The sequence below is a fragment of the Ranitomeya variabilis genome, chromosome 4 (genome assembly GCF_051348905.1).
Source record: "Ranitomeya variabilis isolate aRanVar5 chromosome 4, aRanVar5.hap1, whole genome shotgun sequence".
Classification (NCBI taxonomy): domain Eukaryota; kingdom Metazoa; phylum Chordata; class Amphibia; order Anura; family Dendrobatidae; genus Ranitomeya; species Ranitomeya variabilis.
In genome coordinates, this window is record NC_135235.1 from 717,970,770 (window position 1) to 718,025,072 (window position 54,303).

Sequence of the window (54,303 nt, forward strand, 5' to 3'; positions counted from 1 at the left end):
GCCGTTATTTTTATGAATTACAATCTTATACAGCACCAACATATAGCACAGCACTCACTAATTCAGAAAGGACGTGTACAAAAAACGGCGCATATTACAAAGTAATACAGGTTAGGCTGGGTTCACATTGCGTTAGTGGCATCTGTTAGACGGACTACGTTACACAGCGGCATAAACGCGGTGTAACGCAGTCCGTTATGGCCGCCATTGACTCCAATGTCAGACGCATCAGTAGCGCACACCCACAATGGGCGTGCACTAGGGATATGCCGTCATTGAGTGACGGACCCTGGGACGAGGGCTGCAGCGTTTCCGGGTCCGTCACTGCTAGCGCAGATAGAGCTAGAAGATGATCTATCTGCGCTAGCGCAATGTAAACGTCGGCACTTGCGTTAACAGCAGCCCGTTAGCGTATGTGCTGAACAGGCTGCTGCTAACGCAGTGTGAACCCGGCCTTAGGACTACAACCGAGTAGCGCGGGCTCTGTTCACAAGAGCCAACAATCTGCAGAAACAGCAATGCTAAAAACCAGTCTTTACTGCTTCACTAAATACTTATACAGGTGTATCATGAGGCTGTCACTTTACAGGCAAAGACTGGGAACGATGACAGTGTAAAATCTAGTTTTATTTAAAAAAAGAGCCGGTTCACGAGCCGAAAGAGCCGGCTCTTTATAGTGAGCGGAGCCGAAAGAGCCGGATCACCAAAAAGAGCCGGACTGCCCATCACTACTGAGGCCCCTGATCATGTGACCCCTGACTCCTCCCCTCCTGTGACCTCATCACAGGTCCTGTGCGCACAGAGGAGCCGTACATGTGGAGTGCGGCTCTGCGGGTGGAGGTAGGTGCTGGAGATTCCCCATTACTGAGGGGGGACATTAACCCCTTCAGCACTGAGACTCTTTTGGGGTCTCTGTGTGGTGTGAGCAGTGATGTGGAGCTTACTCTTTGCCACATGGTTTTTTTTTGCCTTCCTCTGGATCAGCATGTTAGGGCATGTTAGGTTAGGCTATGGGTTGAACTAGATGGACTTAAAGTCTTCCTTCAACCTTAATAACTATGTGACTATTTTACAGAGGTGCAGCTTGGGTTTTGGTTCAGGGGGGCGAAGCTTCTGAGTGGCCCCTAACCAGGTAATCTTGATTACAACTCAGTGACGCGCCCTAAGGCCGGGATCACACACACACAAGATCCGGCCGAGTCTCGCATAGTAATCCCCGGCCCTGCCGCCTGCACTCCGGAGCGGCTCCATGTATTACTATGCGGCTGCACGCTCCCTCCGGAGTACAGGCTGCAGGGCCGGGGATTACTATGCGAGACTCGGCCGTATCTCGTGTGTGTGTGATCCCGGCCTAATACTGGAGGAGAACCTCAGCAGATGACCGCGCTGTTACTGAAGATAATCTCTATATAACGACCAACACTGATATTACCGCCATATGGTCAGTGGTAGATACCGATCCTACAGAACATATATGAGATCACAGCACAGTTATAGATGGTGACTTACCACTGACGATCTTTCTGATGGAGTCATTCACATTTCTTGTCTTTTCCATCTGGCTCCGACCGACATGTCGACTTCTTCCAGCCAGGACTCGGCTGCAGAGAATACAACAAAGACACATTTCACTTCTCATATTCCAGCCCCATCACCATCTATCTCCAACCTGCACAAACTCCTCATCCTGCTGATATCCCAATACTGAGCCGCTGCTGCCCTATGTGTCCCTATTACTCCACCTGATACCACAATACTGAGCCGCTGCTGCCGTATGTGTCCTTATTACTGCCCCTGATACCCCAATACTGAGCCGCTGCTGCCGTATGTGTCCCTATTACTGCCCCGGAAACCCCAATACTGAGCCGCTGCTGCCGTATGTGACCCTATTACTCCACCTGATACCCCAATACTGAGCCGCTGCTGCCGTATGTGTCCCTATTACTGCAGCTGATACCCCAATACTGAGCCGCTGCTGCCGTATGTGTCCCTATTACTGCCCCGGAAACCCCAATACTGAGCCGCTGCTGCCGTATGTGACCCTATTACTGCACCTGATACCCCAATACTGAGCCACTGCTGCCGTATGTGTCCCTATTACTGCACCTGATACCCCAATACTGAGCCGCTGCTGCCGTATGTGTCCCTATTACTGCACCTGATACCCCAATACTGAACCGCTGCTGCCGTATGTGTCCCTATTACTGCCCCGGAAACCCCAATACTGAGCCGCTGCTGCCGTATGTGTCCCTATTACTGCACCTGATACCCCAATACTGAGCCGCTGCTGCCGTATGTGTCCCTATTACTGCCCCGGAAACCCCAATACTGAGCCGCTGCTGCCGTATGTGACCCTATTACTGCACCTGATACCCCAATACTGAGCCACTGCTGCCGTATGTGTCCCTATTACTGCACCTGATACCCCAATACTGAGCCGCTGCTGCCGTATGTGTCCCAATTACTGCACCTGATACCCCAATACTGAACCGCTGCTGCCGTATGTGTCCCTATTACTGCCCCGGAAACCCCAATACTGAGCCGCTGCTGCCGTATGTGTCCCTATTACTGCACCTGATACCCCAATACTGAGCCGCTGCTGCCGTATGTGTCCCTATTACTGCCCCTGATACCCCAATACTGAGCCGCTGCTGCCGTATGTGTCCCTATTACTGCACCTGCTGTGTGGTTCTCTGTGCCTTCTAAATTCTAAAGCAACCCTCTAGAATATAGTAATGCCAGATGCATATGCCCTAGAAAACAGCACCCACATTTTTCCCCCTAGAAAGTAATAATTCCCCTGTGTGCCCCTTTGACAGTCACAGTAACCGGAGTTCCCCTATCACAATAAGTGCCCACTTTACAGTTTAAAATGTCCCGAGACTCCCCCCGAGCATAATTCAGCCCCTAATATACAGCACCCCATAGGCAACCTCTATAGCATAATTCGACCCCTAATATAACATAGGCAGGCTCTATAGCATGATGCAGTCTTTAATATAAAGCACCTCCCATAGACAGCCTCTATAGCATAATGCACCCCCATATGCAGCCTCTATAGTATAATTCAGACCCTAATATAATGCACCCCCATAGGCAGCCTCTATAGTATCATTCATCCCCTAATGTAATGCACTCCTATAGGCAGCCTCTATAGCATAATTCAGCCCCCAAGATAATGCACCCCCATAGGCAGCCTCTATAGTATAATACAGCCCTTAATATAATGCACCCCATAGGCAGCCTCTATAGCATAATTCAGCTTCTAATATAATGCACCCCCATAGGCAGCCTCTATAGTATAATGCAGCCCTTTATAAAATGCACCCCCATAGACAGCCTCTATAGCATAATTCAGCCCCTAATATACAGCACCCCATAGGCAACCTCTATAGCATAATTCGACCCCCAATATAATGCACCCCATAGGCAGGCTCTATAGCATGATGCAGTCTTTAATATAAAGCACCTCCCATAGACAGCCTCTATAGCATAATTCAGCCCCTAATATAATGCACCCCCATATGCAGCCTCTATAGTATAATTCAGCCCCTAATATAATGCACCCCCATAGGCAGCCTCTATAGTATAATTCAGCCTCTAATGTAATGCACTCCTATAGGCAGCCTCTATATCATAATTCAGCCCACAATATAATGCACCCTCATAGGCAGCCTCTATAGTATAATGCAGCCGTTAATATAATGCACCCCCATATGCAGGCTCTATAGCATAATGCAGCCCTTAATATAATGCACCCCATAGGCAGCCTCTATAGCATAATTCAGCATCTAATATAATGCACCCCCATAGGCAGCCTCTATAGTATAATGCAGCCCTTTATAAAATGCACCCCCATAGGCAGCCTCTATAATAAAATGCGACCTTTAGTATATAATTCACCCCTATAGGCAGCCTTTATAGCATAATGCAGCCCCTAATTTAAAGCACCCCCATAGGCAGGCTCTGTAGAACAATGGAACTTTTATTTCAATGCAGCTCCATAGGCAGCCTCTATACCATAATGCAGCCCCTAATATAAAGCACCCCCATAAGCAGCCTCTATAGCAGTGTTCCCCAACTCCGGTCCTTAAGAGCCACCAACAGGACATGTATTCAGGATTTCCTTAGTATTGCCCAGGCGATGGAGTTCTTGCCTTTCCAGGTAATGCAATTATCATCTGTGCAATACTAAGGAAATCCTGAAAACATGACCTGTTGATGGCTCTTGAGGACTGCAGTTGGGGAACACTGCTCTATAGCATAATTCAGCCCCTAATATAATGCACCCCCATAGGCAGCCTCTATAGCATAATGCAGCCTTTAATATAAAGCACCCCCATAGGCAGACTCTATAGTATAATGCAGCCCCCCACAGGCAGCCTCTATTGCATAATTCAGCCCCTAATATAATGCACCCCCATAGGCAGCCTCTATAGTATAATTCAGCCCCTAATATAATGCACCCCCATAGGCAGCCTCTATAGTATAATGCAGCCCTTAATATAATGCACCCCCATATGCAGCCTCTATAGCATAATACAGCCATTAATATAATGCACCCCCATAGTCAGTCTCTAAAGCATAAAGCAGCCCCTAATATAATGCACCCCATAGGCAGCCTCTATAGTATAATTCAGCCCCTAATATAATGCAGCCTCTATAGTATAATTCAGCCCCTAATATAATGCACCCCATAGGCAGCCTCTATAGTATAATTCAGCCCCTAATATAATGCGCCCCCATAGGCAGCCTCTATAGTATAATTCAGCCCCTAATATAATGCACCCCCATAGGTAGACCCTATAGCATAATGCAGCCCCTAATATAATGCATTCCCATATGCAGCCTCTATAGTATAATGCAGCCCTTAATATAATACACCTGCATAGGCAGCCTCTATAGTATAATGCACCCCCATAGGCAGCCTCTATAGCATAATGCAGCCCCTAATATAATGCACCTCCATAGGCAGCCTGTATAGTATAATGCAATCTTTAATATAATGCACCCTGCGACGCAGTGACCCCTCTTACAGCTAATGGGCGATGTGTGTGCGCTTCAGGATGCTCTTGGAGGCACAATTCTGATGGTGAATTAGGGACTGGCATTATTGTAAATGGCCGGTATGTTTCTCTGCGCTGTAAGCCCAAAATGATACGGTTATGCTGGGACGTAGTTTCACAAGTGTTTGTTGTGTTTATTTATAAGGGTGCTTATAGGGTTAGTCAAGGAGCTGGGTGGGAATTGACTAACCACACATGCACCGCCCATCCATGGGGGGGTGGTTACAACCATATAATGTGACTGAGGTCTGGTAGCATTGTCAGAGTGTATGGACCTGAGTTGTATGTGTTGTAGGTCCTGAAAGAGGTCAGGTCTATGTTGGAAGCTCCGGCGAGTGGAGACTTCCTGAAGAGACCGTGGACCTGAATGGTCGGTGTTGGAAGCTCCTGTGAGTGGAGACTTCCTGGAAGCACCTGGTGAGACCATGTACCTGCAGAGTCTGTGACGGCTTCTGTGTTGGCGAAGCCAGGACTGACAAGGAGTCAGCTTGTGGAGCGGAGCTCCTGAGAGGTAACCCCGGGTATGGGGAAAGAACTATGTGCACTGACAAAGGACAGTTACTGAACTGCGAGGTCACCTGGTGACTGAAGAGGCAGGCTTGACTAGTGAATGCTTTGTAAAGCCATGCGTGATGAAGTAATGGACTATGTGTAAGCCGGTGATATGCAACCTGGCTTACGGAGCGGTTTATGACGTTTCAATAAACCGTATGGACTGTTTTGTGTGAAAAAACTGTGCCTGACCGTTAATCTGCTGCCAAGCGAGTGTTCCCCAACACAAACAGTAGGCGCAACACCACAACCCCCATAAGCAGCCTCTATAGTATAATGCAGCCCTTAATATGATGCACCCCCATAGGCAGCCTCTATAGTATAATGCAGCCCTTAATATAATGAACCCCCATAGGCAGCCTTTATAGCATAATTCAGACCGATTAAAAAATTAAACCAATACTCCCCTTTTTTCCTGGTTCCTCCGCTGCTCTGAGCGCCCACTGTCCGGAAATGTGCGGGCGCTCAGAGCAGCGGAGGAACCAGGAAAAAAGGTAGTGATGTCATTGTGACCCCCTGTCAGTGTCGGCATTAGTGATATCAGATGCTGAGAGGGGGATAATGGGAGAGGGAGCATAACGCTCCTTCTCTCATCAATGCGGTTAGCTGTATCGGAATCTAGCCGATACAGTTGAACTTGCGATGACGGGCATGGGAGGCCCACTGCTGGCACCGGGCCCCCCGCCCGCTCAAGGCCCCCATAGCGGCAGAGCTAGGAGATCGATTGTCCCTGCACAGTTACATTCTGCGGAAGTATGGGCACGCTGTGCACGCCAATACAGTTACAGTAGCGTAGCTCCGCCTTGGCCCCCTCAGAGCACGGGGCCCAGGGTGACCAGCCCCTCTGCCAGCTTGTTACTGGAGTGAGTATCGCAGGTGATGCAGCGCCATGCTCCAGTTCGCAGCGAATAAACATGCGGGGATTGCCCGCCATACACTGTCATACAGAAGACATGTCTACTGGCGTAACTGTGACTGTCCGGCTGCATCACGTCATCTATACAATGTGCACAGCCGATTTTTTTGTACAATACTTTGGCTTTTCTCATGGCACTGTAGAGTTTGAGGACCTGATCTGAGTGTTCTGCATCACCCAAGTACCGATTGTAATCCAAGTTACAATCTGGCTTTGGGACTTGTGTTGTGGTACCATGAACAGTGACCAGGGAGCTGTTGTCACAGTGTATGGTGGTGAAGATAAGGACATCCCTATTGTCCTTATAATTGACCACCAGCATGTTGTCGCTTCACAATCATGAAGCGCTAAAGTATACTGTAGCTGAGAGTAAGCAACCCCAGCTCTCTCAAAGCACCCAAAGGGCGCCAAATCACCAGGACAACTCCAAACAGAAATTAACACAAAAAAAGGAGCAAAAAAGTCCACAAAGACATAATTATGTATAAAAGATATATATAACATTTTATTTCAATAAATATAACAATGCAATTGTACAGAGGGTACCCTGTTGAGAAAGCTATTTGGCGAAATGTACTTTTGGGGGTACTTTCCCTGATGACTGCAATGGGTAAGCCTGTAATATGCTGCATCTAATTTCTGTTACCTATGCTAATGGGGTACCTGTGGGACCCTCTGTACAATTGATATTGGCTTATATCTGTTGCCGAAAGGTTGTATTATAGTATTTCCCCCCCCTACTTAGTTACCATCATGTCTCCTCCCTATTGTCCCCTTTTACTTGCATAGTTCTGATATTTTTTCTATGTTATATTGTTATATTTATTGAAATTAAACGTTATATATATCTTTTATACATACCGGGAATTATGTCTTTGTGGACTTTTTTGCTCTGTTTTTTTGTGTTAGTTTGCCCATTTAGTGTCTTAGGCAGGTGTCTCTGATTTTTTCACATAGCGCCGCAGGCAACTTTACCTCTCGCAGAGAGGGTCTTGAAAAGGGGGATGCTGTGAAAGTTATCAATGTAGAGGTGATAACCCTTATCCAGCAGTGGGTGCATCAATTCCCACACAATTTTCCCACTCAGCCCCCAGGTAATCTGGGTGTCTTTTCCCTTGTAGACCCTAAATCTGTGTGTTTACCCTAGGGTACTCATGTACAGTTTGTACATTTTAATTCCATACCTGGCCCTCTTACTGGGCAGGTATTGTTGAAATTTTAGCCTCCCTTTGAAATGAACCAGTGATTCATTTATAGTGATGTCCCTTTGGAGGTTGTGCGCCTCAGCAAAATTTCTACTGAAGTGTTCAACCACTGGCCTAATTTTATATAGATTAAGTTCGGATCATCTCGGGGAGGACACTGCGCATTATCACTATAATGCAATCATTTTTGGATCTCTTCAAATCGTGTACTTGTTATGGTCATACAGAATATTGGTACTGTAGAGAATTTTAGTACTCCAGTATTGCCGAAGCTCTGCTTTTTGGATTATGCCCATATGCAGCACAATTCCCCAAAATGTCATCATCTCTGCTGCATCTACAGGGGTCCATCTGATGTATGATGACGTGGGGTTTCGGGTGAAAAATAGATGGGCATACAAGTTTGTCTGGGCCACCATAAGATTTATTATTTCCTCACTGAAAAAGAATATAAAGAATTCAATTTCAGTGAGGCCAGTGAGGTCAAACTGGATTCCTTAGCTGCTGATCAAATCCGGAATGACGGGCTGATAATTTTCGGGAGATGCAATCTATATAGGATCGATTGTTGGAGGGGTTGCTTGGGTCCTAGGGTGCCTTGTTGGGGTTCTTTCCTAACTAGATGAGGAGGAGGACTAAAGGTATGTGGGATCTTCCTCACTGGCTGAATCTGTCTTGGAGGCAAGGAAAGCATATGCCTCCTCTGGTGAATACCGTCTTGACGAATGGGCCATTTTTATTTTATCGTTCAAAACCCTGGATATGTTTGTGCAAGTGGTGCTTTACACGTGTAATGTGTGGAGCTTGTGTATAGGATACTATTTATTAAAAAACAGCAGGTAAAGACCCCAATATCCACAGGTGTCCCTTCTAATTGGGGGAAACTGTCACCTCTAATAATCCTCGGACAGTTCTGACAAACACGGTAAAGTGCCCCTTTATGGAGGTGACAGAAAGTCTGTTTAGTCCCTTTAGCTTCATAGTATCAGCTCTAATCCAATGGTGAGAGAGCGATTTACCCTGAAGAGTCACAGATTGTGAGGTTGTTATAAAATGTTATATTTAAGGTACCGTCACATTAAGCGACGCTGCAGCGATATAGACAACGATGCCGATCGCTGCAGCGTCGCTGTTTCGTCGTTGTGTGGTCGCTGGAGAGCTGTCACACAGACGGCTCTCCAGCGACCAATGATGCCGAAGTCCCCGGGTAACTAGGGTAAACATCGGGTTACTAAGCGCAGTGCCGCGCTTAGTAACCCGATGTTTACCCTGGTTACCAGTGTAAATGTAAAAAAACCCAAACACTACATACTTACATTCCGGTGTCTGTCGCGTCCCCCGGCGTCCGCTTCCCTGCACTGTGTAAGCGCCGGCCCTAAAGCAGAGCGGTGACGTCACCGCTGTGCTTTGCTTTACGGCCGGCACTGACATTCAGTGCAGGAAGCTCTGAGCAGCAGCGCGGACGCCGGGGGACGTGACAGACATCAGAAGGTGAGTATGTACTGTTTTTTTTTTGTTTGTTTTTTTTTTACTTTTACAATGGTAACCAGGGTAAATATCGGGTTACTAAGCGCGGCCCTGCGCTTAGTAACCCGATATTTACCCTGGTTCCCTGGTTACCATTGTAAAACATTGCTGGCATCGTTGCTATTGCTGTCAAACACAACGATACACGCCGATCTGACGACCAAATAAAGTTCTGGACTTCTAGCTCCGACCAACGATATCACAGCAGGATCCTGATCGCTGCTGCGTGTCAAACACAACGATATCGCTATCCAGTACGCTGCAACGTCACGGATCGCTATCGTTATTGTTTTTAAGTTGTTCAGTGTGAAGGTACCTTTAGGGGGTTTGTGTTGTCTCCTCATAAGAATCACAATGGTTTTGTTTCTTTTCAACTGATAGATACAAATGACCCAACTATGAAAGACCGGAACCAAGAAAACCTGTATTACACTCATTGTATGTATGGTGCCCCTTTCTTGGCCCCCACACACCCTATAATGTTCTCACAGTACCACCATCCTCAATATTATTTTTGTATTCAAGATAACGGAATGGAGAAAGTCAGCACTCACACCTTTTTGAAGATGCTTCAGTTCTTCTACTGGTCCATGTTCATAGGCCAGTGGAGCATGGACCAGTAGAAGCGCAAATTAAGCCTGAAACGTTCATTGTCTGTCAGGTCTTTTTTTTTTGGAAATCACAGAACCTTCCGCCACGCTGCTAGCACTGTTGCACTTTTTGTCATTGTCCTGAATCAAATGAAAATTAAAAAGGACTGAAGTATCTTCTAAAATGGGTGAGTGCTGATTTTCTTCATTCCGTTGTCTTGATTATAAATAGTCTCACGTATGCAGCATCCTGAAGATTTAATATACTGGAGTTTGCAACATTGGTTCAATGTGTCCATATACTGGGTAAAAACTTACTATTTGGTACCTCAACACTTCAATATAGTTATTTTTGGAATATTTTCACACTTTTTTTGGTGTTGTTCATGTAATATATGGAAGCCTACATGGAGACATTGTCATCAAATAACTCCTGTCTTGATGTTCTTATAAAAAAGCTTTTTTAAAAGCCTCAAACTTCTGTGTGTGACTCAGAGCTGAGATCTAATGTGCTAGAAGATTACAGTGCAAGGAAGACGGGAAACCTTCATATAGAGGCCGGTGGGGATGGAGTCAGTGACGGACTCTGGACAGATCTGTTCCTAGAGCCGCAGTAGGAGATGGAGATGTCGTCCTCATCATGGAGTCGTTATTTCTCCTGTCACGTGTAATGAATATCTCCTGCAGTATTACTAATGCCGATTCCAGGGTCGGTAAATGAGGCGAGAATTAGCGTTATGGAAGATGAGTCTATGAGGAACGTATTCAGCTGCCGACTCCGAGGAAGAAACTGCTTGTTGTCTGTGGCCGAAATATATAGGTTTTATTAGTAGATGGAAAGAAGGAAACTAAATACTGTAAAATAATAAATATCGTCATATGTTTCCCTTATTATCCCCAGTAATTGTATTATTACACAGGATTCTTATGATGTTACATCGGCTCATCTTCTTCTCATTCAGGTCTCTACAATATCGGATCCTCTCAGTGAAGATCTTCTATATAAGAGAATTTTCCTGATTTACCCATCAAGGATGGATATGGACAGAGACAAGATGGCGGAGAGGATATTACACCTCACCCTAGAGATCCTCTTCCGTCTTACTGGAGAGGTGAGAGATTCTGATGATGTCACATTACATCATTCTCATCTATGGGAATAACAGATGGACAGAACTGGAGAGGTGAGGACTCTGGAAATGTCTGTAGTGAGATTTATTAATGTGTCTCTCCATAACCAGGATTACACAGTAGTGAAGAAGACCTCTAGTGAGCGCTGTCAGGACCCTGTGTCTGAAGGATGCAGAAGACCCCTGAGCCCAATCACAGGGTCTCCACCTCACCCCCTGATCCATGAGGACATCAATGACCAGAAGATCCTAGAACTCACCTACAAGATGATTGAGCTGCTGACTGGAGAGGTGACACTGCTGGGAATGCTGGGACATTTTACAGTAACGCTATAAAGGGATCGGGGGGATGACGATATCATTGTATGTGTCAGGTTCCTATAAGGTGTCAGGATATCGCCATCTATTTCTCCATGGAGGAGTGGGAGTATTTAGAAGGACACAAAGATGTGTACAAGAACGTCATAATGGAGATTCCCCAGCCCCTCACGTCACCAGGTAATAGACAGGACTAAATACACATGGAATATAATTATCTGTATGTAAAGAATGAATTCAGTCCCTGTATGTGTTTCCTCCAGATCTATCCAGTAAGATGACAACACCAGAGAGATGTCCCCGTCCTCTTCTTCCACAGGACTGTAAGCAAGAACATCCCAATGTTCCTCAGGATCATCAGGTAGATGGAGAGAAGGTGTCATGAGATCTCCCCTATGATATGTAGACGGCTGTGAAGGTCTTGTGCTCAGTCTTGTTTTATCCACCAGTATTATATGTTTTATACTTGTGTAATGAGAACGGTGGAGATGGCAGGATTAGAGCTGATCATAGATATGACTTTTCCATCTATCTGTGACTTTTTGTTTTAGAGTGAAGATCTGACCCATATTAATACTACAGAGACATATGTGAGGGGTGATGAGTGGTGTAAAGAGGAGATTCCTACATGTGACTACCCAGGTGAGTAGTAACCACTAAATGTACAAAACTTGATTAAATACCATTAAAATACAGAAACAAACATAACAAAAGAGTAATCACAGGAAAATGACAGTGGTCAACCAAGAGTAAGGAAGACACCACAGGAAAAACAGGCAATAAAACCCAAGGCAAAAACATAATGATAGTTATGTAGGTATGCTCAAAAAGTGCATTGTGCTGACAACATGTGCCACTTGAAGATCTAGTAGGTATGGAGAATGTATAAGAATACAAATGAATAACGGCACAGGAGAGGTGCAAAAAGTCAATAACCACAATGGTAAAAAAAAAAAAAAAAGCAAGAACCATCAAGGCAAAATAAAAAGGTTAAGCCTAGGGGTTTACCTGAAGAGCAGTGGTGCCTACCACCCCAATGCGTGTTTCGGCGCAGTGCCTTCTTCCGGGGGTCTGGCGTCATGAAGAAATGGTGCCCTTATATATGTCAGAAGCATTAATCATGATTGGTATGGAAAGAAGATGTGACGCTTGCCCAAAAGGCGGCGCATGCGCAGTCCACCGCTCAGAGGTAAGAATCACTGAGGGCGTCATCGGATGAGAGAGTACACGTCACCAGGCCACACCCATGGTTGAACACGTGAGTGGGGCCGTGGACGCAACCCGCCCAGAGCCGAAATGAAGACGCCGTCGGCAATGCCAAACAACGGAGCGCACAGAGCGATTTAACATGAAGAAAGGTGTCAGGTTAACACAGGAGGTAAAATAAGTGGGGAAAGAAGGGGTGATAATAATTGTGAGCAAAATCACATCCTATGTTTTTGCCTTGGGTTTCTTTGCCTGTTTTTCCTGTGGTGCCTTCCTTGCCCTTGGTTGACCACTGTCATTTTCCTGTGATTACCCTTTTGTTATGTTTGTTTCTGTATTTTAATGGTATTTAATAAAGTTTTGTACATTTGTCTATTGGTTCGGTTTGGTGCTTTTTTCCTTTATATGATTTTCATTAATTGAGCAGTGAGGGCCAAGTGTGACTTTCTGTACAGTAACAGGATGAACAATAACAAATTGTATTGTGGTACCGTGTTAGCCAGAAAAATCGATGTGAATACTTTTCTGCCCAATGATGACAAAAGTATTCTAGGAACGATAGCTTAATTGGCTAACCAGAAAATAATATGTTTGCAGCTTTCAGAGCACAGGTGTGAATTGTATCCATGTAGTGACTCATAAATCCAGGTGTTCATGATGACTACAGCTCCTCCTTTGTCTGCTGGTTTGATGATGATATTGTTATTGGCTTTTAAGGATTGTATGGCTTTCCTTTCCTCCATAGTGATATTTTGCGGCACTTTATAGTGTCTGTCCAAAATGTCAGATTTAACTTTTTTACATAAACAGTCAATGTAGTGATCCAGAGTTTGGTTGTGGCCAGGTTGCGGGGTCCAGCTTGTCCTCTTTTTCTTTTTTATTGTGTCGTTCACATTGTCTTGTGATGCGATATCTGTTATGAAAGAATTATTTGTGTAGCAATCTGTGGAAGAATTCCTTGATAATCGCTACAGAACTGAGCCCTATCAAGCTGTTTTGTAGGACAGAATGTTAGTTCCTTTCATAGAACATGCATTTCTCCTGTGCTTGGCTCATATCGTGGACACGCCTGCGGGCAAACATTCCTCTCGAACTGGACATTGTATGACAGACTTAAAAGTCTTAATATTAAAAGGTCATTTTAATGATGACGGAGAAAGAAAAATTTGAGAATTCAAACTAATGAAGATGTTCAATTCTTTGACACTAGGACTCCATTTAACACCTGGATTTATGAGTCACTACATGGATACAATTCACACCTCCACCAGAAGCACTCAAGATAACTAAGAACTTCATTCCCACTGCCTCTCCATTTGTAAGAAAATACCTAATTAGATTTCCTTGGTTTACCTTTAGAAGAGATCACACCTCCCACCCCTAAACAAATGTCCTCCTGTAGTATTCCTTCAATGTTGTGCTTTTTTCTTTTTAACCTATTTGTAATCTTGCCTGAAGAAGGAGCCACTGTGCTTTGAAAGCTGCAAACATACTATTTTCTGGTTAGCCAATAAAGGTATCGCTCCTAGAATACTTTTGTCATCATTGGGCATAAAGTATTCACATCAATTGTACAATAACAGCAGTTTCCCTTTATGCTGAAATTTCAATTTCTTTTAGAACCTGTCAGTAGGATTGTGCACAGTAAACTACAGACAGTGTCAGGTCAGCGCTGTTATACTGAGTACATTGATACCTGGTGATGAAATCCGTCTTGTGGTTGTTGTTTAATCTTTATTTGTAGTTTTCAGTTAATGAGATTCTCGTGCTCTATGGCGGGGCTTTGTGATACTCTGATTACATATTCATCTGTATTGGCTTATGGCAGGTCACTGATTCCTCACTGACCTGCCCCCCATTTTTACATAATGCATATAATAGTGTTGATATTATTGTTGATCATGCCTATAATATTGTGGCTATTGTGAGACTTCGAAAATTTTTTACATCCAACAAAATGACACTGACGGCACCTGCCAGTTGCATCTATCTCTTACTTATAGATGCTATTGCACAGGCGCCGCCATCGCCGGTGACATTTTGCTGGATGTAATTTATTTTCTAAGCCTCACAATAGCCACAATATTATAGGCATTATCAACAATAATATCAACGCTATTATATGCATTATGTAAAAATTATCATCGCCCTTTAACACCCTTCCATGTATCTGGACTTACACTGGGACCCCTAGGCTTGGACCATGGTGTTACCTGCTATTCTGTGGTGTTAGATGACAAGAAGAATAGTCAGGTAGCTGGGTCACAATCAGAAGGATAGAATCAGAAGACACAAAAGTAGTCAGTAATCGGGCCACATTCACAACAGGAAGCAAATACACAAGCCACAAGGTGAGCACAGAGGACTGAACCAGAGAAGAACAACGCTGTTTCTGGCAGATTCCTGTCATATGCTTTGAGCTTTAGTAGGGTGTGGTACTTTCCAAATGGCTGAAGTAGGGAGCAGATTACTCCAGCTGGACAGCAGGAGCAGATTACTCCAGCTGGACAGCAGGAACAGATCCCAGAGGAGATTCGACACACCATATGCAGAAGCCCTAACTAGGGTTGATCGAATAGCTTCGGATAAGTGCTTATTCAATAGCTATAGCACTTCCCGAATAGTTCGGCGTCGCTGCTGCATGTGTTGTGGCGGTGCAACAGTCACAACACATGCATGGATAGCCCAAAAACAGGCAAGGCTCTGCATGTATGTGTTGTGACTGTCACACAGCTACAACACGGGCAGCTGCAGCTCCGAACAGATGATTATTGGGAGTGCTCCATGTAACAAGGTTCCCGAGGCAACTATTCGGTAAGCGCTATAGCTATTAAGATAAGGAGTTTTGCAAAGCTATTCGATCAACCCCCTAGCCCTTATATAACTTAATGACAGAAAACCAGAATAGTCGAAATCCCCATAAAGTGATTCCATTTTATAAATTAATTCACTGAGGGTTATAATCTATACACACATGGTCAAAATTGTTGGTACCCCTCATTTAATGACAGAAAAACACACAATGGTCACAGAAATAACGACTCTAACAAAAGTAATAATAACTAAAAAGATTATAGACGCCTGTGATGCTAATTAGTGGACACACTTTGATTTAACATGTCCCTTTTTTCACATTTTCAGGGGTACAATCATTTCTGTCCAGACCTATTTCATGAGTTTTATTTTTTTTTTTATTCTGTGGACGCATGGTTGAAAAGCAATGTCTGACGTTCATTTTCATGTTGTGGGATTTTCTGTCATTAAACGAGGGGTAACAACAATTTTGACCACGTGTGTAGGAGGACTGAATATTTTGATTCCACAGCCACTTTCCAGAAATTAACATGCAGTGGAATTTGAAGAGTGAAAATTACACATTTGCCATTTTATTACCCAACACTTAGTGCCCAGATTGTGCTCACTATAATATTGCTAAACACAGGGATCCTAAATTTTGTTTTTGCACACTGCAAGATTCAGAAGTGAGAGCGGATTTTGCTGAATTGGTTTATAGAAACCCTGTTGCTTTTCAACAGCCTTTGAGCCACTAATAGTGTGGGAACCTCTGTTTTTCCATTGACAGATGATGGACCTGAGTGGGGACTTGTTTTTTGTGAGATGAGAATTGATATTATTTTCGCCTACATAACATTGATTGGTTTCTTTTTATTCAATATTTGGGAGGCAGAATGAACAAACAGTTGAACACCACGCACTACTGATTCATCTAATAAGGTTTTCTATTAGACTGTGAACTGTCATTGTCTTGGTAAATAATTAGTTTTTTTACATAGCTTGCCATTTTTATGGACAGTTTAAGTAGAAATGTTCAAAAATATAAAATTCCAGGATATTTCATTCAAAAATAATTGTTTTTTTCTTAGCAGATGACTGTACCCAGAGATCAGAGGGACAGCTGACATCTTCAGTTTTTAAATCGGATGATGTCAAAATCCCACAGGATGCAACTGAATTGAATGGCATTACTTCAGATATACCATCATCCCTTCACAGCAAAGATCTGTCATCTGATCCTTTGAAACAGGTCCTGTCTTCTGATTTATTACTGACTAAAAAGGAAAATGAAAGTCACAAAATACGCATTAAAACACAATCTGCTCCTGAAGAAAATAAGTCATTTTCACATTCAGAATATGGAAATACTATAAACCAAAGAACCCACACAGGGGAGAAGCCTTTTTCCTGTTCCAAATGTGGGAAACGTTTTAACCAGGAATCAGATTTGCTTAACCCCTTTACCCTCAAGGGTGGTTTGCATGTGAATGACCGGGCCAATTTTTATAATTCTGACCACTGTCCCTTTATGAGGTTATATCTCTGGAACGTTTAAACGGATCCTGATGATTCTGACATTGTTTTCTCACGATATATTGTACTTCATGACAGTGGTAAAATTTATTTGATATTACTTGCATTTATTTGTGAAGAAATCGGAAGTTTGGCGATAATGTTGCAAATTTTTGCAATTTTCCAACTTTGAATTTTTATGCCCTTATGATATGTCACACAAAATACTTAATAAGTAACATTTCCCACATGTCTACTTTACATCAGCACAATTTTGGAACCAAAATTTTTTTTGTTAGGGAGTTATAAGGGTTAAAAGTTGACCAGCGATTTCTCATTTTTAGAACACCATTTTTTTTTTTTAGGGACCACATCACATTTGAAGTCACTTTGAGGGGTCTATATAATAGAAAATGCCCAAGTATGACACCATGCAAAAAACTGAACCATTCAAAGTGCTCAAAACCACATTCAAGAAGTTTATTAACCCTTCAGGTGTTTCACAGGAATTTTTGGAATGTTTAAAAAAAAAATTAACATTTAACTTTTTTTCACAAAAAATTTACTTCAGCTCCAATTTGTTTTATTTTACCAAGGGTAACAGGAGAAATTGGACCACAAACGTTGTTCTGCAATTTGTCCTGATTACGCTGATACCCCATATGTGGGGGTAAACCATTGTTTGGGCGCATGGCAGAGCTCAGAAGGGAAGGAGCGCCATTTGACTTTTCAATGCAAAATTGTCTGGAATTGAGAGGACACCATGTCTCGTTTGGAGAGCCCCTGATGTGCCTAAACAGTGGAAACCCCCCAAAAGTAACACCATTTTGGAAAGTAGACCCCCTAAGAAACTTTTCTAGATGTGTCGTGAGCACTTTGAACCCCCAAGTGCTTCACAGAAGTTTATAATGTAGAGCCGTAAAAATAAAAAATATTTTTCTCAGTCCCCCATGACAGCACCACAGAAATAGGGGATAAGCCCTTCAGTGACAGGAAACCTACAGGATACTCACCTCTCCCCTGCATCAGTTCGGTTTCCTGTCCCTGACGGGGAACCTACTAGGTGTCGATACCTGAAGACGCCTGAAGCAAGTCCGGGGCCGGCCAGTCCGGGTCATGGCAGCGGGGAGGCCCCTGCCACGGATGGTGCAGTGTCCGAAGCCACCACCGCTGGGACCGACAGGTCTGCAGCGTGGTGGGGGAGAAGTGCAGCCGCCACTCCGGATAGGAGGTAGGGGCTCCGGTACCCGGCGTGCATGAGGAGCGTCCATCCAAGATGGACGTAGCGCCGGAAATGAGGACAACTTATGGGTCGAGGCGGGCACATGCGCAAGGTGCACCAAGATGGCCGCCACCCCAGATCCCTAAGCATTTCCGGGTTCCCGGGAGAGCGTGCAAGCACAGGAAAAAAAAACAAAAAAAACAGAGCTTCTCCTGCGACGCAGCCACAGGGGAGGGGGCTGGTATTAGGCGCCAAATTTAAAAAGGCTCAGACTGGGGAGCTCCTGGCTGCACGTTATTCCAAGGAAGGAACCATGGAAGACAGGGACCAGCAGCTCCAACCGCCACAGCAGCAGCAGCTGCGACACCACCAGAGGATGAAAGCGGATGTGCAGATAAAAAGATCTTCTGCGGACACCTGGAATACTCGGTCCAGCAGCCATTCCACGCAACGTAGCAAGAGCTCCAGTGTGACAAACCAGCCTATGCCACCACCTACGGATCTTACATTACAGGATCCTACTCCTCCTCCAGAACCGGTACCTGCGGTTGCGTCAGATGGGTGAGCGATCTTCATGTCAATTCACTATTATAATTAGGGTCCCCTCTTCTCCGTTTATCTTGGGCAAGGAAAAGAACGGGGAAAACAAAACACAGAACCTGCCCCTTGTGTGAGAACGCCCTACCAAAATCCTGGGTTAAGAAGCTCTGTGACTCCTGTATAGGACGAGTCCTCTGTGAGGAAACCCCAAGTTTTGCCTCTGAATTACGATAAGTAATTAAATCAGAGGTAGAATCCGTATTTAAATCCCTTAAAGGGGTTGGGAAAGTTGGGAAAAATTACCTATACCCTATTCCCACTCTGATTCCTCTAGCTCCGAAAGTGGAGACTCAGATACACGGGACTCCTCCTGCTCTTCTTCTGACAACGGAAGCGGAGGTCGTCATTGCTTTCCCCTAGACGAAGTCGACGCACTAGTGAAGGCAGTAAGATCGGCTATGGGGTGCTGGATCCTTAAAAGAAAATATCCCTTTGAGGAGGAGGCATCTACTTCATGGGATAAAGCCCCCAAACTTGATGTTGCGGTGGCTAAGGCCTCAAAGAAGTTTGCACTACCTTTTGAGGATATGGGTACCCTAAAGGATCCCCTTGATAAAAGAGTTGATACCTTTCTTAAAGGGGCCTGGTAATCGGCAGGAGGATGTTTAAGACCAGCAATAGCAGCTGCATGCACCTCTAGGTCCCAATGATTTGGGTTGATAATTTAGAGAAACAACTGAGGGATGGGGTGTCCAGAAATAAGGTGCTAGACTCTATCCCTATGATAAGAGGGGTGGCGGCCTTTCTAACAGACTCTTTGGCCGACTCGGTTAAACTCGCATCTAAATCAGCAGCTCTTTCAAACGCAGCCGGTAGAACATTATGGCTAAAGAGTTGGCCGGGTGATTTGCAAACCAAGCAGAAGCTTTGCTCGATCCCATGTGAAGGCAAATTTTTAATCGGGGAAACTTTGGATGATATCTTACAAAAAGCAGGGGACAAGAAGAAAGGGTTCCCTAATTTGGCCCCACCATTTGCTAAACGGCCCTTTCACAATAGGAAATTTTTCCCAAAGAAGACCCCCGAGGGAGCAGAACCGATGGGATGAAGGGAAAAGAAGACATAGGGGGTTCCTTTTTTTTTTGGCAATTCCACTCGAGACAAAAAAACTCCCAAGTGACAGCTCCCCCAGGGTGGGAGGGAGATTGTCTCAGTGCCTCCCGGCCTGGGAAAAAATCACAACCAGCCCCTGGATACTGAGCTTAGTAGAATCGGGGCTTCGGATAGACTTTATTTCCCTTCCTCCCCAAAATTATGTACTAACTCCGCTGAGGTCCTCCCCCCAACAACAAGAGGCCCTAGAACAAGAAATTATAAAACTCATGGACAAAGCTGTTATACAGGTAGTTCCCCTAATGGAGAAAGGGAAGGGATTCTATTCCCCACTATTCCTAGTTCCAAAGCCGGATGGATCCTTTCGGACGATAATAAACTTACGGAAGCTAAACAGTTATGTGAGGAACCAAAAATTGAAAATGGAATCGATAAAATCAACGATCAAAAATCTGTTTCCAAACTGTTTCATGATAGTGTTGGATCTCAGCGACGCGTATTATCACATCCCCAAAAACTCTAAAAAATTACTCAGACTAGCAGTAGCCATGAAAGGGAAAATAAGGGAATACCAATACAGAGCCCTTCCCTTTGGCATATCAGTTGCACCCCGCATATTTACCAAACTGATAGCGGAAATGATGGCCCATCTGAAAGAAAAAGACATACTGATAGTCCCATACTTGGACGACTTTTTGATTGTGAGCAATTCGGCCCAACGTTGCCAACAACACTGCTACATAGTGATAAACACTGTAACAAAATTAGGCTGGCTCCTAAACTTACAAAAATCAAAACTAAACCCAACCAGAGTTCAGGAATTTTTGGGTCTAACATTGGACTCCACAACACAAGAATGCCGCCTCCCAGTTTAGAAAAAACAAAAGATAGTAAATCTGGTGTCGAAAGCCTGCTCAAACCCTTCTATGACCCTAAGAAGGCCGATGTCGTTATTAAGGTCCCTTTCTGCCTGCCTCCCAGCGGTCCAATGGGCACAACTTCACGCAAGAGACCTCCAATGGGATGTTTTGAAAAACCAGGCTTCTCTAAGAGGTCACCTAGAAAACCACATGACTCTTAAGTTCAGCCACTATTCATTCCCTAGTCTGGTGGATGGATCCCAACAACCTAGCGAAAGAGATCCCTTGGGTAATAGAAGTATCTCAAATATTTACCACAGACGCAAGCCCCACGGGGTGGGGAGCTCCCCTGAACAACAGGGTCACTCAGGGAGTTAGGACAGGTCAGGAACTGGAGGCTTCCTCAAAGCAAAAAGAACTCTGGGCAGTGGGCCGTGCCCTATTATCTTTCCTCCACAGCCTACGGGGGCATCATGTCTGAGTATTTTTGGACAGTCAGACTGTAGTAGCCTACCTGAATCACCAAGGGGGGACCAGGTCTCGAGCCCTAATGACGGCCACCTCCGAAATCTTCAGCTTAGTGGAAAACAACCTACTATCCCTCTCTGCTCTGCATATAAAAGGAGTAGAGAATCAGAAAGCAGACTTCCTGAGCCGTACCCAATTAAAACAGGGAGAATGGGCATTAAATCAACGCATTTTCGACCAGATCACAGCGCTTTGGAGAATTCCTGTAATAGACCTTTTTGCCAATATAGACAACAGAAAAGTGCAAGCTTTTTGTTCTCAAGGGGGGCCCTCGGACGCTAGATGCTTTCCTGATTCCCTGGACACAAGGCCTTGCATATGCGTTTCCCCCACTAATCCTCATCCCAGCAGTTCTCCGAAAAATCAGGCAGGGCGGGCCAAGACTATTCTTTTGGCCCAAAAGAGCCTGGTTCTCCTGGCTGAGAATACTATCGATCACCGATCCCTGGGTTCTTCCGGATCTGCCGGACCTCCTATCACAGGGACCGGTGTTCCACCCTCAGTCAGAGAAACTCCACTTAATAGCGTGGAATTTGAAAGGTCACTACTGAAGGAAAGAGGGTTTTCGGATAAACTAGTCTCCACATTAAGGAAAAGTAGGAAAACTGTAACAACTAAAATCTATGGCAAGACCTTGAGAAAAATGTTATCCACATCATCCGGGGTAAAATTATAGGATGGGGTTCCAATTGCTGAGATATTAGAATTCCTACAGAAGGGTCTAGATCTGGGCCTCTTAGTGAGTACTCTAAAAGTACAGATAGCGGCTCTAGGAGCATTGTACAGTGAAAATATAGCTTCCAACCCTTGGATAACAAGATTTGCTAGAATTGCGTCAAGATCTAGACCGATAACTATAAAAAGACTTCCTCCTTGTGACTTAAATCTAGTCTTGTCAGCTTTAACAGACTCTCCATTTGAGCCTATAGAGTCAATACCCCTTAAAACCTTATCACTTAAAACGGCCCTTCTGATAGCTCTAACGTCAGCCCGTAGAATAAGTGATCTCCAAGCCCTGTCTGCGAGTCCTCCCTTCACAAAAATCTTGAATGATAGTTATCCTTAAAACTGACCCTGCCTACCTACCCAAAGTAGCGTCCAGATTCCACAGATCTCAGGAGGTAATCCTTCCTTCCTTCTTCTCAGACCCAAAAAATAAAAAGAAAGAAAATTCCACAAATTAGATCTAAAGCGGTGTCTAGTTCAATACCTAGAATCCTCCTAGCAGCATAGGAAGGAAGGACTATGTCCCGGAAGTATTTCGCTGTGTTCCGGGACATAGTGCGCCGGCGCATGCGCACTAATGCTTTTCGGCTTTGCCCGCAGTTGGGCAAAGCATACTGCACGTGCGCAAGGCAAGATTGTGTACTACGGCGTGTACTACGGAGGACAGAGAATGAACTTCAATCCAATATTGCAGCCAGCATGCAGCCAGCGGGTAAGGAAAGGGTGAATCAAAAACCCGAAAACCCCGCCCATATGACCGAAAACCGGTCCCGCCAAATTCAGGTGACAGGTTCCCTTTAAGAGCATCTGGATTACAATCATGATGTAACCGAAAGTGTCTCGGAATGGTTTTCAACTCCGAGACATTGTCGGCATCCCTGGCAGCCATAATGTCTCTGACATGTTCCCGGGCCCTAACATGGAGCTCACGAGAGGTGAGACCTACATAAATTAGGTTACAAGTACATACCGCTTAATAAAGTACATGGGTGGTACTACATGAAATGTATCTCGTAATCCGGTACTCCCTACCTCCACCCGCCGCCGAGAATACAGTGGCCCGCCCGATATTCCTGCATGCCTTACAGGAACCACAGGGAAAGCATCCCCACCTTTGATGTCCGGATCCAAACAAACTAAGGGGGGCTGAGACATAGTGACTCCTCCTTACCAGTTGGTCCTTCAGACTCCTCCCCTTTCTAGCCATAAGAAGAGGTCGATCCGGTAGAATTCTATTTAAGGTAGGTTCTGTTTTCAGTACTGACCAATGTCTCTGCAGAATCTCCCGAATATTATCCCATTTGTTATTAAATGTAGTGATGAATCTAAGTGGCTGATCCCTCTTAATGGGAATGGAGGTGGAAGATCTGCAGAGTAATTGATCTCTTGGGGCCCTCCTGGCACGAAGATAACCCTTCTTGATATCCCTCCTGCTATAACCCCGATCCAGGAAACGAATTGAGAGATCCCGAGCCTGACTCTCAAAGACCTCGTCCGTGGAGCAAATCCTTTTCATTCCTAAAAATCGGCCTGTTGGTATAGCACGTATTGTGCATCTGGTATGTGCTTAGGTGGAGTATAGCAGGGCATTGACCGACGTCTCTTTACGGAACACATCGGTCTGTACTCTGCCACCCTTACATCTGTTGACCTTGATGTCCAGAAAGTCAATGTCACCTACAGCTACCCTGTGCGTAAGGCGGATATTACGATTGTTCTTATTTAGTCCACAGATGAAGTCCCAAGAGGACAGACTCGGGGACCTGCCAAATCATGAACACGTCATCAATGTACCAGCACTGCACATGGGAGGCGGCGCACATGCCCTCCCCAAAAATCTCCCTCTCCCGGAATCCAAGAAAGACTTTAGCGTACGAGGCCGCGCCCTTGGCAGTGCCACGGTTCTGGAGGAAGAACCGATCTTTGAACATGAAAAAATTGTGTATCAGAATGAATTGAAGTAATTCCAGGATCAGGGAACGCAGTGAGGGATCAAGGTTACTCATGCCCAAGAAGAACTCAACCGCCTCTAACCCGTCACCATGCTTAATGCTAGTGTACAAGGATTCTACATCAACTGTTGCAAACAACATATCTGGTTCTAAGGTGAGGCCATCGAGTTTCCTCAGGACGTCCGTAGTGTCCCTGACATAGGAGGGGAACGACTCAACCAAGGGATGCATGTAGGGTTCAATGAACTTACAAATGGGGTCGCATAACCCACCTATGCCAGAAACAATCGGACGCCCCGGGGGTTCCACTGGGTCCTAGTGAACTTTCGGCAGCAGAAAGAAGGTAAGGACCACCGGATACTTGACAATCAGGCCCTCAAACACCCTCTTAGATATGATGCCCAGTGTCAGGGCCCGGTCCAGGATCTCGAACAAAGTTCTAGAGAAACTGGACAGTGGGTTATGTGATAGGGAAGTATAGGACTCCCGATCTCTTAGCTGATGAAATGCCTCCAGCTCATACTTCTCCGTTGGCCAGACGACCACGTTCCCCCCCCCTTTATCCGCTGGTTTAATTACAACATCACGCAGAGATCTCAACTCCTTGAGAGCTCTCCTTTGTGCCACTGTCAAATTGTCACCCCTTTTGTCACTTGGGATTTTTTTCAAATCCTCCAAAACAAGTTTATTGAAAATGTCAATCTGGGGACATAGGGAGAAGGGGGGAAACATGGTACATCTCTGGGCAAAGGAAGCAGGAAAGGTACCTGTGGCAGGTGGATCACTTTCTCCTGCGAGTTCCTCCAAGGCAGCAAGTGCCTCTTGCTCTAAGGCTGTGTCCAAACTGAGAGTATCCATAGGTTTAGTATGCAATTTTCGCAGGATAACCTTCCTCAGAAACAGCTGTGTGTCCTTCATAGCTGCAAAATAATTAAAGTTATTAGTCGGAACTAACGTTAGATTGGATTAATTGATCCTTAGACAACACATGATCTGATAAATTGATTACCTCTAAATTTATTAGTAGATTTAGATTTTCTCTCCTGGGATTGGGGTGGGGTAAAGCGTTGCTTATTTTTCCCTTTCCGATTTCCAAATTTGCCCAATCCTAGTCTTTCATTAAGAACACTATTGGAATGACTGCTGCCGGACGGTTCTTCATCCATAGAGGATGCAGAAGAAAAGGAGTTACGATGAACCGAGGATTTGGGCTGAATAGCCTGTCTTTTCCTCCATCTATATACATGGTTGTTTTTAAAATCCAGCACATCTCTCTGGTATTTCTTAGTCTTGGATGCAACTATTTATTTTTCCCATTTTTGGAATTCCCCCTCAAGTTCTTCATTGAGTTTTGCTTTGGCTGCCACCGTAAGGGTGCTGAATAAGGTCTCCTGTAGGGAACCAATTTCATTTTCCACCTCCTGTAAGAAAGTCATGTTTGATTTGATCAATAATTCCATATAGCCTCTAGAACAATTCAAAGATGGCTCCTCCCACTGTTTATTAAGGAGTTCATCCTGCATAGTAAACGATGGAAAAACCTGTATACTTAGACCTCTGGGGATTAGACCCTTGGCAATGTACCTCTCTAAAAAAGCCTTGTTCCACCATAGGCGTGTTTTTTTTGTTTAGCAAGTATTTCAATTTAGTAGCAGAATCCTCTGTTTCCCTTGAATTAAAAAGCACAACTGAGTCATCACCGAATACCTCATCCAATTTAGTGAGCCATTTTTTTTCCCCCGGGCTCTATGATCCTTGTGATCAGTTGGAAAAGCTGTGAAAATACACAGTAACAAGATTAATTTATAACAAAGACCGACCTTGCGGATACGTTCATAAATATACCACTCCCTTCTACAAAGAGTGCCCATAGCACTTTGAAGGGGAGGAGGTTGGGCAAACTCCCATATAAATATTATCCTATAAACTTAACAAGAGCATGATGCCCCATAAATAAACATGACGTTTGGGCGCACGGGAGAGCTCAGAAGGGAAATAGCACCGTTTTACTTTTTCAATGCAGAATTGTGTGGATTGAGATCGGACGTCATGTTGCATTTGCAGAGCCCCTGGTGTGCCTAAACAGTGAAAACCTCCCAATTCTAACTCCAACCCTAACCCCAACACACCCCTAACCCTAATCCCAACCCTTACCACACCCCTAACCCAACACACCCCTAACCCCAAGACACCCCTTACCCTAAACCCAATTCTAACCACACCCCTAACCCTGACACACCCCTAACCCAACCATAAACGTAATCCAAACCCTAACCCCAACTTTAGCCCCATCCCTAACTTTAGGTCCAACCCTAACTTTAGCCCCAACTCTAACCCTAAGGCCAGGTTCATATTGCGTTGGTGTAGACCATTTAACGCGTGCGATAAATGGACTGCACAATGCTAGTGCCTTTTCCAAGATCGCGTTATGCGATCGCGATAGCACAGAAGCTTCACCTGTGCTAGCAGTGACGGACGCGGAAACGCTGCAGCCCGCGTCCGAGGGTCTGTCACAGAATGACGGCACATCGCTAGCGCATGCCGATTATGGCATGCGTCGGCAATGCGCCCGATAATAGGGTTAATGGCAGCATTAACGGACTGCATTATGCCGCGGTGTAACACAGTCCGTCTAACGGACTGCCGTAACGCAGTGTGACCTCAGCCTAACCCTAATGGGAAAATGGAAATAAATAAATTTTTTAAATTTTATTATTTTTCCCTAACTAAGGCGGTGACAAAGGGGGATTTGATTTACTATTTATAGAGGGTTTTTATAGCGGGTTTTTATGTTTGGCAGCTGTCACACACTAAAAGACGCTTTTTATTTCAAAAAATATCTTTTGTGTTACCACATTCTGAGAGCTATAATTTTTCCATATTTTGGTCCACAGAGTCATGTGAGGTCTTGTTTTTTGCGGGACGAGTTGTCGTTTTTATCGGTACCATGTTTGGGCACATTACATTTTTTGATCGCTTTTTATTCCGATTTTTGTTAGGCAGAATCAAAAAACAAAACACCAATTTATGAATTTCTTTTTTTTTTGGGGGGGAGGCGTTTATACCGTTCCGCATTTGGTAAAATTGATAAAGTAGCTTTATTCCTCGGGTCAGTACAATTGCAGCGATACCTCACTTATATCATTTTTTAATGTTTTGGCGCTTTTATATAATAAAAAAATAGATATAATAATAGATATAATATAATAGAAAAAAATTATTTTTTTTTTGCATCACTTTATTCTGAGGGCTATAACTTTTATTTTTTTGCTAATGACGCTGTCTGTCGGCTAGTTTTTTGCGTGACAAGATGACATTTTCGGCGGTCTTTTTGATTGTATGTTATTCCACTTTTTGTTTGGCGGTATTATGATAAAGCATTGTTTTTTGCCTCATTTTTATTTTTTCACGGGTTCACTGAAGGGGTTATCTAGTGGGACGCTTTTATAGGTCGGGCCGTTATGGACGTGGCGATACTAAATATGAGTACTTTTTAATGTTTTTTTTTTTTTAATTTACATAAAGAAATGTATTTATTGGAACAATATATATATTTTTTCAATTTATTTAGGATTTTTTTTTTTTTTTTTTACACATGTAATTATTATTTTTTTTCTTTGTCCCAGGGTGGGAGATCACTATGTAGTGACAGATCGCTGATCTGACACTTTCCATTGCACTGTGTCAGATCAGCGATCTGATAGGCAGTGCTGCAGGCTTGCCGGCGCCTGCCTTGAGCAGGCGGTTGCAAGCCACCTCCCTGCAGGACCTGGAAAAATCCCCGCTGCCATTTTGGATCCAGGGCCTGCAGGGAAGAGGACAGAGGAGAGGCTCGGAGCAACACGATCACATCGCGTTGTTCTAAGGGTCTCGGGGAAGAATGCAGGGAGCCCCCTCCCTGCACGATGCTTCCCTATGCCGCTGGAACGCTGCGATCATGTTAATGTGCCAGATGTCAGCTGTGGTAATCTATTAGAGGCACCTTTTCTAGCGCTTTGCCTGGCTCTTCCCACTTGCTCTGTAGCGGAGACAAGTGGGGTTAATATTTGTGGGGTTAATGTCACCTTTGTATTGTTAGGTGACATCAAGCCCACGGCTTAGTAATGGAGAGGTGTCTATAAGACACCCACCCATTACTAATCCTATAATTGTATGGTAAATAAAGACACAGCCTGACTAAAGTCCTTTATTTGAAAAAATTACACGGACTCCTTTATTAATCTCAATTAAACCCTACTTACTGCATCCACTAATGTCAGCGAAGCCCTCATTCTCTTGTAATAAAAATAAAATAAAAAAACAACAATATACCATACCTGTCTATCGTTCTGTCCCACGCCGTAATCCATGTCTGGGGGGCTAAATAGTTTTCAACCTTCACGGTGCCAAGATGCAACCGTCCCGGCTGATAGCGCAGCATCATTCACCAGCGGTGACATCAATGAGGCCAGGCTGAACTTCGGTGACCTCAGGACCGTGGGAAAATGCCAGTGATGATGTCACTCTGGTCAATGATGTTGCGCTCTCAGCATCTCATTCACCAGTGGTTTTCAGCCGGGGCAGTCACATCTTGGAACCGTCCAGGTTGAAAACTAGCCCCTAGACATTGATTACGGCGTGGGAGAGACCAATGGACAGGTATGGTACATTGTTTTTTTTTTTATTTTATTTGTATTACAGGAGATCGAGGGCTTCGCTGGGATTAGGCGTAATAGTAAAAATGGAAAACTGTGTTTAGTTTTATTTCAAATAAAAGACTTTATTCTGGCTGTGATTTTATTCAACATGTAACTATAGGATCAAACATGATCGCGTTGCTCCGAGCCTCTCCTCCGTCCTCTTCCCTGCAGGCCCTGCAGGGAGGTGGCTTGCAAGCGCCTGCTCAAAGAAGGCGCCGGCAAGCGTGCAGCACTGCCTGTCAGATCGCTAATCTGACACAACGCAATGCAAAGTGTCAGATCAGCGATCTGTCACTACATAGTAATGTCCCTCCCTGGGACAAAGTAAAAAAGTTAAAAAAAATAATAATTACATGTGTAAAATATATATATATATATATATATATATATATATATATATATATATATATATATATATATATATATATATATATATATATATATACACATACATACATACATACATACATACATACATACATACATACATACATACATACATACACTCACCGGCCACTTTATTAGGTACACCATGCTAGTAACGGGTTGGACCCCTTTTGCCTTCAGAACTGCCTCAATTCTTCGTGGCATAGATTCAGCAAGGTGCTGGAAGCATTCCTCAGAGATTTTGGTCCATATTGACATGATGGCATCACACAGTTGCCGCAGATTTGTCGGCTGCACATCCCAAAGATGCTCCATACAAGGCAGGATGGATCCATGCTTTCATGTTGTTTACGCCAAATTCTGACCCTACCATCCGAATGTCGCAGCAGAAATCGAGACTCATCAGACCAAGCAACGTTTTTCCAATCTTCTACTGTCCAATTTCGATGAGCTTGTACAAATTGTAGCCTCAGTTTCCTGTTCTTAGCTGAAAGGAGTGGTACCCGGTGTGGTCTTCTGCTGCTGTAGCCCATCTGCCTCAAAGTTCGACGCACTGTGCGTTCAGAGATGCTCTTAGGCCTACCTTGGTTGTAACGGGTGGCGATTTGAGTCACTGTTGCCTTTCTATCAGCTCGAACCAGTCTGCCCATTCTCCTCTGACCTCTGGCATCAACAAGGCATTTCCGCCCACAGAACTGCCGCTCACTGGATTTTTTTTCTTTTTCGGACCATTCTCTGTAAACCCTAGAGATGGTTGTGCGTGAAAATCCCAGTAGATCAGCAGTTTCTGAAATACTCAGACCAGCCCTTCTGGCACCAACAACCATGCCACGTTCAAAGGCACTCAAATCACCTTTCTTCCCCATACTGATGCTCGGTTTGAACTGCAGGAGATTGTCTTGACCATGTCTACATGCCTAAATGCACTGAGTTGCCGCCATGTGATTGGCTGATTAGAAATTAAGTGTTAACAAGAAGTTGGACAGGTGTACCTAATAAAGTGGCCAGTGAGTGTGTATATATATATATATAGTTTCAATAAATACATTTCTTTATGTAAATAAAAAAGAAAACAAGAAAAGTACTCAAATATCAACCCCACTTGCCACCGCTACAAAGAAAGTGTGAAGAGCCGGGTAAAGCGCCAGAATAGGTGCATCTAATAGGGCAGCTGCGGGCTGCTATTTTAAGGCTGGGGGGCCTATATCAATGACCTCTTACCAGCCTGAGAATACCGGCCCCCAGCTGTGAGCTTTAGCAAGGCTGGTTGTCAAAAATGCCGTTGATTTAAATAATAAATCTCCTCATATGTTTCCCTTATTATCTCCAGTAATTGTATTATTACACAGAATTTTTATGATGTTACATCGGCTCATCTTCTTCTCATTCAGGTCTCTACAATATCGGATCCTCTCAGTGAAGATCTTCTATATAAGAGAATTTTCCTGATTAACTCATCAAAGATGGATATGGACAGAGAAAAGATGGCAGAGAAAATATTACACCTCACCCTAGAGATCCTCTTCCGGCTTACTGGAGAGGTGAGAGATTCTGATGACGTCACATTACATCATTCTTATCTATGGGAATAACAGATGGACAGAACTGGAGAGGTGAGGACTCTGGAAATGTCTGTAGTGAGATTTCTTAATGTGTCTCCATAACCAGGATTACACAGTAGTGAAGAAGACCTCTAGTGAGCGCTGTCAGGACCCTGTGTCTGAGGGATGGGGAAGACCCCTGAGCCCAATCACGGGGCCTCCACCTCACCCCCTGATACATGAGGACATCAATGACCAGAAGATCCTAGAACTCACCTACAAGATGATTGAGCTGCTGACTGGAGAGGTGACACTGCTGGGAATGCTGGGACATTATACAGTAACACTATGAAGGGATCGGGGGGATGACGATATCATTGTATGTATCAGGTTCCTATAAGGTGTCAGGATGTCGCTGTCCATTTCTCCATGGAGGAGTGGGAGTATTTAGAAGGACACAAAGATCTGTACAAGGACGTCATGATGGAGGTTCCTCAGCCCCTCATATCACCAGGTAATAGACAGGACTAAATACACACTGCCTATACTTATCTGTATGTAAAGAATAAATTCAGTCCCTGTATGTGTTTCCTCCAGATCTATCCAGTAAGAGGACAACACCAGAGAGATGTCCCCATCCTCTTCTTCCACAGGACTGTAAACAAGAAAATCCTGATATTCCTCAGGATCATCAGGTAGATGGACAGAAGGTGTCATGAGATCTCCCCTATGATGTGTAGACGGCTGTGAAGGTCTTGTGTTCAGTCTTGTTTTATCCCCAAGTATTGTATATTTTATTTTTGTGTAATGAGAACGGTGGAGATGGCAGGATTAGAGCTGATCATAGATGTGACTTCTCCATCTGTCTGTGACTTTTACAATATTTGTTTCAGGGTGAAGATCTGACCCATATTAATACTACAGAGACGTATGTGAGGGGTGATGAGTGGTGTAAAGGGGAGATTCCTACATATGACTACCCAGGTGAGGAGTAACCACTAAATGCAGAGAAGTCACAGATTCTTCTCAGTCACCGGCTGTGGCTGTTTTATCGGTGGTGTAGTTCGTCTGTATTACCATGATCGCCATTTTGCCTCTAGACCACAACATTCTCCTCCATTCAAAACTGTTCAAGCGACTTTGGGCATTGAAAGCCCTTTAATATAGAACTTACAACCTGGAGGATCCACCTACCCTCTGGGGATGGAAGACGGCGACCGTTACCTACCCAGATCTGTAAACTACAAAGCCAAATGACAGCGTACGTAGAATGTGCTGACAAGTTAGAAAATCACTTGAGGAAAAGTATTATGATGGGTCTGTAAGAGAAAGTGGAGGGTAATGATGCTGTTGGCTTCCTAGATCCCTGATATCTTATTGGATGAATCTCTACCTTCTCTCCCTTCTGTGCTGCTGAATGTGCTCATATGGTCCCTACAAGACCAGGTCCAGTCTTTCTGGTCAAACTTTGCTTTTATGATTGACAAGATTAAGCATTGAGCAGTGAGGGTCAAGTGTGAATTTCTGTACAATAACAGGATACTTTTCTGCTCAATGATGACAAAAGTATTCTAGGAGTGATACCTTAATTGGCTAACCAGAAAATAATATGTGCTGTGCTGTATACTGCTAAGTGGGCTGTGCTGTATTCTACTACGTGGGCTGTGCTGTATACTGCTACGAGGGCTGTGCTGTATACTGCTACGTGGGCTGTGCTGTATACTGCTACGTGGGCTGTGCTGTATACTGCTACGTGGGCTGTGCTGTATACTGCTACGTGGGCTGTGCTGTATACTGCTACGTGGGCTGTGCTGTATACTGCTACGTGGGCTGTGCTGTATACTGCTACGTGGGCTGTGCTGTATACTACTACGTGGGCTGTGCTGTATACTGCTAGGTGGGCTGTGTTGTATACTGCTACGTGGGCTGTGCTGTATACTGCTACGTGGGCGTGCTGTATACTGCTACGTGGGCTGTGCTATATACTGCTACGTGGGCTGTGCTGTATATTGCTACGTTGGCTGTGCTGTATACTGCTACGTTGGCTGTGCTGTATACTGCTACGTGGGCTGTGCTGTATATTGCTATGTTGGCTGTGCTGTATACTGCTACGTGGGCTGTGCTGTATACTGCTACGTGGGCTGTGCTGTATATTGCTACGTTGGCTGTGCTGTATACTGCTACGTTGGCTGTGATGTATACTGCTACGTGGGCGTGCTGTATACTGCTACGTGGGCTGTGCTGTATACTACTGTGTGGGCTGTGCTGTATACTACTACATGGGCTGTGTTATCTGCTATGCGGGCTGTGCTATATACTATGCGGGTTGTGCTATATACTATGCGGGTTGTGCTATATACTATGCGGGTTGCGCTATATACTATGCGGGCTTTGCTATACACTATGGGGGTATATTATATTCTATGGGGGAGGCCGTGTTATATACTATGGGAGGCTGCATTATATTCTATTGGGGCTACATTATATATTATGGGGAGGTGGACTGTATTATATTCTATGGGGGGCTGTATTAGATTTTATGAGGGATGATTGCATCATACTCTTTGATGGGGCTCCATTATATTCTGTGGGGAGGTGGGCTGTATTATATTCTATTCGGGTCTACATTATATTCTATGGGGGGCTGTATTAGATTTATATTCTTTGAGGGGGGATTGCACAATACTCTATGAGGGCGCTGCATTAAACTATGAGGGGGGCTGCATTATATTCTATGGGGTGGCTGCATTATACTCTGGGGTGACTGCATTATATTCTGTAGGGTGGTGGCTGCATTATACTATATGTGGGCTGCATTATACTGTATCAAGGACTATGGGGATTACGTTATACTATATGAAGAACTATGGGGCGCATTATACTATGGGAAGTGAATTGTACTACATGGATGACTATGGCGGTGCATTATACTATATGGAGCACTATGAGGAGTGTATTATGCTATATTGGGGACTGAGCAGTGTATTTTAATATATGGAGGACTATCGGGAGTGTACTATACTATATGGAGGACTGTGGTGCACATTGTAATATTTGGAGGACTATGGGGTGTATTTTACTAAACAAGTAAAATGCTGCATATTCAGATTGTTTTTGCTGGAACAAAAATCATTGTTCTCAGCAGCACATCGCCGGTGTAAACTGTAGATGTGCTGCTGATAACATGATGCTGTATGGTGATCTGTTAGTGATCTATTAGTGATCGTTCTGTCCCATCATTATTCCTCAGTTGGTGGAAAGAGGCCGGTAAACAAGCGTTGAACAATTTCAATATTGCTGATCACACTCATTTAGCGGCCTGAACTCCGCGCACGTAAATACAACCGAAATGCTTCTGTGTGATGTGCAATATGTTAGCATTTGGGGCCCCATTTTAAACTTTGCCTAGGGCCCCACTTTGCCTAAAACCGGCCCTGCCTACAAGTGTACAAATATATTATACAGTCGCCATGTGACAAATGGGCCTGTGTAACTTCAAATGCCAGGGCTGAATTTTAGTCCCTGTCCGGCCCTGCTGCAAACATATTATTTTCTAGTTAGCCAATAAAGGTATCGCTCCTAGAATAATTTTGTCATCATTGGGCAGAAAGTATTCACATCGATTGTACAAGAACAGCAGAGTTTCCCTTTATCCTGAAATTTCGATTTCTTTTAGAGCCAACGAACTTCAAGGAAGCTTGTGATAAACTGCATAAAATCCATTACACCTGTGCCGTGATATAGCTCTGAGCTGTGCGCGGCTGATGGCTGTAATATACATTTATTCACGCCTGCAGGAGATGTGTTGGCTCCAGTCCTGGTTTCATGGCTTCACTGCATGTTATAAATGACATTATGTTTTCCATCCTAAGGAATTCAGATTACTGCACAATCTCTCCTGAAATCGGGAGCAATATTGTATTCTCTAATCTTCTGGTCAGGACACATAGTAGCTTCAATGGTCCACCATAAATGAATGCAACTCCGGTTTAATGTTGAAGTTCTTCCCTCGTACATACGTTTTTGTTGGGAATGTAACATATAATAGAAAAATGTTTGCTTTTTTACCTGTTCATTCTGTATGATAGTTTAATTGTGGTGGGATTGAGCTGCCTCACTTATGTGAGTCTGTAACTCCCTGATAGTCTTAAAAAAAAAACAAAAAAAACTCTCCATTGATACCTGGTGATGAAATCCGTCTTGTGGTTTTTTTTCATTAATGAGATTCTCGTGCTCTAGGGCGGGGCTTTATGTGGTGCTCTGCTTTGATATTCATCTGTATTGGCTTATGGCAGGTCACTGATCCTTCACTGACCTGCCCCCATTTTTACATAATGCATATAATAGTGTTGATATTATTGTTGATCATGCCTATAATATTGTGACTATTGTGAAGCTTAGAAATTTTTTTTACATCAAGCAAAATGACACCGACGGCGCCTGCCAGTTGCATCTATCTCTTACTTATAGATGCTACTGCACAGGCGCCGCCATCACCGTTGCCATTTTTCTGGATGTAATTTATTTTCTAAGCCTCACAATAGCCACAATATTATAGGCCTTATCAACAATAATATCAACGCTATTATATGCATTATGTAAAAATGGGGGGCAGGTCACTGAGGGATCAGTCACCCACCATAAGCCAATACAGATGAATATGTAATCAGGGCACCACACAAAGCCCCACCCACAGCCCCGCCTCAGAGCACAAGAATCTCATTAACTGAAAACTACAAATACAGATTAAACAACAACCACAAGAAGGATTTCATCACCAGGTATCAATGTACTCAGTATAACGGCGCTGACCTGATAGTGTCTGTAGTTACTGTGCACAATCCTGCTGACAGGTTCACTTTAAGACATCTCAGCTCTGCACTATTATACAAAGTTCTTTTTAAATGTGTAATATTTCTTCTTGAAACTCATCTGACAGAAAATATTGGCCCTTATGATAGTTTAGATTGTGATGTCACCAAGCCCCATGCTCTAATTACCCCAGAGAGGTTTCACCACTAGCTACTCATTTATTACTGATGAAGACTGTTGATGTTGATCATTTCAGTAGATGTTATTGTTTATAGTCACAGTTTTTGATTACAGTAGTCAGTGTCAAAAATACTCTGATTTAACCTCTTCCTGCAGCCAGTTTTGTGTTCTTAATTAGGCCCCGTTTTCATATCTGACTTGTGTCACGTTATGTAGTGATAACTTTGGAATTATTCACAAACTATAGAAAATAAATGGATCTTACAAATTATTTTCCAACTTTGCACAATACGCTACATACGATTGTACTGTCTGGGCACATGGCAGTGTTCAGAAGGGAAGGAGCGCCATGTAACTATTTGAATGTAGATCTAGCTAGACTAGATTGCAGACACAATGTATTGGGTCACCTGGCAGCTCAAAAGATATCCACCATGGACATGCTTGGCACGATCTTCTCTGCTTTCCATATCCCAAGGATTGCCTTGCTCATCGACCTGTAACACCCTTACATGTATCTTGACTTACACTGGGACCCCTAGGCTTGGACTATGGTGTTACCTGCTATTCTGTGGTGTTAGATGGCAAGAAGAATAGTCAGGTAGCTGGATCAGAACCAGAAGGATAGAATCAGAAGACACAAAAGTAGTCAGTAATCGGGCCACATTCACAACAGGAAGCAAATACACAAGCCACAAGGTGAGCACAGAGGACTGAACCAGAGAAGAACAACGCTGTTTCTGGCAGATTCCGGTCATGTGCTTTGAGCTTTAGTAGGGTGTGGTACTTTCCAAATGGCTGAAGTAGGGAGCAGATTACTCCAGCTGGACAGCAGGAACAGATCCCAGAGGAGATTCGACACACCATATGCAGAAGCCCTAATTAGGGTTGATCAAATAGCTTCGGATAAGTGCTTATCCGAATAGCTATAGCACTTCCCGAATAGCTGCCTCGGTAACCTGGATACCTGTAGCGCTCCTGATAATGAGCTGTTCGGCGTCGCTGCTGCATGTGTCGTGGCTGTGTGACAGTCACAACACATGCATGGATAGCCCAAAAACGGGCACGGGCTCTGCATGTATGTGTTGTCACTGTCACACAGCCACAACACAGGCAGCTGCAGCGCCGAACAGATGATTATCGGGAGCGCTCCATGTAACAAGGTTCCCGAGGCAACTATTCGGTAAGCGCTATAGCTATTATGATAAGGAGTTTTGCAAAGCTAGGCGATCACCCTAGCCCTAATATAACTAAACGAAAGAAAACCAGAATAGTCGAAATCCCCATAAAGTGATTCCATTTTATAAATTAATTCACTGAGGGTTATAATCTATACACACGTGGTCAAAATTGTTGGTACCCCTCGTTTAATGACAGAAAAACACACAATGGTCACAGAAATAACGACTCTAACAAAAGTAATAATAAATAAAAAAGATTGTAGACGCCTGTGATGCTAATTACTGGACACACCTTGATTTAAAATGTCCCTTTTGTCACATTTTCAGGGGTACCATCATTTCTGTCCAGGCCTATTTTCATGAGTTTTATTTATTTTTCTTAATTTTGTGGACGCATGGTTGAAAAGCAATGTCTGACTTTCATTTGTTCATTTTCATAGATTATTTATTATTACTTTTGTCAGATTCAAGTTATATTTGTGACTGTTGTGGCATTTTCTGTCATTAAACGAGGGGTAACAACAATTTTGACCACGTGTGTAGGAGGACTGAATATTTTGATTCCACAGCCACTTTCCAGAAATTAACATGCAGTGGAATTTGTAGACTGAAAATTACACATTTGCCATTTTGTTACCCAACACTTAGTGCCAAGATTGTGCTCACTATAATATTGCTAAACACAGGGATCCTAAATTTTGTTTTTGCACACTGCAAGACTCAGAAGTGAGAGCGGATTTTGCTGAATTGGTTTATAGAAACCCTGTTGCTTTTCAACAGCCTTTGAGCCACTAATAGTGTGGGAACCTCTGTTTTTCCATTGACAGATTATGGACCTGAGTAGGGACTTGTTTTTTGTAAGATGAGAATCGATATTATTTTTGCCTACATAACATTGATTTGTTTATTTTGATTCAATATTTGGGAGGCAGAATGAACAAACAGTTGAACACCATGCACTACTGATTCATCTAATAAGGTTTTCTATTAGACTGTGAACTGTCATTGACTTGGTAAATAATTACAGTTTTTTTACATAGCCTGCCATTTTTATAGACAGTTTAAGTAGCTATGTTCAAACATGTAAAATTCAAGGATATTTTATTCAAAAATAATTGTTTTTTTTTCTTAACAGATGACTGTACCCGGAGATCAGAGGGACAGCTGACATCTTCAATTTTTAAATCAGATGATCTCGAAATCCCACAGGATGCAACTGAATTGAATGGCATTACTTCAGATATACCATCATCCCTTCATAGCAAAGATCTGTCATCTGATCCTTTGAAACAGGTCCTGTCTTCTGATTTATTACTGACTACAAAGGAAAATGAAAGTCACAAAATAAGCATTAAAACACAATCTGCTCCTGAAGAAAATAAGTCATTTTCACATTCAGAATATGGGAATACCATAAACCAAAGAACCCACACAGGGGAGAAATCTTTTTCCTGTTCAGAATGTGGGAAATGTTTTAACGAAAAATCAGATTTGGTTGTGCACCATAGAACTCACACTGGGAAGAAGCCTTTTCTCTGTTCAGAATGTGGGAAATATTTTAACCGAAAAGCAGATTTGGTTGTGCACCATAGAACTCACACAGGGGAGAAGCCTTTTTGCTGTTCAGAATGTGGGAAATGTTTTAACCGAAAATCAGAATTGGTTCTGCACCATAGAACTCACACAGGGGAGAAGCCGTTTTGCTGTTCAGACTGTGGGAAATGTTTTTACCGAAAACCAGATTTGGTTGTGCACCATAGAACTCACACAGGGGAGAAGCCTTTTTGCTGTTCAGAATGTGGGAAATGTTTTAACCGAAAATCAGATTTGGTTAGGCACCAGAGAATCCACACAGGGGAGAAGCCTTATTCATGTTCAGAATGTGGGAAATGTTTTAGCGAGAAATCAGACTTGGTTCAGCACCATAGAACTCACACAGGGGAGAAGCCTTTTTCGTGTTCAGAATGTGGGAATTGTTTTACCCACAAATGTCATCTTGTTACACACCAGAGAACTCACACAGGGGAGAAGCCATTTTCTTGTTCAGACTGTGGGAAATGTTTTAAGCATAAATCATATTTTGTTACGCACCAGAGAACCCACACAGGGGAGAAGCCTTTCTCCTGTTCAGAATGTGGGAAGCGTTTTAACCAGAAAACAAATTTGATTAAACACCAGAGAAGTCACACAGGGGTGAAGTATTTTTCCTGTTCAGAATGTGGGAAATATTTTAACCATAAATTTATTCTTGTTGCGCACCAGAGAACTCACACAGGAGAGAAGCCTTTTTCCTGTTCAGCATGTGGGAAATGTTTTGCAAAGAAATCAACCTTGGTTATGCACCAGAGAACCCACACAGGGGAGAAGCCTTTTTCATGTTCAGAATGTGGGAAATGTTTTGTGAATAAAGCAAATCTTCTTAGTCACCAGAGAACTCACACAGGGGAGAAGCCTTTTTCATGTTCAGAATGTGGGAAATGTTTTAAAGAGAAATCATATCTGGTTAGTCACAAAAAAATTCACAGAGGGGAGAAGCCTCTTTCATGTGATTAATGTGGAAAATATTTTACACAGAAATTAACTCTAAATAAACATCAGCGCAGTCACACAGGGGAGAAGCTCCTTGGGGGTCTAGTTTCCAATATGGGTTCACTTGTTGGGGGTTTCTACTGTTTAGGTAAATTGGGGCTCTGCAAACGCAATGTGACGCCTGCAGACCAATCCATCTAAGTCTGCATTCCAAATGGTGCTCCTTCCCTTCCGAGCTCTGCCATGCACCCAAACGGTGGTTCCCCCCCACATATAGGGTATCAGCGTACTCAGGACAAATTGGATAACAACATGATCACTGCACCCCTAGATGAATTAGTTTAGAGGTGTAGTTTATAAAATGAAGTCACTTATGGGGGGTTCTGGCAACTCAGGGGCTCTCCCAGAGGGTCAAGGCACCCGCAAACCATAACGGTAAAATCTGCACTATAGTATGCGGTCCTTCACTTCTGAGCTTTGCACTGTGCCTCAAAAATATTTCCCGATTACTAACAAAATTGACCATATCTATAGACTAGAGGAACTCTCAAGTTGGGAAGCGCATGTCCATGAACGTTTTGTATCGAATTGGCTCCCCTGGAGAATGTTTCGATCCGAGGCGTCCTAATATTGCTACTTACTTGTTCTTGCCATTTTGAGATTTTATACTACCGTACTGTTTATTTCTTGAGTGATATATTCACGTGTGTTTGATCTGTTATGTTAATTGTTCTCCCCTCCCCCTTTCCTATTCTCTCCCCCCTAGACTTTTCCATTCAGGCCCTCCTCCCTTTCCTTTGCCCTTCTTTTCCCCTCCCCTTTTCACCTCCTCCTTCCCTACCTTTCTCCAATGTTGTCAGTCTGGGTCTACATATTGTCATTATTGAAATGGCTATGGTTTACTTACTCTATCACAAATTGTATATAACGTTCCCAGTCTTTACTTTTAAATAAAGAATTTACAAAAAAAAAAAAAAATTTCCCGATTACATGTCGGGTATTGACTCACTCAGGAAAAAATGGACCTCAGTTTGTTTGAAAAAATTTCTATTAGCCCTTTAGAAAAATTAATAACTTGGGGCTAAAACAATATTGTAGTTGTAAAAATGTAATCAATTGTTTCTTCACCGCTCAATGGTATAAAATTTTGTGAGACACATGTGGTGTCAATATGATCACTGCACCCCTAGATGAATTCATAGGGAAGTGTAGTTTGTAATATGATGGGGGAGTTCTGTTCTGGCACCTCAAGTGCTCTGCCAATGTGACATGGCACCCTCAAACCATTCCAGCAAAATCTGAACTCCCATATGGCACCTCTTCCCTTCTGAGCTGTGCACTGTGCCTCAAAAGTAGTATTCTCCCACATTTGGGGTATCCGCATACTCAGGAGAAATTGCACCATACAATTTGTTGTGCAATTTCTCCTGTTACCCTTGTGAAAATAAAAATAAATTGGGGCTAAAATCACATTTTTCTGAGGAAAATGTAATTTTTTTATTTTCATGGCTCAACGTTATAAATTTCTGTGAAGCACCAAGGTGCTCACCACACATCCAAATACATTTCTTGAGGGTTCTAGTTTCCAAAGTTGGGTCTCTTGTAGGGGGTTTCCACTGTTCAGGCACATCAGGGGCTCTCAAAATGGGACATGACGTCCACTAATGATTCCAGCAAATTCTACATTCAAAAATTAAAATGATGCTAACTCCCTTCTGAGCTCTGCCGTGCGCACAAATAGTAGTTCTCTCCCTCATGTGGGGTATCAACTTACTCAGGAGAAATTGCACAACAAATTGTATGGTGCAATTTCTCCTGTTTCCCTTATAAAAATGCAAAATTTGAGGCTAGAATAATATTTTGTGGGGAAAATGTGTTTTTCACGGCTCAACATTATACACTTCTATGAAGCCTCAAGAGTTCAATGTGCTTACCACACATCTAGATCCATTCGCTGAGGGGTCTAGTTTTCAAAATGGCATCTCTTGAAGGGGATTTTCACTGTTTAGGCACATCAAGGGCTCTTCAAAAGCGACATGGAATCTACTTATTCTTCCAGCAAATTTTGCATTCAATTAGTCAAATGGTGCTTCTTCCCTACGAAGCTCTGCTGTGCACCCAAATAGTGGTTTTCCTCAAGATATGCCATACTGTCATGCTCAGTATAAATAGCACAACAAATTTTGGGGTCCATTTTCTTCTTGTAAACTTTATGAAAATAAAAAAAGTATTTATTTATTTTTTTGTGGAAAAAAGTAAAATGTTAATTCTTTTTCCACATTTTAAAAATTCCTATGAAGGACCTGAAGGGTTAATAAACTTTTTGAATGTGGTTTTGTGCAGCTTAAGGGGTGCAGTTTTTACAATGTTGTGACTTTGGGGTATTTTCTGTCATATAGGCACCTCAAAGTCACTTCAAATGTGAAGTGATCCCTAAAAAAAATAGTTTTGTAAATTATTTTTTTACATTTTTTTGGGATAAAGGAGAAATCGCTGGTCAACTTTAAATTTTTATAAGTTCCTAGCAAAAAAATGTTTCAGAAAATTGTGTAAAGTAGACATGTGGGAAATGTTATTTATTAACTATTTTATGTGACATATCTCTCTGATTTTAGGGCATAAAAATTCAAGCTTTGAAAATTGCTAAAAATGTTTCACAATTAAGCACAAGCTATATCAAAAAGTTTTTACTACTATGAATTACAATATGTCAGGAAAAACTTTTTTTGTGTTATACTATTTGTATATTGTTTTGGAAAATTCAGTAAAAATTCTGTTAATAAAAAAACAAAAACCTGAAAGTCTCCACTTTAATTGTACCTCAGTTGTTTCATAATAAATCTAAATTTGTTGGCCTGCAAAGCTGAAATCAAGTTTCAGTCACTGACCAAATATTTCAGGACCTAACTGCGTTCATATATTTACACTATATGAACAACTATTGCATCTTTTGTCCCCACCCCCAAAACAAAACCCAAAATGTCTCCTGCCCCTTTTCCTAACTCCCAATTCCAAAATAGACAATGACATTCCAAGTTGCCAATCCTCCCTCTTTTCTAAAATTTTCAAGATAAAGCATCTTCAGCCTCGCTCTTTACCTCTCCTACAGACAAAATAGGGGAAAAACAAAAAACTTTTATTAATTAGTTATTTTTTTTATTAGTTTTTTTAAAAGGACAATTACGATAAAATGTCCCCAATCCCATTTTCTTTTATCCCAATCCAAAATGCTTAGGTCAGATTATGTCTCCAAAGACCCCTGTAGAGGAATATTCAGGTCCCATCGCCATGAGCCATTATACAGAAAAATAGCGCTATCTCCATAGTTCTTACACAGGACACAGATCAGACAAGGTCTCATATTCAGGCCCCAGCGCCATGCCCCATTATACAGAAGAATAGCGCGATCTCCATAGTTCTTACACAGGAGAAAGAGATCAGACAAAGTCTTGTCGTAGCTGTTTTTATTCTGACCCAGTGTCAGCTGACAGATCACCAGTGAGGCCTAATTGTGGATTTACGCCCTTAATTGACAAGCGCTTGGAGACAAAAGACACCTCACATGTATCCTGTGAGCAAGTCACTTTTATCTGATATATTAAAAGCCAAAGCAATGTTTTATACCATTTACACAAAATGCATTTCAATGTAAGTCATGTAGCCCCCACCAGCACCCAGGGTCATACTGACCTTTATTCCTCACAACGTACCAAAAACATGTTGTGACTGACTATTGAGAACATACATGATAAGAAGTGTAGTCTCCTTGAAGGGGAGACCATCAGACTACTGCGTTAACAGATTCTAGTAATTCTAACACTTAAAGGCAAGAGGCACTTAAAGGCAAACTATTAACCCTTCTATAACAATTTCCCCCTTTTGTAAATGGTATAACCTTTGCTACGGGGTTAGCTGATGTCCACAAAGGAGCTACTGTCTCATGGGTCTAGTACCCACAAGGGGGCTTTCTACCTGCTTCGCCCATCCACCCTCAGTGTGGACACTCACCTCCCCTGTCAGCAGTGGCCATACGGGGCTTATGATACACTACAGAAGGTTCAGCCTTAGGTAATACATATATTAGCGCTTTTACGGCTACATAAAACAATAAGCAAAGCAACAAAATTTGCATAAAAGTCTGTCAAGTCAAAAATAATCCCTCCCTCTAGGCCGCTAAGCCAATCGGCTGGATTTAAAAAGGAGTCTCTATACTGTATTAGTCTTATTAATAACTTTAAGGAACCAAGAAAATCTGAGTCCAAGTCTCATTGTGTATACAGTGTGGTGTTAATACCCTCCTTGGCTCCTGGGGTATGGCAAAGTACAGCATAGTCCTTGCAGATACTGGGCTGTGTGTACAGATCCAACAGTCCAGCAGTTTTTGTCCTTGTCGACATTTAAAAGTGTATTCAGTGTCTCTGTAAGGTGCAAACATCCTACCACTGCCAGCAAGGTGATTAGAACAACAGTCTTTCTGCTAGTGAAAAGATCTTTTTGCAGTGACTGGCATGGATCCAGGTGGGCGTTCCCTCAAGTGAATGTGGTCAGCTGGACTTTACAACGGGCCGTCAAACCGTGGATATAGGCTCCTTCTCGCGTGTCTGTGTATGACCACCCAATCACCTGGATTCAGCAGATGTGCGTCTGCACTGGCATTAAGATCTGGAATGGATGAAAACATATGTTTATGCACCACATGAAGTATTTTCTGCAAGGCCTGGACATGGGCTGCCATAGCACCGTGTTGCATTTGTAGCACCTGTGGGAAGTACAGACCAGTCTCTGGCAAACTACTAAACAGGACTTCAAAAAGGGGACAAGCCTGTCTTTCTATTTGGAGTGTGTCTGACTAGAAAGAGTGCAAGCGACAAGCATTCTACCCCGCTCTTTCCTGTGTCTGCCATGGCCTTTGAATTTTCAGTTTAAGTGTCCTATTTAGTCTTTCCACTTTCCCACTACTTTGTTGTCTGTATGGTGCATGATATGCTTGCTGTACTCCCAGGGCCTGCATGACTTCCCTCAATATTTCTCCCGTGAAGTGTGTGCCCCTATCGCTCTCTATGGTTTCTGGGACACGATACCTGCAGATCAGTTCTTTCATCTGTTTGTCTGCAGTCACTTTAGCATTTGCACATTTTACCGGATAGGCTTCCAGCCAACCAGAGAAGAGATCTACACATACTAGGACATTTTTCACACACTCCTACCTTGGGTAGCTGTATGTAGTAAGTCTGCAGTCTCTGAAACGGGTAGAGAGGCCTGGGTGTTGCTTTCTTAGGGATTTTTACTGTTTTACCAGGGTTGTGCTGTGCACAGATGAGGCATGACCGTACGAGCTTTGCTGCTGCCTAACTGAAACCAGGAGCGATCCGGAAGGCATCTACCATGGACACATGTGACATTTTGAGGTGTGAGTGGGGCCAGGTGTTGCTTGCGCCATTATTAGGAACAGGGACTTTGGTATATACAATTTATTCTTATTCTCCCAAAACTCCTTTTGAGTTCAGCTCAGCTCCCATTCTCCCCCGTGTTCCTTCTCTGTTTGGGCAGCTGGAGGGATTTCAGGACATCTAGGCTCAGTGTGGCTGGAATAAGCTGACACTCCGCCACCGTCCACTGCTCCCTATGCCGCCTTGCTGCTACTTTACAAGCCTTGTCCGCCCTTCTGTTGCCCTCTACCTCCACAGAGTCACCGTCCGTGTGTGCTGTTACCTTGACGATGCCAACCTGGACTGGTAACGTCAATGCCTCCACTAATTGTTTCACCAGCTCTGCATTTTTAATGGGCGTACCGGCTGATGTAAGAAACGTTCTGCTTCTCCAGACAGGGTGATAATCATGGGATATTCCCCATGCATAATTCGAATCTGTGTAAATATTAGTAACTTTACCTGCAGCAGCTCTACACGCCTCAGTGAGTGCCTTCAACTCTGCCTCCTGCACCGACATGTGAGGAGGGAGTGGTTCAACTCGGATTACCTCATGTGAGGATACTACTGCATGTCCAATGTAGAATCGCCCATCCTGGTGGTATCTGGAGCCATCTACAAAAATAAAACTTCAAAATATGCATTAAGAACAGGTTTTTTTATGAACATATGTAAAACATACTGTCTCCTGACTCATCAGTTCCTATGCAGTCATGTTTGTGCGTCATGTCAACGTACCAGTGTACTTTTTTTTTTTTTTTTCTAATGCTGTCACCAATTCCCCCTTTTCTGAATCCACAAGCAGATGAGTGGCTGGATTCAGAACATTGTATCTTTTGAGGGTGACGTATTCATTAAATAAGAATTAGAGCACATTCGAGTATGATCTGTCTATCCATAGACAGGTGTTTTGGTTGAACTTGTACGAGTATGGCATTAATGTCATATGGGGAACAAATTGTCAAAAGAAAGTTAGTGTGAGCTCACATGCCTAACAGTAATACAGCAGCTCTTACAACACGGACACACGTAGGAGACCCTCTAATCACTGGGTCTAATTGTGCTCAGTAGTAAGCTATTGGTCTCTGTTTCCCTCTCCATGTTGTTGTGTCAGTACTACGGTAGCATGTCCTCCCTGCTCTGTGCAAAATAAGAAAAATGGCTGATCATAGTTTGGAATGCCTAAGGCAGGGGCTGGCACAATGAGCAGCTTCAGAGAATAGAAGGAATCAATTGCTTCTTGAGTGAGATTGTAGGGGTTTGATGACAACCTGTCATAGAGTCGTTGCATCATTTGTGAAGCAGACCTTATCCAAGGCCTACAGTAGGTCACCAAACCTAGGAAAATACGTAAATGCTGGTGTGACCTGGGTAAAGGGAGATTTTGTATTGCCTGTTTCCTGTCTTTAGTCAGGTGTCTTGTACCTTCAGCAATACAATGTCCTAAAAATGTCACCTTTTGTTTGCAATACTGTAATTTGTCACGTGAGACCTTGCAACCCTTCTCTGCCAAAAAACACAGCAAGGAAACTGTAGCTTCCTTGCAGGACGTCTGGTCCGGGCAGCAGAGCAAGAGGTCATCCACGTACTGCAATAGTACAGTCTGTGGATGAGGTGGTTGCCACTGCTCAAGAATCCCTGCTATCGCTGTTGAATAGATGGTTGGGATTCTTTCCCCCTTGTGGGAGGACCGTCCAACAGTATTGTTTACCTTCGCGAGTAAAAGAGAAAAGGTACTGACAGTCAGAGTGCAGGGGTACAGAGAAGAATGCATTTGCCAAAATAATGACTGTTAAAACATTTTGTGACCGTACGGTGTGTGTATTAGGGACAATTGAGATCACACTCACTGCAACATCATTAATGGCCTGAAAGTTATGAACTATTCTGTTTCAGGGGAACCCTTGGGTCCTTTTTCTTCTTAATGGGTTACAAAGGGGTGTTGCTTTAACCAAAGAGGAGTGTTTCCTTCTTTTAATTTAATCAAAACAAGGGGAATGGGCAGTCGACCCACATCAGATTTTCCCCTTGCCCAAACGGTGTCTGGCACCTGACTCTTTTTCCTGTCCTCAGACATTCTGGTGTCAGGCATTACCTTCACCACTCTTGCCATATACACCATTTTTTAAATATTACACAAGTGTTTATATAAATCAGACACTAATGTCCAAATACTATTTATACCCATATTTGATTGGGTAGAGTACCTCTTAAGAAAACTAAATTTGATTCACAGAATATGTTACCAAAAGAAAATTATACATATGAAAATATATATAATTACGAAAGATACTGAGTCATAAAATGGGAGAGCACAATGCCATAGACCACAGCAAAGCACAAGCTTAAAAATACCAAATATCAATACCAGTTGCTTGCAATAAGGTATAGGAAGTGGAAAAGACAAATAAACAGTGACTATGGTTTGAGCCAATATAATGAATGGCTAAAAAACAATATATCATATGAAGACAACCTAGAAATACATGGCAACTATACCATCTTGTGTAAGGAAACTACTAAACTGGTAAATGAATGGAATTAAGTGTAACTATAATAGGGCATGATTTACCTGTGGTATAATGTGCACGTGGAAGACCCTGGCGTCCCTCTGCACCAAGTGTTTATATGAAAGGGGACTTGTGACTGTAATACCCTCAGGAGAGTACTGTATGGTGGCCTAGCCAGCACTCAACTCTGCTCACAGCAAATTCATAGGGGTATTGTCATTAACAATAAATTTGTAAGCACCTCTTGGCTGTCTCGTGATTCTAGTCTTATTTGTTTAGTCATAGGGGCTTCAGTCGCTTGTCCTTTCACACTCACGCATTCCACAGCCTCGTCAGTAATCATGTCTGGCTTTATCAAGTCTTTGTGTACCACAGTTCCGGCTGCCCCAGTGTCAATCAAGAATTCTGTCTCCTTCCCTCCTGGCATTGTTATGGTGGCCATCAAGGCAGGACCAGGTCCGGAGGGAACAAGAACAGGGCACACATTTGTCACTGGGTTGTCAGTTTCCTTGTCTGGAGGTGAAGAAGGTGGAAGATTGGTCTGAGTGTCCATTTTCTCCACAATTCCAGCACTTTACTGTTTCTAAGTCCTTAGGTCCCTCACTACGTCTCTACTGTTTTCCTTGTGCTCCAGCATACATGACACGTCGTCTTATTGTCCTAGTTTGTTCAACTCCTTTAGCAACTTTCAGGAGATCTTTTGGATCTACATTCCTCCATTCAGGTCTAGCTGTCTGTACTGAGTCTCGTAAGTCTTTGGTCATACCGTCAATGGATGTATTTACCAATACTTTAACATCAAGTGGGTTTACTGGACTGTACCCCATGTCTTCCCATTTCAGCTGTAACCGTCTAAAGTACATCTCTACACTCTCTCCTTTTGTCACATCCGTAAAAGTCTTAATTTGCATCTTAGTACATCACCTGCTTTTGTGCTCACTAACTCCCTAGGCCTGCCCAGGTGCACCTATACGTCCATCATATTGTCTTTATCTGAAAAATGGGAAAGGTTGGTTCTTAGGGTCAGCCAATTGTTTTTAGCATAACTAGCTAGTCAGAGGGCCTCCAGGGATAATACTCCTGTATCTGTTTTACCCTACCTGTTGTAGTTGGTTCTCTGGTGGTGGGGGTGACTAGATGACCGGTTGGGGGTGACTAGACATGCTGGTCTACAGCTCCTTCCCAAAAGGATTACTGTCAGCTTACTCCCAAAAGTTGATGTCCCCACTATCCACCAACCACAATCCTGTGTCAGCTTCTTATGTCACTACATGTGATCTTGTCTGGACAGGATTCAGTGCAATTCTTAGGTCAGGTTGCAGCACAGATCATACAAGTATTTCTCCAGTCTGGGTTTGTCTGACCACAGTCCATCTGTCTTGTCTGGGTCTCTGGTTATACAAAGGTATGTGTTGTGAATTCGGTTTGTGGGCTCCCCCGGTGGTCTGTTATGGTAGTGTCTCTTATGTGCCTTCCTCCATCTCTGATTACCTGTCGCCACCCTCTAGGGGAGTTTCCTATTTAAGGCTGCTTGGCTGTTAGTCACATGCCGGCCAACAATGTGCTAGTAGCATTCTGTTGCATTCACCTGCCTCAAGTCCCAGTTCAGCTAAGTTGAATTTTGTTTCTTGTTTTGCTATTTTTGTCCAGCTATCTGCAATGTGACTCTTCAGTGCTGGAAGCTCTTGTGGACAGAAAATTACTACTCCAGTGGCATGAGTTGTCACTGGAGTTTAAAGTAATTTCTGGATGGTGTTTTTGAATAGTGATTTTTAGGTCGACCGTGAAGTAACTCTTTCCTGTCCTTCTGCTATCTAGTAAGCGGACCTCACTGTGCTAAATCTGCTGTTCATCCTACGTATGTCATTTCCTCTGAACTCACCGTCAATATCTGTGGGGGCCTACTATCATCTTTTGGGGTTCCTCACTGGAGGTAAGGCAGGCCTGTATATTCCTCTTATAGGGGTAGTTAGATCTCCGGCTGGCGCGTGGTGTCTAGGGCATCGTAGGTACATCCCCCGGCTACTGTAAGTGTTGGGTCAGGTTCAGGTCACGGTCGACCTTAGTTTCCATCACCCGAGAGCTAGTCCGTTTTGTATTTTTTTCCCATGGTCATTGGGGTAACCATAACAGTTTGGCCGGCCTAAAAAAAAATCTATGTGTTAAAATATGCACTAAAGTAGGAAGGAGAAGAAAAAGTTTTTTTTTTTTTTCTGTGTTTGAAAGTGCACCTTAGTTTGATCATTTGTATTCCTTGCTTAAACTGCAGTCTTCAGCCTTTTTTTTTTTTTCTCCTCTCCTCTTAACCTCTGAATGCTTGGGTTACACCCATTTGAAACATGGATCCACAGAGTTTAGTTGCAGGTTTGAATAACCTTGCGACAAAAGTACAGAACCTACAAGATTTTGTTATACGTGCTCCAATGTCTGAACCTAAGATTCCTCTGCCTGAATACTTTACCGGAGACAGATCCCGGTTTTTGAGTTTCAGAGAAAATTGCAAATTGTTTTTGTCTCTGAGATCTCACTCTGCTGGTGATCAGACTCAACAAGTTAAAATTGTTATCTCTCTACTGCGCGGCGACCCACAAAGTTGGGCATTTGCATTATCGCCAGGAGATCCTGCGTTGTTAAATGTAGATGCGTTTTTTCAGGCTTTGGGGTTGCTTTATGAAGAACCTAATTTGGAGATTTTGGCTGAGAAAGCCTTGATAGCTCTTTCCCAAGGGCAAGATGAAGCTGAGATATACTGCCAGAAATTCCGTAAATGGTCGGTGCTTACTAAATGGAATGAGTGCGCTTTAGCAGCTAATTTCAGAGAAGGTCTCTCTGATGCCGTGAAGGATGTCATGGTGGGGTTCCCTGTGCCTACAGGTCTGGATGATGCCATGAAATTGGCTATCCAGATTGATCGGCGTTTGCGGGAGCGCAAATCTGTGCACCATATGGCGGGGTCTTCTGAGGAAAAATCTGTGCACCATATGGCGGTATCTTCTGAGCAAAAACCTGTGCACCATATGGCGGTGACCTCTGAAAAGGCATTAGAGCATATGCAATGCGATCGTGTTTTGTCTAGAGGCGAACGTCAAAATTACAGGCGCAAAAATGGATTGTGCTTCTACTGTGGAGATCCAGCTCATGTTATATCAGCATGCTCTAAACGTATAAATAAGGTTGATAAAAAGGTTGATAAATCTTTTTCTACAGGTACCTTGCAGTCAAAATTTCTTTTGTCCGTGACATTGATTTGTACCTTATCATCTGTGACTGTGAATGCTTATGTGGATTCTGGCGCCGCTCTGAGTCTCATGGATTGGTCCTTTGCCAAGCGTTGTGGGTTTGATTTGGAGCTGTTGGAAGTTTCTATTCCCCTGAAGGGTATTGATTCTACACCTTTGGCTAGCAATAAACCACAATATTGGACACAAGTGACTATGCGTCTTACCCCAGACCATCAGGAGATTATTCGTTTCCTTGTATTATATAACCTACATGATGTCTTAGTGCTTGGATTACCATGGTTACAGATTCATAATCCCATCTTGGACTGGAAATCTATGTCTGTGTTGAGCTGGGGATGTCGGGGCATTCATGGGGATGCACCTTTGGTTCCTATTTCTTCATCTACTCCCTCTGAGATCCCAGCATTTCTGTCAGATTTTTATGATGTCTTTCAAGAGCCTAAAGTTGATTCTCTCCCTCCTCACAGAGAGTGTGACTGCGCTATTGAATTGATCCCCGGTAGTAAGTTTCCTAAGGGTCGCTTGTTTAATTTGTCTGTACCTGAACATACTGCTATGCGGGAGTATATCAGAGAATCCTTGGAAAAGGGTCATATTCGCCCCTCGTTGTCTCCACTAGGGGCAGGATTTTTCTTTGTAGGTAAAAAGGATGGTTCATTGAGACCTTGTATCGACTATCGACTTTTGAATAAGATTACAGTTAAATACCAGTACCCGTTACCTTTACTGACTGATCTGTTTGCTCGCATAAAAGGGGCTAAGTGGTTCACTAAGATCGATCTACGTGGTGCGTATAATTTGGTGCGGATTAAGCAGGGGGATGAGTGGAAGACCGCATTTAATACGCCTGAAGGCCATTTTGAGTATTTGGTAATGCCTTTCGGTCTCGCAAATGCCCCTTCCGTTTTTCAGTCCTTTATGCACGATATTTTCCGTGAATATCTGGATAAGTTTATGATTGTGTATTTGGATGATATTCTTGTTTTTTCGGAGGACTGGGAATCTCACGTTCAACAGGTCAGGAGAGTTTTTCAGGTCTTGCGAGCTAATTCTCTTTTTGTAAAGGGCTCAAAGTGTAGTTTTGGAGTTCAGAGAATTTCCTTTTTGGGATATATTTTTTCCCCTTCATCTATGGAGATGGACCCTGTCAAGGTCCAGGCTATTTGTGATTGGATGCAACCTACTTCTTTGAAGAGTCTGCAAAAGTTCTTGGGTTTTGCTAATTTCTATCGCCGATTTATAGCGGGTTTTTCTGCCATTGCTAAACCTTTGACTGATTTGACCAAAAAGGGTGCTGATGTTGCTAATTGGTCCTCTGCGGCTGTGGAGGCCTTTCAAGAGCTTAAGCGCCGCTTTTCTTCCGCTCCTGTGTTGCGCCAACCTGATGTGTTACTTCCGTTCCAGGTTGAGGTGGATGCTTCGGAGATCGGAGCAGGTGCAGTTTTGTCGCAGAAAGATCCTGACTGCTCAGTAATGAGACCATGTGCGTTTTTCTCCCGAAAGTTTTCGCCCGCTGAGCGAAATTATGATGTGGGAAATCGGGAACTTCTGGCCATGAAGTGGGCGTTTGAGGAGTGGCGTCATTGGCTTGAGGGTGCTAGACACCAGGTGGTGGTCCTCACTGACCACAAGAATCTAATTTATCTTGAGTCGGCCAGGCGTCTGAATCCTAGACAGGCGCGCTGGTCGTTGTTTTTCTCCCGATTTAACTTTGTGGTGTCATATCTGCCTGGGTCCAAGAATGTGAAGGCGGATGCCCTCTCTAGGAGTTTTGAGCCTGACTCACCTGGTGATTCCAAACCTACCGGCATCCTGAAGGATGGGGTGATATTGTCAGCTGTCTCCCCAGACCTGCGGCGTTCTTTGCAGGAGTTTCAGGTGGATAGGCCTGATCGCTGTCCGCCTGGTAGACTGTTTGTCCCTGATGATTGGACCAGTAGAGTTATCTCGGAGGTTCATTCTTCCGCGTTGACAGGTCATCCTGGAATTTTTGGCACCAGGGATTTGGTGTCTAGGTCCTTCTGGTGGCCTTCTTTGTCTCGAGATGTGCGCATGTTTGTGCAGTCTTGTGATGTTTGTGCTCGGGCCAAGCCCTGCTGTTCTAGGGCCAGTGGGTTGTTGTTGCCCTTGCCTATTCCTAAGAGGCCTTGGACGCACATCTCTATGGACTTTATTTCTGACCTTCCGGTTTCTCGTAGGATGTCTGTCATCTGGGTGATTTGTGACCGTTTTTCCAAGATGGTTCATTTGGTACCTTTACCCAAATTGCCCTCCTCCTCTGAGTTGGTTCCTCTATTTTTTCAGAATGTGGTGCGTTTGCATGGTATTCCTGAGAATATAGTGTCTGACAGGGGTACTCAGTTTGTGTCTAGATTTTGGCGGACGTTCTGTGCCAGGATGGGTATCGATTTGTCTTTTTCGTCTGCATTCCATCCTCAGACTAATGGCCAGACTGAGCGTACTAATCAGACCTTGGAGACTTACTTGAGGTGTTTTGTGTCCGCTGATCAGGATGATTGGCTTGACTTTTTGCCATTGGCAGAGTTTGCCCTTAACAATCGGGCTAGTTCTGCCACTTTGGTTTCTCCATTTTTTTGTAATTCAGGGTTTCACCCTCGGTTTTCGTCCGGTCAATTGGAGTCTTCGGATTGTCCTGGAGTGGATGCTGTGGTTGATAGGATGCATCGGATTTGGGGACAGGTTGTGGACAATCTGAAGTTGTCCCAGGAGAAGACTCAACAGTTCACTAATCGTCATCGGCGTATTGGTCCTCGTCTTTGTGTTGGGGACCTGGTGTGGCTGTCTTCTCGATTTGTTCCTATGAAGGTCTCGTCTCCTAAGTTTAAGCCTCGGTTTATCGGCCCTTATAGGATTCTGGAGGTTCTTAATCCTGTGTCCTTTCGTTTGGACCTCCCAGCATCTTTTAATATCCATAATGTTTTCCATCGGTCATTATTGCGGAGGTATGAGGTACCGGTTGTTCCTTCTGCTGATCCACCTGCTCCTGTGTTGGTTGAGGGTGAATTGGAGTATGTGGTGGAAAAGATCTTGGACTCCCGTGTTTCCAGACGGAAACTTCAGTATCTGGTTAAGTGGAAAGGTTATGGCCAGGAGGATAATTCTTGGGTGACAGCATCCGATGTTCATGCTCCCGATTTGGTTCGTGCATTTCATAGTGCTCATCCAGGTCGCCCTGGTGGTTCTGGTGAGGGTTCGGTGCCCCCTCCTTAAGGGGGGGGTACTGTTGTGAATTCGGTTTGTGGGCTCCCCCGGTGGTCTGTTATGGTAGTGTCTCTTATGTGCCTTCCTCCATCTCTGATTACCTGTCGCCACCCTCTAGGGGAGTTTCCTATTTAAGGCTGCTTGGCTGTTAGTCACATGCCGGCCAACAATGTGCTAGTAGCATTCTGTTGCATTCACCTGCCTCAAGTCCCAGTTCAGCTAAGTTGAATTTTGTTTCTTGTTTTGCTATTTTTGTCCAGCTATCTGCAATGTGACTCTTCAGTGCTGGAAGCTCTTGTGGACAGAAAATTACTACTCCAGTGGCATGAGTTGTCACTGGAGTTTAAAGTAATTTCTGGATGGTGTTTTTGAATAGTGATTTTTAGGTCGACCGTGAAGTAACTCTTTCCTGTCCTTCTGCTATCTAGTAAGCGGACCTCACTGTGCTAAATCTGCTGTTCATCCTACGTATGTCATTTCCTCTGAACTCACCGTCAATATCTGTGGGGGCCTACTATCATCTTTTGGGGTTCCTCACTGGAGGTAAGGCAGGCCTGTATATTCCTCTTATAGGGGTAGTTAGATCTCCGGCTGGCGCGTGGTGTCTAGGGCATCGTAGGTACATCCCCCGGCTACTGTAAGTGTTGGGTCAGGTTCAGGTCACGGTCGACCTTAGTTTCCATCACCCGAGAGCTAGTCCGTTTTGTATTTTTTTCCCATGGTCATTGGGGTAACCATAACAGGTATGACCGTAGCAGTAATGTGTCAGTCATAGTCGGACTTTTAAGCATCAAAACATTCATAATACACCTTACTTTCGTCCTGCTGCACT

General features: G+C 43.6%; 1 protein-coding gene across 2 annotated transcripts; it reads left to right on the top strand.

Annotated features, from left to right (window-relative positions):
- Positions 1-763: 763 nt before the first annotated feature.
- Positions 764-41,868, top strand: LOC143766584 (uncharacterized). Of its 2 annotated transcripts, none has more exons than XM_077254369.1 (13): positions 764-840; positions 10,819-10,968; positions 11,098-11,277; positions 11,361-11,484; positions 11,568-11,665; positions 11,856-11,946; positions 16,395-16,555; positions 30,217-30,366; positions 30,494-30,673; positions 30,757-30,880; positions 30,964-31,061; positions 31,260-31,350; positions 37,675-41,868. In XM_077254369.1, the coding sequence occupies exons 1-13, from the start codon at positions 814-816 to the stop codon at positions 39,090-39,092; spliced, it is 2,892 nt and encodes a 963-aa protein (XP_077110484.1). In that variant the 5' UTR covers positions 764-813; the 3' UTR covers positions 39,093-41,868. The 2 variants fall into 2 exon arrangements, with proteins under 2 accessions (XP_077110484.1, XP_077110485.1); XM_077254370.1 differs by having other exon boundaries at positions 805-840; positions 16,398-16,555.
- Positions 41,869-54,303: the final 12,435 nt, after the last annotated feature.

Excerpts from the sequence above, each read along its gene's own strand:
- LOC143766584 (XM_077254369.1), top strand. The coding sequence starts at position 814 with ATGTGGAGTGCGGCTCTGCGGGTGGAG. Across the intron at positions 11,278-11,360 it reads TTGAGCTGCTGACTGGAGAG|GTTCCTATAAGGTGTCAGGA; the intron begins GTGACACTGCTG and ends TGTATGTGTCAG. Across the intron at positions 31,062-31,259 it reads ATATTCCTCAGGATCATCAG|GGTGAAGATCTGACCCATAT; the intron begins GTAGATGGACAG and ends TATTTGTTTCAG.